Source organism: Macaca nemestrina, chromosome 1 (genome assembly GCF_043159975.1).
Source record: "Macaca nemestrina isolate mMacNem1 chromosome 1, mMacNem.hap1, whole genome shotgun sequence".
Lineage (NCBI taxonomy): Eukaryota > Metazoa > Chordata > Mammalia > Primates > Cercopithecidae > Macaca > Macaca nemestrina.
In genome coordinates this window covers 221,120,237-221,171,651 of record NC_092125.1, presented here as the reverse complement: position 1 = coordinate 221,171,651, position 51,415 = coordinate 221,120,237, and the positions used below count along the sequence as shown (strand labels likewise).

Genomic DNA, 51,415 nt, shown 5'->3' with positions numbered 1-51,415 from the left:
AGTGACTCACCCCTGTAATACTAGTACTTTGGGAGACCAAGGCAGGCACACTGCTTGAGCTCAGGAGTTTAAGACCAGCCTGGGCAACATGGTGGAACTCGGCCTCTACAAAAAGTTCGCCAGGTGTGGTGGTGCACACCTGTAGTCCCAGCTACTTAGGGAGCTGAGACCGGAGGATGGCTTGAGCCCAGGAGGTCAAGGCTGCAGTGAGGCGAGATAGTGCCACTGCACTCCAGTCTGGGTGACAAACTGAGACCCTGTCAAAAAAAAAAAAAAAAAAAAGAATTCTGCACATTCCAATCATGATGTCTTAGTCTCTCATATATTGTCAGTATAATTTTCATTATGTTCCAAATACACAGAAAAGTCTACTGAGTAATACATAAAACACAAAGTTACTCACACCCAGCTTTATTGTTAACATTTTGCCATATTTGCTTCAGATTTCCCCTGATGAATCACCTTCCAGATGAGTCTTCCTGGGTGATCCTCCCTTATTGCCGGAGTCTTGTCTCTTACTTTCTGCCCAGACAAAACCACTTTCTTGAATTTCTTATCTATTGGCTGAGCACAGTGGCTCCTGCTTGTAATCCCAGCACTTTGGGAGGCCGAGGCTAGAGGATCACTTGAAGTCAGGAGTTTGAGACCCGCCCGCCCAATGTGGTAGAACCACATCACTACTAAAAATGCAAAAATCAAATTACATGCCTGTAATCCCAGCTACTCGGGAGACTGAGACAGGAGAATCGCTTGAATCCAGGAGGCGGACGTTGCAGTGAGCCGAGATCCCGCCTCTGCATACCAGCCTAGGCAACCGAGTGAGAGTCTGTCTCAAAAAAATAAATAAATAAATTCTAATCAGAGACTTCACTCTCTCAAGTCTCTAGACTCAGATAATTTCCATGTGATTTTTTCCACACTGTCAGTTATGTTTGTTTGTTTGTTTTTGTTTTTGTTTTGAGACGGAGTCTTGCTCTGTCACCCACATTAGAGTGCAGTGGCACAATCTCTGCTCACTGCAACCTCCACCTCCCAGACTCAAGCGATTCTCCTGCCTCAGCCTCCTGAGTAGCTGAGATTACAGGCACCCACCACCACACCCAGCTAAGTTTTGCATTTTTAGTAGAGACGGGGCTTCACCTTGCTGGCTAGGCTGGTCTCAAACTCCTGACCTGAAGTGATCTGCCCGCCTCAGCCTCTCAAAGTGCTGGTATTACAGGCGTGAGCCACTGCACCCAGCCGGTATTTTCTGTCTTACATAACATGTTCCAGAAAGAAAGGTAAATATGGAAAGCTGTCTAATTCATTTCATAAGAGAGCTATAACCTGTATTTTAAAAGTGAATAAGGATATTAGAAGGAAAGTAAATTTAAAACTTACTTGGAAAAAGTTTTCTTTTTTTTTTTTTTTTTTTTTTTTTGAGACAGAGTTCCACTTTGTCACCCAGGCTGGAGTGCAGTGCCATGATCTTGACTCACTGCAACCTCGGCCTCCAGGATTCGAGCCATTCTCCTGTCTCAGCCTCCCAAGTAGCTGGGATTACAGGCACATGCCACCACACCCAGCTACTTGCTGTACTTTTAGTAGAGGCGGAGTTTCTCCCTGTTGGCCAGGCTAGTCTCCAACTCCTGACCTCAGGTGATCCACCAGCCTCGGCCTCCGTAAGTGCGGGGATTGTAGGCATGAGCTACCGCGCCTGACCAGCAAAAGTTCTTAATAAAATATCAGCCAGCTAAATGCAACGGTCATTAGAAAGTCATATATAGGCCGGGCGCGGTGGCTCAAGCCTGTAATCCCAGCACTTTGGGAGGCCGAGACGGGCGGATCACGAGGTCAGGAGATCGAGACCATCCTGGCTAACACGGTGAAACCCCGTCTCTACTAAAAAAATACAAAAAACTAGCCGGGCGAGGTGGCGGGTGCCTGTAGTCCCAGCTACTCGGGAGGCTGAGGCAGGAGAATGGCGTGAACCCGGGAGGCGGAGCTTGCAGTGAGCTGAGATCCGGCCACTGCACTCCAGCCTGGGCGACAGAGCGAGACTCCGTCTCAAAAAAAAAAAAAAAAAAAAAAAAGAAAGTCATATATAATGGCCATTCTGGGAATGCCAATCACAAAAAAATCTAAGTGTAATTCACCACACTGGCAAACTAAAAGGGGGAAAAGCAAGGTTCCTAAAAAATGCAGAAATGCAGAAAAATCAAATTAAATTTATAACAACGTATTTTGGAAAATGAAATGTGGTATGTTAAAAAACTTGCATTAAATATCAGATGTAATGGATAAACATTAGCTTCCTTCCTAGTGAGAGATGAAAGAAGGTAAAACCCTCAGCAACTTAGGATTTAGAGGCACGTAGATATTTTGGTCAGTAGTAAAGACTCCAGATCCAGACTGATTAATTTAGGTTCAAAACTGGCTCAGTGGCCAATGGCTGTGTGATCTCCAACTTTCATAACCTTTCTGTGTCTTAGCTCACTCACCCATAAAATGGGATAATCGCAATATTGACTTCACAGAGTGCTATGAGTTAATTTACTTAAGTTCTTCAAGCTGGATTTCACATAGGGCAAGCAATAATATTTTTATTGTTATTATATTTGAAAAATGTATTAGTTTAAAACTTAGGTAAGAAACCAAGGTCTATAGTTAAGGTGATTACAAGCCTTCATACACCCTGTTGTTCTGAAAATCTTAATTATAACAAGGCTGGGTGAGGTGGCTCATGCCCATAATCCCAGCACTTTGGGAGGCCAAGGTGGGCAGATCATCTGAGGTCAGGAGTTCGAGACCAGCCTGGCCAACATGGCGAAACACCATCTGTACTAAAAATACAAGAAGTAACCAGGCATGGTGGCAGGCACCTGTAATCCCAGGTACTTGAGAGGCTAAGACAGGAGAATCATTTGAACCCGGGAGCTGGAGGTTGCAGTGAGTGGAGATCGCACCATTGCACTCCAGCAGCCTGATGACAGAGCGAGACTCCATCTCCATAATAATAATAATAATAATAATAATAATAATAACAGCATGTCCGTTCACTCTCCAAAGTGTCCAGTACTGGACAATTAATTGTGAGGCCCTCTTCTGTAGCACCATACACTATAGCATATATGTAATTAAAATAAATACACATAAAAAACACAAGTATATATTCTATACACTTTCCATATATTTATATTCTGTGAGGTCACATGCAAATTGAAGGCTAGGTCAAAGAGTGGTATGGCTACCTATGGAAAGGAGAGTGGAAGTGAATCACAGTAACAAAAGGACATAGATATAGATATACATATGAATAGATAGACATACACACATATAGCTGCAAGAAAGGGGGTTGCCATGGACCAGTGAGTCATGTAAAAAGGCTACAATTCTTGTGATTGTGTGTCCATTTGCAGGATGGGTTATAGCTTCCTTTTTTAGAAAGGCTGATGCCACAGTCATAGCAAATAAATGATTATATTTATTTTCTCTCTCTCTCTCTCTTTTTTTTTTTTTTAATAAATGAGTATAAAATGTGTTTCCTTTCTCAGGCATCTCTGGAGAAATCTCCAATGGTAGGAGAACTCAGTTTACTAGGCAGGTTATCACACAGATAAGGTTTTACAGATCCAATGGCCCTACCATTAACTTCATTATCCTTGGTATTCTACAAAGGTTGAGTGAACAAATGGCATCTTGAAACTAGGCCGGGCGCGGTGGCTCAAGCCTGTAATCCCAGCACTTTGGGAGGCCGAGACGGGCGGATCACGAGGTCAGGAGATCGAGACCATCCTGGCTAACACAGTGAAACCCCGTCTCTACTAAAAATACAAAAAAAAACTTAGCCGGGCGAGGTGGCAGGTGCCTGTAGTCCCAGCTACTCGGGAGGCTGAGGCAGGAGAATGGCGTGAACCCGGGAGGCGGAGCTTGCAGTGAGCTGAGATCCGGCCACTGCACTCCAGCCTGGGTGACAGAGCGAGACTCCGTCTCAAAAAAAAAAAAAAAAAAAAAAAAAGAAACTAAAATTAGCTAAACTAACAAAGAAGACTGGATTACTAATTTTTTGTTTGTTTGTTTTGTTTTTTTGTTTTTTGTGGTTTTTTTGTTGTTTGTTTGTTTGTTAAAGACAGAGTCTCTCTTGCCCAGACAGCAGTACAGTGCTGCTATCTCGGCTCACTGAAAACTCTGCCTCCTGGGTTCAAGTGATTCTCATGCCTCAGCCTTCCAAGTAGCTGAGATTACAAGTGCCTGCCGCCACGCCCAGGTAATTTTTGTATTTTTAGTAGAAACAGGGTTTCACCATGTTGGCCAGGATGGTCAACTCCTGGTCTCAAGTGATCTGCCAGCCTCAGCCTCCCAAAGTGCTGTGATTACAGGTGTGAACCACCACGCCCAGCAAGATTGGATTACTTTAATCAAAAGTTTTACCACTGCTGTGGGAAAACACAGATCCCTTATAAGTTATTTTTTTCACCAACTACTATCAGAAGCACTGATAATAAAGTATTTACTGGAGAACCTATGCCTTTGATAATAGAACTTCCGGTATCCTCTGCACTTTTTAGCTCTGATCGTGTAACTAGAGGATCAGCTTGAGTGGATTAACCATCGCTTAAGTTGTTATGGATGATGACACAGAGCCCAAGTCGTTTAGCCATGTCCGATGGGAAAAAGGTTTAACTCCTTAACTGTTAACACAGCCTGGCAGACTGTATGAATTGGCATCACCTGAAAGCAGCGGGAAAGGTCATTCGAGCTTACTCCACCATCCCCAGATTGGGGAGACAGGTTTGGACCTTGTCTCCAATCTCCTTGTCAGTTAATTATTTTATTTTGTTTTATTTTACTTTATTTTATTTTATTTTATTTTATCTTATTTTTTGAGACAGAGTTTCACTCTTATTGACCAGGCTGGAGTACAAGGGTGCGATCTCACCTCCCTGCCACCTCTGCCTCCTGGGTTCAAGTGATTCGCCTGCCCAGCCCCCCCAGTAGCTGGGATTACAGACATGTGCCACTACACCCAGCTAATGTCGTGTTTTTAGTAGAGATGGGGTTTCTCCATGTTGGTCAGGCTGGTCTTGAACTCCTGACCTCAGGTGATACACCAACCTCGACCTCCCAAAGTGCTGGGATCACAGGCATGAGCCATCGCGCCCGGCCTTTTTTTTTTCTCCCTCTCACCCAGGCTGAAGTGCAGTGGTGTGATCTTGGCTTGATTCAAGTGATTCTCCCACCTCAGCCTCCTGAGTAACTGCGATTACAGGCGCACGCCACCACGCTTGGCTCATTTTTGTATTTTTAGTACAGAGGAGGTTTCACTATATTAGTCAGGCTGGTCTGAAACTCCTGACCTCATGATCCACCCATCTAGCCCTCCCAAAGTGCTGGGATTATAGGCGTGGGCCACCACACCTGCCCCGGTTAACTCTTAATGAATTTTTTTTTTTTTTTCCCTACATGGAGTCTTGCTTTGTCACCCAGGCTGTAGTGCAGTGGCGCAATCTCAGTCCACTGCAACCTCTGCCCCCGGGTTCAAGCAATTCTCCTACCTCAGCCTCCCAAATAGCTGTGACTATAGGTGCCCGACACCATGCCCAGCTAATTTTTGTATTTTTAGTAGAGACGGGCTTTCACCATATTGGCCAGGCTGGTCTCTGACTCCTGACCCTATGATCCACCTGCCTCAGCCTCCCAAAGTGCTGGAATTACAGGTGTGGGCCACCACACCCAGCCCAATTTTTGTATTATTAGTGCAGTTGGGGTTTCATCACGTTGGCCAGGCTGATCTCAAACTTCTGACCTTGTGATCCACCTGACTCGGCCTCCCAGTGTGCTGGGATTATAGGCATGAGCCACTGCTCCCGGCCTAAACTTTTTTCCCTTTCTCAAAAGATGGTGTCATTGTATTGGCTTCTATGCACTTAGGAGAGTGAGCCCATCGTTCAGTAACAATATGACTCAGTACTGCAAGATCTTGATGCAGTAATTTCAAAGACTGTTTCCAGTAAGTGAAGGAGGCTTTCAGTGATGCTTAATTAAATGACTTGGCACTGAGAAGAAGCTATAGACGCAAATGGGTGGCCTATGACTATTATTGACTTCATTACTGGTACTTTATCTGTATGCATAGAAAGCATTAGCATCACTGGGTCTAATCTAGGTAGTGTCCCAGACTCCCCCTAGAATCAAACTCTTCGGTTTCACACATTATGGAGATTGAAATGCTGTAGGTATTGACATAGACATAGAATCTGAACATGACCGTGTTACCCTCTGCCATATAATCAGAGACATTACTGAAACTAGACATTGGCTTATTGGGAACTAGAAGCAAATAGAATGCCTGTATAGCTCTACTATATGAAATAAATAATAGTTTCATTTATTGGATGCATCAATACTCAGGGCATGTTTGGAGAGGAACCTATTGATTCTTTTTTTTTTTTTCTTGGGACGGAGTCTCACTCTGTTGCACAGACTAAAGTGCAGTGGCCAATCTTGGCTCACAGCAACCTCAGCCTCCCGGGTTCAAGCAATTCTCCTGCCTCAGCCTCCTGAGTAGCTGGGATTAAAGGAGCACACCACCACACCCAGCTAATTTTTGTATTTTTAGTAGAGACGGGGTTTCACCATGTTGGCCAGTATGGTCTCCATCTCCCGACCTCATGATCTACCCACCTTGGCCTCCTAAAGTGCTGGGATTACAGGCATGAGCCACCGTGCCCGGCCCCTATTCATTCTTCAGTGGAGATGGCATGTGAGGATTACTTTATAAAGTTCACAGAAATATTTTTTCTTCCCACCCCAATCCAAACCATTACCATGCAACCTGGTGTCAATGGAAGTTGAGGCTGTTGAGACAGAAATAATTAATAAATCTTTATTGGAAGCTAAATGTGAGGATCGACCTGAAAGACACACATTGACAAAGTGGGTGTGTCCCAAAATCTGTTACAAGTTGGAATGCTTTTGTGAGAAAGGTTAAAAGATGGGAATGGGACTCCTCCTATCAGTGTTTTGTTTGGTTTTTGTTTCATTGACCTGGCAAGGTTCAAATAGAGTTGTTTTTTGAATTTGTCTTTTCCATCGGAAGGTATAATACAGAGGCTACAATCATTGGCTTTAGATGACAACACAACAGGCTAAAACATTTTCCTTGCAAGACAACCAGCAAACCTTCATGATCAGAATCAAATCAATGTCCTCCTCACTGTCTGTAGGTGAAGTTTTCATCAGTACTTGAAGAGTTTGAGGCACTCATGAACTCACGATCAGATTCTTTACTCAGGGACAGGATGTAAGCCAATCCTAAGACCTTCCACAGGTGGTTAATTTGGAAGCCTGCCCAGTGTGACCTGCAGGTTTTCACTGGCAATATGCAGGTGCAGGTATGACAAAGAATAACCATAACCTTCATATCACCCCCAGCTGGTGCGGAATGGGATCCTTTTGACCCTTTCTCTAAAGAAACCAAGTTACTCATCTTGTGTGGTGACAAAATATATGGTCTGCTTAACAGAGAAAGAGACTCTGTAAAAATAAATAAATAAATAAATAAAAATATTTTTACTATGAAATGAGAAAAGCAATGGGAATAAATGTGACATTATCCAAGGAGGTAAAGGAAGACAAAGGTTTTGAAAGGAAAAATAAGGAGGATTACATACATTGTTTTGAAAGACTCATCCGTGGTCATAAGGATCAAAACCAAAGGGGTATCAGTGCAATGTTGGATAAATTCCTCCTCCACTACCTCAATAACTCCCAACATGTTTACCAAGTCTTCGTTCTCTCCCAGGATCCCATTAAAACACCCAGCTCAACCCTGCCCAGCCTCCACCCTAACTTCTCTTTGAAATTTTGACATGATTTTATTACAGGACTATCAGGTTCCTATGCCTTCTGCACAGTAACTGACCAATATTCTGAGACAGCAGGGTTTGCAGCAGAGAGTTTAACGATCACAGGGTGGCTGAATGAGAAGCTGGGAGGAGATCCTCAAATTCATCTCCCCAAGGAGTACTCAGGGTTTTCAGGGGATCATGGATAGCAAGGGGCTGGAAAGTTGGTATATTTTGGTGGCAGTAAGAGGTATGAAGTCATCAGGATGTCAAAACTGCAGTCTTTGGTGAGTTGGTGCCTTGCAGGGCCCTTCAGATCAGCTGGCATCAGTAGTTTCACTGATGTGCAGAACCCGAAAGAATATGTCAAATGAAAAAGTTAATGTTTTACAATGTTTAAATTGTTGTCTGGAGGGCGGTTAAGGGGAATTGTAATCTAAGGTCTACATGATTTTGGGACAGCAGGCTGCCAGCAACCATGAGGAAGCAGGTCAGAGAGCAAGCTGACCTCGTGATGAATGCTGAATGCGCTGCAAGCTTGGTTTATTTTGGTTTCTCCCCCTCCCTTCTTCTTTGATTAAATTTATAAAGTTGGGCCGGGCGCGGTGGCTCAAGCCTGTAATCCCAGCACTTTGGGAGGCCGAGGCGGGTGGATCACGAGGTCAGGAGATCGAGACTATCCTGGCTAACATGGTGAAACCCCGTCTCTACTAAAAGTACAAAAAACTAACCGGGCGTGGTGGCGGGCGCCTGTAGTCTCAGCTACTTGGGAGGCTGAGGCGGGAGAATGGCGTGAACCCGGGAGGCGGAGCTTGCAGTGAGCTGAGATCACGCCACTGCACTCCAGCCTGGGAGACACAGCGAGACTCCGTCTCAAAAAAATAAATAAATAAATAAATAAATTTATAAAGTTGATAGGTGTGGTTTCAATTTCTTCCAGAGAAGCCTTAACCTGAGCCCTGAGACCACTCACACCCTGAGTGGCACCTCTCTTCCACCAGCACAAGTAAATAAACTGCTACCTTAGGTGATATAAAACCCACAAGACCATTCGATATATGGTGGGTTTTTTTTTTTCTGATTTTGTAGGGACGACTCCTCTGCTTTTATAAAGCTATTTTAACTATAAGTCATTTTTATAATTTTGATGTGGCCAAAGACTCCTGACAACACTACTTTCAGATTTTATTTTTTCTGTCTAATGCCCAGAACAGATCAAACCCTTCCCTGCCTCCAACTCACGACTATGCAGGACACATATTAGTAAAATTCCATCAGAGTTTGTGGAGTTCATGAATGAATGAATTTTTTTTTCAACAGTCTCCCTCTGTCACCTAGACTGGAGCACAATGATACAATCTTGGCTCCCTGCAACCATTGCCTCTTAGGTTCAAGCAATTCTCCTGCCTCAGCTTCCTGAGTAGCTGGATTACAGGCACCCACCATCATTCCCGGCTAATTTTTGTATTTTTGAAGAGATGGGGTTTCACCATGTTGGCATGGTTGATCTTGAACACCTGACCTCAGGTGATCCACGCAACTTTTCCTCCCAAAGTGCTGGGATTACAGGCATGAGCTACCTTGCCCAGCCTTGAATGAATGAATTCTTGACTTCCACCTTATCCCTAACACTGTCAATTTCATGATTCATGAATTTAGTATGGATATCTGATATGAATGGATATCTGACACAATCCATTAATCTGAAGAGAGCCAAAAACAGAATCAGGATTAACTGGGTGGAGCTTCAGAAATCCAATCAGATATCACTTATTGATTGGAAGCTAGCAGTGGATAAGCGGAGAGGCGTGGGTAGGAGTTGTGATTAGAAAGGTCAATAAAAGCTTCTGAAGACCCACAGGAGAGACCCAAAGTCTTCAAGCCTGGAGTTACTGCTTGGTTCTTCCTGAGGTCTGAGCACCCTGCAAACTCAGTCCGCATCTGGTAAGTCCCTAATTTCTGTAAGGACACTCCCATCTGACCTACAGTCAGCCCGTCTGGGATGGTGACAGTGCAGCCTAAGACGGCATAGAGTTATATCCTGTTTTGTTTGTTTTTTTTCTCATATGAACAATTTGAAGGTTTGAACTTTTCCCTCTAAATGCAGTTTTGTCTTTATTTCAAAAAATCGGATTGTGCTTTGGTTTATGTCATTTCATAATTCTTGATGGGAGCAGTGACTCATGCCTGTAACCCCAACACTTTGGGAGGCCAAAGTGGGAGGATCATTTGAGCCCAGGGGTTTGAGACCAACCTGGGAAACATGGCAAAAATGCATCTCTACCAAATATTCCTCTTTTGAGAGGGGGATGGAGTCTCACTCTGTTGCCAAGGCTGGAGTGCAGTGGCATGATCTCGATTCACTGCAACCTCCGCCTCCCAGGCTCAAGCAATTCTCATGCCTCAGTCTCCTGAGTAGCTGATATTACATCCATTTGTCACCATGCCCGGCTAATTTTTGTATTTTTAGCAGAGGTAGGGTTTTACCGTGCTGGCCAGTTTGGTCTTGAATTCCTGACCTCAAGTGATCCACCTGCCTTGGCCGCCCAAACTGGTGGAATTACAGCCGTGAGTCAATGGAGGTCGGCCTCTACAAAAAAAAAAAAAAAAAAAAAATTTAAATTAGCCAGGCATGGTGGCATGCATCTGTATTCCCAGTTATTTGGGTGACTGAGGTGGGAGAATCGCTTGAGCCCAGAAGATTGAGGGTGCAGTGTGCCATGCTCACACCACTGCTGTACTCCAGCCTGGGCAACAGAGTAAGATCCTGTCAAAAAAAAAAAAACTTAACCAAAGAGGATCTTTGACCTTAATTTTAAACAAATCACATCCTCATTGTAACTCTTCCACCTGAATGGAGACATGGGTGTGGGGCTGCATACTTGTAATACCAGCTACGTGGAAGGCTGAAGCATGAGAATCGCTTGAACCTGGAAGCTGGAGGTTACAGTGAGCCAAGATTGTGCAACGGCACTCCAGCCTGGGCATCAGCTCCCCCTACTCCAACAAATATTAAATTATACCACCCAGGTGATCATTGGATACATGAAGATTTCTACTGTGTTTTCTTAGGGACTGTCATGTCTGTCTTTGTAAAACTGTTTTAACTCTGAAATATTTTGATAAATTTGATGTGGCCAAGGTCCCTCAACAAAGATGTTTTCAAGTTTTTTTCTTTCTGTCTAATGTCAGGAAGAGATTCAACCCTTCCCTATCTCACACTCAAGACTATGAAGGACACCTATTAGTGAAGCTCCAAGTTTGTGGAGTGAATCAGTGAATTAGTCCTGGACTTTCACCTTATCCCTAAATCTTTCACTTCGGTGGATGAATATCTAATTCAATCCATTAACCTAGAAGAAAGCCAAAAATCCAACGAGGATTAACTGGGTGGGGCTTAAGAAGTCTAATCAAATGTATTCTCTCTCGCGCACGCTCTCTCTCTCTCTTTTTTTTTTTTTTTTTTTTTTTTTTTTGGTGAATCTAGCCTATTTCCCAGGCTAGAGTGCAGTGGTATAATGTCAACTCACTGCAACGTCTGCCTCCCGGGTTCAAGTGATCCTCCTGCCTCAGCCTCCCTAATAGCAGTAGCTTGGACTACAGGTGCACACCACTGCACCAGGCTAATACTTGTAATTTTAGTAGAGGTAGGGTTTTACCATGTTGGTCAGCTGGTCTCGAACTCCTGACCTCAGTTGATCCACCTTACTTGGCCTCTGAAAGTGCTGGGATTACAGGTCTGAGTCACCACGCACAGCCAAAGTGTTTCATTTTTAATATGTGTAAAAGGTGTATATTAGAAACATCTGTCTTGTGAATGATGCATAACACTGTCACATAGCTTGCAAAGCTTCTCACTGAAATTTTCAATAACGAGGCCAGGGTGTAGGCTCATGCCTGTAGACCCAGCACTTTGGGAGGCCAAGGTGGGTGGATTGTTTCAGTCTAGGAGTTCAGGACGAGACTGGACAACATAGTGAAACCCACTCTCTTTACAAAAAGTCAAAAAAATAAAAGATGCATGCCTGTGGTCCCAGCTACTTGGGAGGCTGAGGTGGAAGAATCCTTTGAGCCTGGGAGGTCAAACCTGCACTGAGTGGAGATCGCATCACTGCACTCCAGGCTGCGTGACAGAGCAAGATGCTGTCAGAAAGAAAGACAGAGAGAGAAAGAGACAGAGAGAGAGAGAAAGAGACAGAGAGAGAGAGAGAAAGAGAGAGAAAGAGAGAGAAAGAAAGAAGGGAGGGAGGAATGGAGAGAAGGAAGGAAGGAGGGAGGGAGGAAAGAAAGAGAGAGAGAGAAAAGAAAGAAAGAAAGAAAGAAAGAAAGAAAGAAAGAAAGAAAGAAAGAAAGAAAGAAAGAAAGAAAGAAAGAAAGAAAGAAAGAAAGAAAGAAAGAAAGAAAGAAGGGAAGGAGGGAGGGAGGGAAGAAAGAAGAGAGGGAAAAAACAAAGAAGGGAGGGAGGGAAAAAAGGAAAGAAGAAAGAGAGAAAGAGAAAGAAAACTTAAATAATGAAAAGAAAACAAACAGAACCCGTTCTAGGGGTGCCCCATGAATGTTCCTAACCAGCTTATTTATAGGAACTGGGAATGTAGTCATGTAGGCTTGTGACACTCCCATTCCCAATGTTTTAGAATCTAGAGTAATTAGAAATTTCCCCCAAAGGTGGGAGGGGTTAGTTTTCAGGCTCCTCCATGCTCACTAGTCACTGGCTGGAGCACCGGATAGAGGGGAAGGGCTAGTGCGGGTCCTGCCTCCTCACTGCTTGGGAGACGCTCATGCTGATGCAGCAGAGGCAGAATGCTGGCTTTGTGGCCATGAGTACAGAGTAGAATTGGAGTAAACTGAGGACTCTTTCACCCTCGCCAGAGTGGTGACTTTGGCCCTGGGAGAAGATGAGATTGCAGGGGCTTGGCCTGAGAGTGATGCCTTTTCTCTGGACTTGTCCTGTGGAACTTTTCCTTGCAGATTGGTGAAGATGAGCGTCCGGACTCCACCCAGACTCCTGGAGCTGGCGGGGCGGAGCCTGCTGAGGGACCAGGCCTTGACCATGTCCACCCTGGAGGAGCTGCCCACGGAACTTTTTCCCCCCCTGTTCATGGAGGCCTTTAGCAGGAGACACTGTGAGGCTCTGAAGCTGATGGTGCAGGCCTGGCCCTTCCGCCACCTCCCTCTGAGGCCTCTGATAAAGATGGGTTGTCTGGAAACCTTCCAAGCTGTGCTTGATGGACTTGATGCACTGCTTACCCAGGGGGGTCGTCTCAGGTGAGGTGGCCCAGGTGGGCTGGTGGGGAGGGCCCAGGTGTCCAGAGAAAGACCAGATGGGTCATGAGAAGTGGGGAGGCCCAAGAGGTGATGGTGCTGGTGAGAAAGCTCAGAGGCCTTGGCCATTCCGCAGCTCCTCAGGGAAAGGACTGCTCACCACCCAGCGTCCATGGAGGTAACAGGAACCTCTCCTCTAGTGGCACTGAAAGGCACCACGAAAAATGAGAACTGGGCCAGGCACAATGTAATCCCAGCACTTTGGGAGGCCAAGGCAGGCAGATCAAGTAGGGTCAGGAGTTTGAGACCAACCTGTCCCAACATGGTGAAACACTGACTCTACTAAAAATACAAAAATTAGCTGGGCATGGTGACAGGAGCCTGTAATCCCAGACACTTGTGAGGTTGAGGCAGGAGAATCACTGGAGCCTGGGAGGTGGAGGTTGCAGTCAGCTGAGATCACACCACTGCACTCCAGCCTGGGTGACAGAGGGAAACTGTCTAAAAAAAAGGGGGGAACTGGGCAGGATCCAAGGGGAAAGCAGGGTGGAGAATAGTCAGAGAGAGGGAGAAGAAACAGGGAGGGGAGCAGCTGCTATCCAGGATGTGGAGTATAAGTTCAGAAGTGAGTCCTTACATTCTCAGCCTCGCCTCTATTTTCCCACAGGAGGTGGAAGCTTCAAGTGCTGGATTTACAGGATGTCAGTGAGAACTTCTGGATGGTTTGGTCTGAATCCATGGCCTGTGGGTGCTTCCCCAATGCCATGAGGAACAGAAAACCAGTGCAGGACTGTCCAAGCATGAGAGAACAGCAGCCCTTGACTGTGTTCATAGACCTTTGGCTCCAGACCAGGACTCTGGATGAATATCTCACCTGCCTCCTTCTGTGGGTCAAGCAGAGGAAAGATTTACTACACTTGTGCTGTAAGAAGCTGAGAATTTTGGGAATGCCCTTCCACAATATCAGAAACATCCTGAAAATGGTGAACCTGGACTGTATCCAGGAGGTGGAAGTGAATTGCAGTTGGATACTGCCCATCCTGACACAGTTTACCCCATACCTGGGCCAGATGAGGAATCTTCAGAAGCTCGATCTCTCCCACGTGGACGTCTCTCACTACGTTTCCACAAAGCAGAAGGAGTTTGTTACCCAGTTCACCTCTCAGTTCCTCAAGCTGCACTACCTCCAAAAGCTTTATATGAACTCTGTTTCTTTCCTCGAAGGCCACCTGGACCAGCTGCTCAGGTGAGCGAGGGGGGTGAGCTTTCTCTGCAGACCACAGCAGAGCCTATGTTACAGTAAACGCTAGTGGGCATCTACTGTGAGCCAGTCCATGAGGATGTAACAGTGCAGGGGACACTAGAATGTCCACGTATTGTCCCGTTGGTGGTTCTGTCCTGAAATGTGTATCATGCAACCATCCCAATAAAGGCAGAGGTATCAGCTGGGGTAGATGCTATAGAGAGGCTGCCATGCTGGGAAGCCAGCTACTGGAGGGTTCGGATCAAGTGAGGGTGCCTTTCTGAATTCTTCCCAAGGATGTGTCTAAGTTAAGATGATGAGAAACAGGCCAGGAATGGTGGCACATGCCTGTAATCCTAGCACTTTGGGAGCCTGAGGCAAGAGGATAACTTGAGCCTAGGAGTTTAAGACCAGTCTGGGTAACATAGCAAGACCCCTGTCAGGAATGAATAAATAAAAAATAAAAACAAACGAGATAATTTTTTTTCTTTGAGAAGGAGTTTCACTTTAATTGTCCAGGCTAGAGTGCAGCTGTGACCTCTCAGCTCCCTGCAACCTCCACCTCCCGGGTTCAAGCGATTCTCCTGCCTCAGCCTCCCAAGTACCTGGGATTACAAACGTGGGCCACCGCACCTGGCTAATTTTTATATTTTAAGTAGAGACAGGATTTCACCATGTTGGCCAGACTATTCTCAAACTCTTGACCTCAGGTGATCCGCCCGCCTCAGCCTCCCAAAGTACTGGGATTATAGGCGTGAGCCACCGTGCCCAGGCAACAAGATAATTTTTAGGAAGATGATGGGAAGTGGGGAAGCGAAGTGGGCACCGAAGAGGGGGATGCTCAGCAAACCTGCACATTTCAGAGTATCAGCTTTGTGCCCCACAGCTTGGTGAACACGAATGATCCCATCTCTAATTCCCTGTTGTAATGGGTTGTTTTGAGATCCAGGTAAATTAATTACCTAGGAAATGCTTGATTCTGAAACAGAGGGTCAGGGAGCAGGCACAAAGAGGGGTGAAAGTGATAGATGGCTTGCTGATGATACAGGCGTGTCAGGGACGCGTGCAGCCTGCCCACCCCAGCTGATGTTGCAGGATCCAGTCTGGGTTTGTCCCTTCTGCCTGTGTCTCCGCTGGGCTCGTGTGGTCCAGAGATGTGATTTTCTGCCTGACAGATGAGGAAAGGGAGCTTTAGGGATTCTGTGAACTTGATCCATTCCATAAATGATGGTGAAAAGACTCAGCCTCAAATGGATCTTTCTATTTTTATCTTTTTGATACAGAGTCTCGCTCTGTCACCCAGGCTGGAGTGTAGTGGCAGATGTCTGCTCACTGTAACCTCCATCTCCTGGGTTCAAGCAATTCTCCTGCCTCAGCCTCCCAAGTAGCTGGAATTGCAGGTGCCCACCACCACACATAGCTAATTTTTGCATATTTAGTAGAGACAGTGTTTTGGCATGATCGCCAGGCTGGTCTCAAACTCCTGACCTCAAGTAATCCACCAGTCTCAGCCTCCCAAAGTTCTGAGATTATAGGTGTGAGTTACTGTGCTGGGCCTAAAATGGAAGTGACCTCAGTGGCAAAGCGCTTCATCACGCAGCATCCTAAGTGTTGACCAGACAATCAGAATGACCCTGGGCTTGGGCAAAATAGTCTTTTCCCTTCACCTTGACATTCCCCACTACCCTCAACTCACCCCTACAATTCCCCAGAACTAACTTCTTGTTCTGTCTCCCTAGCTGTCTGAAGACCCCGTTAAAGATCCTCGCAATAACTAACTGTGTGCTTTTGGAATCAGACTTGAGGCATCTGTCCCAGTGCCCGAGTGTCAGTCAACTAAAGACCCTGGACCTGAGGGGCGTCAGACTGGCCAATGTCAGTCTTGCGCCTCTCCAAGTTCTGCTAGAAAAAGTTGCAGGCACCCTTGAGTACCTGGACTTAGATGACTGTGGCATCGTAGACTCCCAAGTCAGCACCATCCTGCCTGCCCTGAGCCGCTGCTTTGAGCTCAACACCTTCAGCTTCTGTGGAAATCCCATCTCCATGGCCACCCTGGAGAACCTGCTGTGCCACACAATCAGACTCAACAACTTATGCCTGGAGCTGTATCCTGCCCCGCGGGACAGTTATGATGCTGATGGTACTCTCTGCCAGAGCAGATTTGCCCAACTTGGGGCTGAGCTGATGGGGAGAGTGAGGGACTTACGGCACCCCAAGAGGATCTTGTTCTGTACTGACTACTGCCCTGACTGTGGCAACAGGACATTTTATGGCCTGAACATAGATCAACGCTGCTGTTGAACACCTGCCTATTTGGGTGGCTTTCTTCTGGACACTTGGAAACTAAAACCTAGGTCTTACATACATCCTAATGTGACCACAGAAACCACCGTTTCAGACACCAGCTCTGAAGTGGGAAAGGAAAGGTGATCAAGCAGGGGCCGGACTTGGGGGAAATGTTGACATGGATTCAATGGGACTTTGGGGACCTGTGTCCTATAGAGTCAAAAATGGGAATGGGAATGTCTAGAGTGGAATTCAGGTTTGAGAATACATGAGGGAGTTCCCCTTCCATGGATGGTTATAGAGAAACAGTCAGAAATAAAGGGAAACTAAATGGAAGCTGTCTGGTGCCCTCTATTATCAAGTAACCTGCTTTCCAGTTTAAGCCTCAGGAATCTTCAGTTATTGATGCAAAAAAAAAGTGAGGGGGGGACTAGGTTGTCCAATCAATAAGATGCAACCCAAGAAAATCAAGGCATTTACATGAAATTTGGTTATTTTAATCAATTTCCTCCCTTTCTTATTTCTGAGACAGAGTTTCACTCTTGTTGCCCAGGCTGTAATGTGGAGCGCAATAGCAACATCTCGGCTCACTGCAACCTCCATCTCCACGGTTTAAGAGATTCTCCTGCCTCAGCCTCCCAAGTAGCTGGGATTACAGGCCTGTGCCACCATGCCCAGCTCATTTTTTTATTTTTAGTACAGACAGGGTTTCATCACTATGTTGGTCAGACTGGTCTCAAACTCCTGACCTCAGGTGATCCACCCAACTCGACCTCCCAAAGTGCTGGGATTCCAGGTGTGAGCCACTGCGTCCGGCTCTTTTATTGTTTGTTTTTTAAAGGTGTCGCTCTGTCACCCAGGCTAGAGTGAGGTGGCACAGTCATAGCTCACTGCAGCCTCAATCTCCTGGGTTCAAGCGATCCTCCCACCTCAGCCTCCTGAGTAGCTAGGACTACAAGCATGTGAACCACCAGGCCTGGATACTTTTTTTAGTTGAGACAAGTTCTCGCTTTGTTGCCCAGGATGATCTGGAACTCCTGAGCTCAAGTGATTCTCCTGCCTTGGCCTCCCAAAGTGCAGGGATTATAACTTTGAGCCACCACACTCAGCCTTCTCCAGTTCTTCACTTCTCTTCAGACATCTGTTACCTCCTTGTTAGTTTCTGTGGCTGTTCAGTGGGTTAATACACACTAGGTGGACACTCAGGGTCTGGAACATTAGTGGGCAAGAACAGTGAGCCAATCCACATGGAAAGCACCCTCTTCTCAGAGTCTTTCACTGCTCGCCAGATGCTGAGACCCTGGCCACTCCTTGTGAGTCTCCACATGGTTCCAGAAGCCTTAGCTGGTGGACGTCAGCTTCACTGCACAAGGAGCCACTCTATTCCCGCTGCCCTGGAAGGGGATGTCCATATTGTGTATTAGCTGGAGCCTCTGGGCGGCACCAACCCTTGCTTGTTCCCTTGATGACTAGCAGCCCTTCTTGAATTAAACTGGTTGTAGCCAGTAAAGACAGCCACACTCCCTTTAAATAAAATACTAAAACTATACAGGCATGTAACACTTTTTAAATATTTCCATCTGACATTTAAAAAGGTACATCTTTTTGGGGAGCTAGGTCAGATGGAGGACAGATTTTCTCATAACGCTCCCCCACCCTGCCTCGCCCTCCGCAATCAGGAAGAGATTAGTGCAGCGTGTTTTGGAATCTCACATCATCGAAGGGTGGAGAACGATCAAGTGCCTGTGGGTGATGAGTAACCTTCCCTATGCTGAGGAAGTCTGCATAACGGCACTCAAGTGAAGGATCCTGCTGAGGATTCAGGGGCTGGTGTTGCTGTCAGGGATCTTAGCCAAGAGCCTCAGGTTCCCTGTAAAATGAGGATGGTGTTGTCCAACAGCTTATGGGACCCTGGTAGAATCCAATAAGATGGTTCATGTTTAGGGTTTGGCATGGGGCCTGGCATACAGTAAGATCAATACATCTTGATCTTTTAGCTCTTCTCAGCAGAAGTCCCAGCATTTTCCACGTTTCAATCTCGCCTCCTATTCCTGACAACAGGGAGGCAACAGGAACCCAAGGCATGCAATGGGGCTAAGTTTCTTCAAGTCACCACAAATTTCATCATGACTCTTCCAAACAGCAAAGCCCCAGGAGCCAGCAGGGGGCATGGTGGGCAGTTCAGGACTCGATTCATTCCTAATGATTATAAGATCAAAATTTCCAGTCCATCAGTCTCGGGTGCCATCTGCTGGTAGATCAGATCATATGGTGTAATTTAGTGTTGCAAGGATCATATTTTATGGTATTTTAAAAATTTTATTATTATGAGCCAGGTGTGGCAGCTCATGCCTGTAATCCCAGCACTTTAGGAGGCCGAGGCAGGCGGATCCCCTGAGGTCGGGAGTTCGAGACCAGCCTGACCAACATGAAGAAACCCCTTCTCTCCTTAAAATACAAAAAATTATCCAGGCATGGTGGCACATGTCTGTAATTCCAGCTACTCGGGAGACTGAGGCAGGAGAATCCCTTGAACCTGCGAGGTGGAAGTTGCCGTGAGCTCATGCACTCATGGCCTAGGATTCAGTTCCCAAATAACCAGAAGAAAGCTCTAAATATATCCACCCTGATGGGCAGGCATTCAGCAGAGGCGGTGACTGGGATGCAGGTCATAGGAGGCCCTGATGCCACAGTGAGGGCAGGGGACAGTGCTGAACACAACAGTCTTGGGCTGCCTTAAGTCCCTCAGTGTCTTCATCAGCTCAGCCCCAAGTTGAGCAAATCTCCCCCAGCAGAGAGCACCCTGGGCATCATAACTCTCCAGAGGGGCAGGGTACAGCTCCAGGCTCAGCTTGCTCAGCCCGACGGTGTGGCGCAGCAGGTTCTCCAGGGCGGCCATGGAGATGAGGTTCCCACAGAAGCTCAAGGTGCTGAGCTGGGAGCAGCGGCTCAGGGCAGGCAGGATGACGCTGAGTTGGGAGTCCGTGATCCCACAGTCCTCTAAGTCCAGGGTCTGCAGGGTGGCCTCAACTTGCTCTAGCAGAACGGCGAGGGGCTCAGGGCTGAAATGGGTCAGTGTGATGCCCATCAGGTCCAGCTCCTTTTTTTTTTTTTTTTTTTTTTTTTTTTTTGAGACGGAGTCTCGCTCTGTCGCCCAGGCTGGAGTGCAGTGGCGCGATCTCGGCTCACTGCAAGCTCCGCCTCCCGGGTTCACGCCATTCTCCTGCCTCAGCCTCCCGAGTAGCTGGGACTACAGGCGCCCACAACCGCGCCCGGCTAATTTTTTGTATTTTTAGTAGAGACGGGGTTTCACCGTGGTCTCGATCTCCTGACCTTGTGATCCGCCCGCCTCGGCCTCCCAAAGTGCTGGGATTACAGGCGTGAGCCACCGCGCCCGGCTGGTCCAGCTCCTTTAGCTGACGGATGCTCGGGCACCAAGAGACATGCTCAAGTCCGACTCTGACAGCAGCAGTCGGTCATGACGACCGTCTCCAAGGGGGCCTGGAGACACCTGGGAGATAACCATCCTTGCAGGGATAACAAAGTTCTCATCACTGTAGAACTTTAGCTTCTCTTCCTGACTCTGCAGGACACGGGTCCCGGAAGGTCTCATTGACTCCACCTCAACATTTTCCTCCAGCCTTGCCCCCTGCTGTTATGTTTTTTCCCTCACAGTGAGCACCTGCCTGAAGCAAAGAGTTCTGTGTTTCCTGTAAGTTGCATGTGGCCTGGTCACAGTCATTCATGCCAGTAATCCCAGCACTTTAGGAGACTGAGGCAGGAGAATCCCATGCGCCCAGCAGTTTGAGACCCGCTGGTACAACACAGCAAAATCCTGTCTCAAATTTTCTTTAATAAAATTTTAGAATTATTAAAAAAGTAAATAAGAAAAAAAAAAAAACCTAACTTGCACGTACATACTAGATTTTAGTGTCCAAGAGCCTGGAAGAGAACTTTGGATGTATCTACCCCGCTAGGCACGCCTTCCCTAGCAGCAAAGATGGAGCTCCAGTACCTCAGACGGTGATGAGCCGCAGGAAGGGCAGGGGGTGGGACCAATGAAGATCCTTCTGGGCTGCCTGACTTCCCTCAGTGTCCGCATCAGCTCAGCCCGAAGCAGGGTGAAGATCTCCCAATCGACACGAACCAAGGAATTCAAACTCTCATCAGGGGCGGGATATGTCTCCAGGCTTAACTTGCTCAGTCCACTGGTGTGGCGCAGCAGGTCCTTCAGGGCATCCACAGACATGAAATTTCTGCCAAAGTAGAAAGTGGTGAGCTGGGAGCAGCGGCTCAGGCCGGGCAGGATGGCACTGAGTTGGGAGTAGTGGATCTGACAGCCCTCCAAGATGAGGGTCTCGAGAGTGGCAGCAACTTTCTCTAGCAGAGCTCCGAGGCGCTCAAGACTGAGGCGGAACAGCGGCACGTAGCTGAGATTCAGATGCTTCAGGTAACCGAGGCTTGGGTACTGGGAGAGACACTTCACGTCCTCTTCCAATAGGTAGCCACAAGTCAATTCCAAGTTCTCCAAAGGGTTCTGGAGGCACCTGTGAAGATCAAGAAGTTAGTTCTGGGCAATGGCACCAGTTAGATGAAGGTGGTGGGAAATAACCTCAAGGGAAATGACTGCTTCACCCAAACACAAGTTTATTCCCATCATATGATGATGGTTCACATGCAAGTTGCTGCGTGATGAGGACTCTGATCATTCAGGACAGTCCCATTTTAGGCTCAGCATTTTCACCATTGCTTGTGTGATTGGTTCAAGGCCACAAAATCTCTAAAACCTTGTTTTTTTTAGCAGAAAACTTCATCTCTGGGCCACAGGTACCCAGTGGGAGATGTGCACAAAGAACTCAACTGAGCAAGGTCTAGGGACATCAGCTAGGGCTACGTGCCGGCAGGGGCTCCCAGACATGCCTGCATCTGCAAAGCAACTATCACTTTTTACCACTCCCATGCCTACTTCCTCACCCTCCATTCAAGAAGCAGGCATTTCCCATGTCAAATTACCTTTCCTGGGGTTCAAAACAACCTTTTACAGACAGGGAATTAGAGACAGAATCATTCATGATCACTAAGCTGGTGAGGACAGAGCTTCTACTGTGACATGCACAGGTTTGATGCACCTTCCCTCCTTTCATACCCTCATCTATTACCTCTTTTATATCATATCAACTTGAAACACACTTTGTACAAGAAATTCACACGTGCACCCCGGTAGAGCCGAAACCCCCACTTAACTAGCTTGTACATGATATCCCTCTCTAGCCTCTACCCCAGGTGACCCCGCTGCCCACATTGGAGCGATCCTGTGATAGCCACTCCAGGACACGGAGCCCTGAATGGGACAATGTGTTGACATTCTGGTGTCCCCTTCACTGTGACGTTGCCACTGACTGGCACACAGTACATGCCTTCCAGTGTTTGCTGTAACAAAACAAGGCTGTGCTGTGGTCCACAGAAAAAGTGCACTATCCTTTCTTACCTGATCAGCTGTTCCAGGTGTCCACTGAAGAAGGTGACCAATTTTATTTTAAGCGACTGGAGGTGTTCCAGCCTGAGGAACACAGAGCCGAATTTGGCGACTAACCGTCCCTCGAGGTCATTGTCTGACGTGTAATGATGGCACCTGGAGAAAATGAGTTTGCGAAGATTCTTCATCTCCTTCAGGTAACAACGAAGCTTTCTTATCAGACGTGGCCAGGACATGTTGCGGATTTCCAGCTCCTGAATACTATCCAGGTGGATTATTTTCAATGACTTTCTGAGATATTTAATCGGCGTTAGATAATTCACCAGCTTACTACAGCACAGGTGTACTAAACCTCTCCTTTGGTAAACCCACTGAAAGAGGTATCTCAGGCACTCATCCTGAGGTATTTCCTTGAGGCAGATGTCTATGAACACCTTCAAGGGCTGGTGCTCTCCCATCCTCGGACAGTCCTCTGCTGTCTGCCTCATACTCGTGGCCTCTGGGGAGCAGGACAGGGCCCAGGCTCCAGGCCGTACGGCCCAGAAATTCTCATCAACATCCCGCAAATCCAGAACTTGAAGTTTCCACCTCCTGTAGGTAAAGTAAGGGAGAGGCTCAGAATTTAGAAGGACCCATCCCTGACCTTTGCTTTCATTCTCATCCCATTAATCAGCTGCTCCTGTCCTCGGTGCTCCCTGTTCTCTCTCTGTCTTTCTCGATCCCTTTTCCCTTTCAATTCTGACTGGTCCCCACTTGTATTCCCTTTGCCTTCCACTGTGAATAGGCAGGTTTCTGTTCCCATGGTGGACCCTGTATGAGGAGCAGTCCTTTCCCTGAGGATCTGGACAATGGCCAAAGCCTCACTGAGCTTCCTCACCAGCACCATCCGAAGACACTGGGCCACCGTTGGGCTACTTCTCAGCCTGACCCTGCTGTTCTTTCCCTGGACACCTGAGCGCTATCTACCAGCCCACCTGGGTCACCTCACCTGGGGCGATCCTTCTGTGTAAGCACCATATGAAGCCCTTCCAGCAATGCTTTTAAAGTCTCCAGATGAAGCGTCTTCATCAGCGATCCCAGAGGGAGGCGGGTGAAGGGCCAGGCCTGCACCATCACCGTCAGAGCCTTGAAGTGTCTCCTGCTGAAGGCCTCCATGAAGAGTGGGAGATAGAGCACCCTGGGCAGCTCCTCCATGGCAGAGACGGCCAAGCCCTGGTCTCTCAGCAGGCTCTGCCCCGCCAGCTCCAGGAGTCTGGGTGGGGCCCGGATGCTCATCCTGATGGATTTGCAAGGAAAACACTCTAGAAGACAAACCCAGGGAAAACGCATCACTCTCGGAGCAAACACAATCACCTCGTCTTCTCCTAGGACCATATCCTTGCTCTGGTAGAGGTAGAAAAATTACCAGTTTACCCCAATTCCACTCCACACTTTGTGGCCTCAAATCTATATTTCTGCTGCTGCTGGTACCAGGAAGACTGTCTTCCAAACACCAAGGAGGGAGGGGTGAAGGAGACCACTGGCCCATTAATTTTCATCCATTGCTTGATTGAATCCCAGAACCACCGGACAGTGTCACTGAGGATCCTGAAAGCCAAGCTCTACCTCTTTGAGGAAAAATGTCTTGTCACTTACCACCCTAAGCAATGAGAATGACAGTATCCTGTGGCCCCAGACAGCCTACATTCTCAGTTCACACCATGAACATGCTGGGGGAACAGTAAAGGGACTCCCTAAAATCAATGCCATTATTTTTTATCTTGAAAATTTTCAACCAGAAAGGGACCGGGTGCTGTGGCTCATGTCTGAAATCCCATCACTGCTGGAAGCCAAGGCAGGCAGATTACTTGAGGTCAGGACTTCGAGAACAGCCTGGCTTACATGAAACCCTGTCTCCACTAAACATAAAAAAATTAAGAATCATATGACTCCAGAAGACAGAGATCGCAGCACTGCACTCCAGCATGGGTGACAGAGTTAGACTCTGACTCAAAAAGAAAGAAATTGATTAATTAATTAATTAATGTAAATATTAGCCAGGCATGGTGGTGCATGACTGTAATCCTAGCTACTCTGGAGGCAGAGGAAAGAGGATCACTTGAACCCCAGACGCAGTGTTTTCAGTGAGCCCAGCTCAGGGCCTGCACTCAACCCTGGGTGAAAGAGTGAGACTCCATCTCAGAAAAAAGGGAAAAAAGGCCGGGCGCGGTGGCTCAAGCCTGTAATCCCAGCACTTTGGGAGGCCGAGACGGGTGGATCACAAGGTCAGGAGATCGAGACCATCCTGGCTAACACGGTGAAACCCCGTCTCTACTAAAAAATACAAAAAACTAGCCGGGCAAGGTGGCGGGCGCCTGTAGTCCCAGCTACTCAGGAGGCTGAGGCAGGAGAATGGCGTGAACCCGGGAGGCAGAGGTTGCAGTGAGCTGAGATCACCCACCCCATGGCACTCCAGCCTGGGCAATAAGAGGGAAACTCCATCGCAAAAGAAAAAAAAAAAAAATAACCAGAAACTGTAAAAGTGGTATGATGCTATTCTAGAGCATTCTAACTCTAAGATGAAGGTTCCAATACACATTGCTTCCACATATTCACAATTACCCACTTTTGGACGGATCCCAGGGGCAAAGATAAATCCCGTGATCTCAGCAAAACTCCACTCTGGAGATGGTGTGTGGGATGCCTTTAAGGATTTTATGAAAATGAAAGCACACTTGGAGAATCACAATAACACCAAGTCTATGAACTGTTACTGAAGGCACAAAAACAAATAACTGCAAATGTCAAGAAATAAAAATTCAGTTAACTGTAAATTTTAATATATTTTTTTAAAAACTGCTTTGATAAGAATTTTAAAATGACAAAAACCAAGCACAAGTCACAATTTGAGGGATGAAGACAAAACTACATTTAGAGGAGAAATGAAAGCCTAACTCTGTTCCTCTCACGAAACAGACAGGAAATTCTCTGTGCCACCTTGGGCTGCGTGTCTCCGTTCCTGACTGAAGGGCTGCAGATCAGACGGGCATGACCCTACGAAGGTGGTGACTTACCAGAGCTGGACTCACTTGGCAGAGTTCTGGGACCTCTCAGAGAACCAAGCAGTAGCTCCAGGGCTGTGCGTCTCTTCTGTGCACCCTCAGGAGCTTTTATGGACCTTTCTAACCCCACCCTTCCCTTCTCAATCACCAGCTTCCAATCAGAATGTGATACCTGATTAGATCTTGTAGTCCCACCCAGTTAATCCTGATTGAGTTTTCAGCTTTCTTCTGCCTAACTGATTGAATTAGATACACATTTATGAAAATGAAAGAATCAATAATAGAGTAAAAGTCCAAAAGTCATTCGTTCATTTATTCTCCAAACACTGATGAAGTTTGGCTAATAGATGACTTTCATAGTGATACAGGGAAGGGATTAATCTGTTCCTGATATTAGACAAAACAAAACAAAACAAAACTGAAGGTGTCCTTATTGGAGGATGTTTGACCGCAGAGAAATTATCAGAATGTTTCAGAGTTAAAACAGCTTGAAGAAGATAGTGATGTCATTCCCAAGAAAACAGAATAAAAAGCTGTGTATATTCATCAGTTGCCTGGGTTTTATGCTGTCTAACATAGCAGATCATATGCACATTCAAGTAGAAGAAAGGAACCACTGAGGGTGTGATCCATCTCAAGACTAAGTCAAGGCTTCACTGAAGGAAATCAGGAGCTTTTATGGACCTTTCTGACCCGACCCTGTGGGGTGACCAAGTGAGGTGGGGACTGAGAAGAATGGGTCGATGTGTTCTAATGGGACCCTGGAAGGGAACCAAGACAATATAAATTATGGCAGTTATCTTGTGGGCATCTAGATGTCGGGACTGAAGGTCTTTTGTCTAGCTTGAGTTGATTGATGATTGATTGATTGACTGATTGATTGATTTTGAGACAGGGCTTCGTGTGTCACCCAGGCTGCAGTGCAGTGGCAAGATTTTGGCTCACTGCAGCCTCGACCTTCCGGGTTCAAGCAGTTCTCCCACCTCTGCCTCCCAAGTAGCTGGGATTACAGGCGCACTCCACCATGCCCACTAATTTTTGTAATTTTAGTCGTGATGGGGTTTCATCATGTTGGCCCAGCTGGTCTCGATCTCTTGACCTCAAGTGATCTGCCCATCTCGGCCTTCCAAAGTGCTGGGATTACAGGCTTAAGCCACCTCACCCAGCTTAGAGTGAGTTCAGAAATTAAAAGGGGAATCATCAAAAGAGACAGTGCAGACTCTTAAACCATAACATTGGCTTTGAGGACACGGGACAGGCACAGTCTTGGCCCTACTAGAAGGTAAAGTGTGTTTATTCACAAAAATGATGGGCTCCGCTCAGAAAACCAGCTTGGGAAGATGGAATCTGAGAATGTGAGCTGGGGCACAGGCCAGAGAGAAGCAGTGTGGCCAGACCTGGGAAGGGAGACTTTGCCAAGCTGGGAGTCACAGAGGAAGAAACTGTGGGCTCTACAGGATGTGAGAGAGAAATGAATGAGGGTCCATATGTCCCTGTCATGGCGCTGTCATCTGGAAACCTTTCCTTTAGGCTCAGGGATCTTCCCACAGTGGAACATTTCCCAGCAACCATCAGCCCCAGTCATTTTCCAGGACCTTCATCCAAATCTTAATCTCACTGAATCCCTTCCCACTCCAGTTTCATAATTTATGTTTCCTCCTTCTTAGAGTCCTTTCCTGTCCCTAATATTGAACATAGAGATTCTTATCAGGGTGTCACCATTAGGCCTACACAGAAAACTCAGGACTAAGCACAGTGGCTCATGCCTGTAACGTCAGCACTTTGGGAGGCCAAGGTAGGCGGATCACGAGGTCAGGAGACAGAGATGATTCTGACTAATACGGTGAAACCCCGTCTCTACTAAAAATACAAAAAAATTCGCTAAGCATAGTGGCAGGTGCCGGCACTCTCAGCTACTCAGAAGGCTGAGGCAGGAGAATCGCTTGAACCTGGGATGCGGAAGTTGCGGTGAGCTGAGATGGCGCCACTGTCCTCCACCCTGGGTGACAGCGTGACATTCTGTCTCAAAAAAGAACGAAAGAAAAAGCAAGCAAGCAAGCAAGCAAGAAACCAACCTCAGGCCTCTAATCCCAGCACTTTGGGAAGCCAAGAAAGGCAGAGTGCTAGAGCTCAGGAGTTTGTGAGGAACATGGGCAATGTGGTGAAACCCTGTCTCTAATAAAAATGCACACTGTTAGCCGGGGACGGCAGTGTGCACCTGTAGGCCAGGCTGCCCGAGAAGTTAAGGCGGGAGGATCACCTGAGCCAGGTGGGGCTTCTGCTTCCCACGCCCCACTTTGTAAACCTGAGGCTGAGAGTGAGCTCAGCACCAAGAATGGTTGTGAGAATCTCTGTTGACTGAGCATCCACAAGGCACCACAGACGGCTGGTACCGAGCATCCCGGACCTCAGCTCTCCTTCATGGAGAATCTAAGGCCCGTTGCTATTTTCTCCATTTTTAACCTGGTAAACCTGAGACTTGACCAGAGAAAAACCTGCCCGTGTTCTGGCAGCAAATGATTGGCAGACCCCTCGGGTGAGGGGCTCAGTGGAACCGCCAAGGTGTTCAACAACCTAAATGTTGGAAAGAACTGACTAACTTCCCATTCCTGCCCGTTTCAGGGGGCCCAGCAGCACCCCCAGTACCCCAGCAAGAATCCTGCACTTGGAAGCTTTTCTACCATGTCCTGTTGCCTGTTCTTCTCAAGGTGCTCATCTGCTGCCCAGCTCAGAGCAGCCTTTGAAGCCCATCTCTGGAAATGATCTGACCTATTCTCCAGTCCCACAATCCACACTGGGATTCCAAAGCTCCTACGAGGACCTTGCTCAGGTTCTCTAGAATATTCCTGAGCCTCTGTTTTCTCCCCCAGCCTGAGCTGATGGGGCCGGTGTCACTTGCATCCCAAGGACATCAGCCCATCTCTATTTTCCCCAATTTATATTGACCGATTTTGGTGAACATGGCAAGGCACAAAGCAGGGAGCTCCATAGCTGCTGCTCCGGACCTAAACAGGCGCCCTGGATTTCTGGGTGGTGACACTGCCTGGCTTGCAGAGGAAGACCTGACCCCTCTGGTCTTCCAAGGCTGCCAAGATGATGGCAGAGCCTAGGACAGGTCCCCAGTGCAGGGGCCATCCCTTCCCACGTCCCCCTGGCCCAGCTTTAGAGTTGACAAGGCTGCACCTGGAATGCAGTAGGTATTTTTTTGTCCAAGTCAGGTCTCTTCTTAGCCTTAGGTGAGGCTTTTTTCAGGCGGGTGCTATGGAAGAACCCCAGGCCGTGGGCATCACTGCCATGACCACATGGTATGCATGTGTGTGTGTGTGTGTGTGTGTGTGCAGCCACCTAGAAAGGTAAAACTCTACCTGTCAGAGCTGATTCCACGGAAGATAAAAGTATAACATCCCATGTCTCTGGGAGGACAACTTCCTCTAGGAGTCCAGCAAGAAGATGTGGGACCTGTGGACAAGAGGTCCCTGAGTAAAAGCCCTCATTTGAGGATAATGTGTAAAGTTGAACTTTAGACCCTGAGGACTCTATACCCTTCCCAGAGGGTTGCAGTGGAGCCGGCACTGACTCCCAGGCACAATAGCCCAGAGAGATCTTGGGAGGGAGGTAAACCTGCTGGGGCCTCAGGGCTCAGAAAAAGCCCTGGACCTATCACCCAGTCACGCCTCTCCCACTCCCAAGTGTCTCTGGCCCTGGAACTGTCGGAGACCTCTGTGTCTTTCCCATGTGCTCTTCTTCTCCTTTCACTCAGACCTGCCTTTGCCAATGCTCCCTGCATTTGCCTCCATGTGGGGCCCCCTACCCCCGGCTCTGGCTGTGGCTGGGAAGCTAGAGGTTTTTGTGCCCACCTGGAGAAAGCCTCACTGAGCACGGGCCCATGTGGATTCTGCAATCTTTTCCTACACAGGGCCACCTACAGGTGTCATAGATGCATCTTCCCTAGAAGAGCCAATGGGGGTGGGTGAGGAATCTGCAATCACTCAAGCACCCCACATACAAATGAGAGCGAGGATCCCTGCAAGCACAGGCCCCGGGGTAGGTCCTGGCCCTTGTTGTTGCCTTCTGATCCCAGAGGCCTTGGGTTTGTGGTCATAGGAGCCCTACCTACTCCCTATGCACCCCCAGCCCAAGATAAACAAATTCCTGCAGATTCCCTGGTCCATGTACTTGAGATCCCCAGATCGTGCCACTTCACTCCAGCCTGGGTGACAGAGCAAGACTCAGGGCCAAAAAAACAAAAATGTAGCCAAGCATGGTGGCGGGCACTTGTAGTTTCAGCTATTCGGGAGGCTGAGGCAGGAGAATCGCTTGAATCCGGGAGGCAGAGGTTTCAGTGAGCTGAGATCGTGCCACTACACTCCAGCCTGAGCAACAGAGCAAGATTCCATCTCAAAAAAAAAAAAAAAAGAAAGGAAAATCAAAAGCACTAAGCTGTGTTTTTAATGAGATTCTGCCCCAGGAAGTCAGACATCCAAATGAAATTTCCTCATTTTTATCAGTTCCCTCCTGTTCTTTACTTCTCTTTACAAATCTATTACCTCCTCGCTTTGTTCTGTGGCTGATCAGTGGGTTAATACACACAAGATGCACACACAGGGCCTGGACATTCTATGTGGGCAATGAGTGTGAGTCACTCAAATAAAACCCCTTCTCAGGGTCCCTCCCTGCTAACCAGATGCTGAGACCCTGTTCAGTCCTAATGGGCAGATCCAGAAGAATCCATTTCTGACCATTAGCTGTGCTGGGAAAGAGCTTCACTGCACAAGGCATAGCCCCTGCTTTGGAAGGGGACATTTACACCAGTGATTATCTGGAGCCTCAGGGCATCACCAAGCCACACCTGTCCTGATGGTGGGCAGTGGTCCTTCCTTAATTAAACTAATTGTGTCTTATAAAGATATCAAAATTCCCTTGTAGCAAAATGCTACCAATAATATAAAAATACGGCCGTGCACAGTGGCTCATGCCTGTAACAGTAGCACTTTGGGAGGCTGAGGCGGGTGGATCACAAGATCAAGGGATCGAGGCCATCCTAGCTACCACGGTGAAACCCTGTCTCTACTAAGAATACAAAAATCAGCTGGGCATGATGGCACGTGCCTATACTCCCAGCTACTCGAGAGGCTGAGGCGGGAGAATTGCTTGAACCTGGGGGGTGGAGGTTGCAGTGAGCCGAGACTCTGCCACCACACTCGAGCCTGGTGACAGAGCAAGACTCCATCTCAAAAACAAAACAAAATAATATATGAACACTAACAATCATATAGACATAAAACATGTTTAAAAATTTCTTTACCACATTCAAAAATCAAGCATGTTTTTTGGAGATCTTTTCTTAACACCCTTCCCATATCTAGCAGAATAAAGAAGAAGACTAGTGTATATAAGGAAAAGAAAGAGAGATCAGACTGTTACTGTGTCTATGTAGAAAAGGAAGACATAAGAAACTTCATTTTGACCTGTACCCTGAACAATTACTTTGCCCTGAGATGCTGTTAATCTGTGACTTTTAGCCCCAACCTTGAGCTCACAGAAACATGTGTTGTATAGAATCAAGGTTTAAGGGATCTAGGGCTGTGCAGGATGTGCTTTGCTAACAAAATGTTTACAGGCAGTATACTTGGTAAAAGTCATCGCCATTCTCCATTCTCAAGTAACCAGGGGCACAGTGCACTGCGGAAAGCTGCAGGGACCTCTGTCCTGGAAAGCCAGGTATTGTCCAAGGTTTCTCCCCATGTGATGGTCTGAAATATGGCCTCGTGGGATGGAAAAGACCTGACCATCCCCCCAGCCCGACACCCGTGAAGGGGCTGTGTGAGGAGGGTTAGTAAAAGAGGAAGGCCTCTTGCAGTTGAGATAAGAGGAAGGCCTCTGTCTCCTGCCTGCCCCTGGGAATGCAATGTCTCAGCATAAAACCCGATTGTACCTTTGTTCTATTCTGAGATAGGAGAAAAAACTGCTTTGTGGCAGGAGGTGAGACATGTTGGCAGCAATGCTGCTTTGTTGCCCTTTACTCCACTGAGATGTTTGGGTGGAGAGAAACATAAACCTGGCCTATGTGCACATCCAGGCATCGTATCTTCCCTTGAACTTATTTGTGACGCGGATTCCTTTGCTCACATGTTTTCTTGCTGACCTTCTCCCCACTATCACCCTACTCTTCTGCCACATTCCCCTTACTGAGATAGTGAAAATAGTAATCAATAAATACTGAGGGAACTCAGAGACTGGTGCCAGTGTGGGTCCTCCGTATGCTGAGTGCCGGTCCCCTGGGCCCATTTTTCTTTCTCTATACTTTGTCTCTGTGTCTTATTTATTTTCTCAGTCTCTCATCCCACCTGATATGAAGTACCCACAGGTGTGGCAGGGCAGGCCCCCTTCAAGTGTATAAAATTGGAGTGTGACAGGTCCCATCAGGTTACGTAAGGGCACATGTCCCCTGCCTGAACCCTGAAGGCCAGGTGGGAAGCCAAGACTCTCGTGCCCAGCCAAGAAGCAGGTGTCCCCGAGAACCCAAGCATCTCAGACAGTATCTCAGAACCTACCAAGCAAATGAAACTGATTGCTCAAAATCAGTGGACAAAGAGCTAGAAAATTCACTTAAAAGCAGTTTGGAGACAGGAAGTGGCGCAGATTTTGGGGGCTGTTGCTGCTGCCCAGGAGCGCCCTGCTTGTGAATCCTAATCAACTCATGTATTTGCCAAGCTGGGCTCGTCTGAGTCATCCTTTGATCTCTTGACTCCTCTCCGGTTTGGCGGGGAAAATGATACAGCTCGGTTTTTCTCGGAGCAAGCATGTTTTGGAATCGCACATCCTTAGAGGGCAGATAATAGTCAAGTGCCTGCGGGTGATGAGTGACCTTCCCTACGGTGAGAAACCTTACACAAAGGGCATCCGAGTGAGGACCCTGCTGAGGACTCAGGTGAGAAACCCTACACAAAGGGCATCCGAGTGAGGACCCTGCTGAGGACTCAGGGCCTGGTGTTGTTAGGCAGGGACCTTGAGCAAGAGCCTCAGTTTTCCTGAAAAATGAGGATGGTGATGCCCACCACCTGTGTGACCCTGGTAGGATCCAATGAGATGGGGCAAGTTAAGGGCTTGGCATAGGGCCTGGCATCCAGGAAGAGTGAAATTAATGCATTTTTTTCCTCCTTTTTCCCTTCCAGCAGAAGCCCCCATGATTACTCATCCCTTGTTCTGAAAACTAAAAATAAAATCCTAAGCTCCCCCTATGTACTGAACAGATTCCCTCTTGGTCAAGTGTGCCCACCAGAGAAATCTTTAAAACTGTTCCTGGCCATGGCGAGATGGGAGGTTAGACATGTCTCATTTTATTTCCTTTCTTTCATGGTTTAGACACAAAAACTGACCAGCATTCATGTTAAAATAGAGATTATAAGGCTGACTGAATAGACTAGGGTCATAAGATACCAAGTTATATACAGGACCTAAGGTCTTCCCAGGCAAGGGTTAAGTCAGGGGCCCCTATCCTTAAAAAATTAACTATACACCTTTTTAACTAATTTTTTTTTTGAGGTGGAGTCTCGCTCTGTAGCCCAGACTGAAGGGCAGTGGCATGATCTTGGCTCACTGCAACCTCCGCCTCCCAGGTTCAAGCAATTCTCCTGCCTTAGCCTCCCGAGTAGCTGGGATTACAGGTGCACACCACCACACCCGGCTAATTTTTTGTATTTTTAGTAGAGACAGGGTTTCACCGTCTTGGCCAGGCAGGTCTTGAACTGCTGACCTCGTTATCCACCCACTTCAGCCTCCCAAAGTGCTGGGATTACAGGCAAGAGCCACTGCGCCCGGCTGAATGAACTATATTCTAACTGCCACAGGGTTTTTCTCTTCCTCTAGCAGCTGAACAAGCACTGGCCCTAAGATAAGCAATATTGAAACGATTGCAGCTCATCTATCCCAGATTCTGACTAACTGACCCCCTGCTCCACATGCCGTGATTCCAGCTTTGATTGGACAAGAGAATGATTCCAGTAACTTTCTCCGGATGAGAGACCTCTGGCCATTGACTGGTTCTGACCACTTGAAAGAGACTTAGCACACGAGCGTCTTCGTGTCTCCGATGCAGCCTTTGATGTAGGGGGTATAGCTATAATGCACTGAAATGTGAAGTCTCGGTGCAGCGTGGTGGTTCACACCTGTAATCTCAGCACTTTGGGAGACCGAGGCAGGCAGATCACCTGAGGTCAGGAGTTCCAGACCAGGCCGGCCAACACAGTGAAACCCTATCTCTACTAAAAATACAAAAAGTAGCCAGGTGTGGCGACACGTACCTGTAGTCTCAGCTACTTGGCTGAGGCAGGAGAATCGCTTGAACCCGGGAGGCAGAGTATACAGTGAGCCGAGATGGTGCCATTGCACTCCAGCCTGGGTGACAGAGCAAGACTCTGTCTCAAAAAAGAAAAAGAAATGTGAAGTCTCCACCCCAAAGTCAACATGGGAGGTAAGCCATGTGTGTGTTTATTCAATATGCATGTGTTAGGCCTCCTTCATGAATACTTAGCCCATTTCATAACCTGTTGGGTGGCTATACTTGCCAGCCCACTCAGCATAAATTCCTGCCTCGTCACTTCCTCCCTGGAAGGACCAGTGGAGGATCTTTTCTGAAAGCTGCACTTTCCAGCCTGAGGCATGGCCAGCCTGCAGGCCGTAAGCTACAGAAATATATCTTTTTTTTTTCCTTTTAAGTAGAGACAGGGTTTTGCCTTGTTGTCCAGGCTAGAACTCCTTGGCTCAAGTAATCCATCCACATCAGCCTCCCAAAGTGCTGGAATTACAGGCATGAGCCACCTTCCTTGGCCTATAGAAATAGATCTTTTTTTTTTTTTTTAAGAGGGAGTCTCACTCTTTGCCCAGGCTGGAGTTCAGTGGCACGATCTCGGCTCACTGCAATCTCCACCTCCCGGGTTCAAGTGATTCTCCTGCCTCAGCCTCCCGAGTAGCTGGGATTACAAGCATGTGCCACCACGCCCAGCTAATTTTTGTATTTTTTAGTAGAGACCGGGTTTCACCATGTTGGCCAAGATGGTCTCGATCTCTTGACCTTGTGATCCACCCACCTCGGCCTCCCAAAGTGCTGGGATTACAGGTATGAGCCACTGCGCCCGGCCTAGAAATATATGTTATAATAAAAAAGAGCCATGTGTGGTGTCTCATGCCTATAATCCCAATACTTTGGAAGGCTAAGATTGAAGCACTGATTGAGCCTGGCAGTTCTAGACCAGTCCAGGTAATATAGAGAGACTCCAGCAACATGAGACCTCCAGTACATGTTGAATAGGAGTGGTCACGTGTAGATGCTCATCACAGCACTATTCACAATAGCAAAGACATGGAATCCACTGGAATGCCCATCAGTGGTGGACTGGATTAAAAAATGTGGTACATATACACCATGGAAATCTACACAGCCATAAACAAGAACAAGATAACGCCCTTTCACCAGGTCCTCTCCCTCCCTTTGCAGCAACATGGATGAAGCTAGAAGCCATTATGCTAAGCAAACTGAAGCAGGAACAGAAAACCAAACACTACATGTTCTCACTTATAAATGGGAGCCAAACATTAAGTATACATGACATAATAATGGAAACAATAGATGCCCAGGACTACTGGGGAGTGGAGGGTGGAAGCGGGGTGGGTATCAAAAAACTAGCAAAACTGGCTGGGCATGGTGTCTCACACCTGTAATCCCAGCACTGTAGGAGGCCAAGGCTGGTGCACCATTTGAGGTCAAGAGTTCAAGACCAGCCTGACCAACATGGTGAAACTCTGTCTCTACTAAAAATACAAAAACTTAGCCGGGCGTGGTAGTGCAAATCTGTAGTCTCAGCTACTTGGCAGGCCAAGGCGGGATAATTGCTTGACTCTGGGAGGCAGAGGTTGCAGTGAGCTAAGATCAGGGCACTACACTCCAGCCTGGGTGGCAGAGTAAGATGCTGCCTCAAAAAACAAAAAACAAACAAACAAACAAAATACCAAAATTATCTGATAGTTTGTCTATGACCTATAGAACAAACCTGCATCTGTCTTTCTGAAACTAAAATACAAGTGTGAAAACCTGTGATTTTCAGTGATTGGTTAGAGAGCTGACAAATCACCATCTCTTTAGAGTCACCCACTAGATTTCGGCTTTATCATTTTGGGGAGGTCATGGTTTCCTGTTTGCTCTAGTTTGTTGTAGATGTAGATCTATATTTTTGCACTGAATGAGGAATGATTTGCTCCAGTTTTCTGTCTGGCTTGTTTTGATTTGGACTGAATACATTCCCTTGGTGAATCTTCACCACTAGGTTGCTGCTTCTTCTTGACTCCAGGTGGTGGTTTAAGCTCAGGTTTACCTAAGTTTTAGTAAACCACGAGAGTGCTGCCAGTCCCAAATGGGAGAAGTCCCAAAGGGATTCTCATGGCAGTGTAGGAGCGCTAGCTAGGTCAAGCCCAGGTTTTTCTGTTTTTTGATAAGGAGAGAAGGGAGGTGATAGGAAGATCTCTCATTGAAATGAGTTAGTTTCCAAAAGGATGTCTATTTCCATTAATGAGGGCTGGAAATATTTAGAATGTATTATCCACCTAAATGATTTTAGCAGTATTCTGAAAGAGAAAGTGGATGTCTTTACTGGACACAGTTACTTTAATTCAGTAAACCCCACTAGTCACCATGAGGATAGGTCAGTGCCCTAGTTTTCCTGTTTTTTGATAAGGTGTTACAGGAAGGTCTCTCCTTGAAATGACTTAATTTCCAAAAGGATGCATATTGCAATTGCTGTGGGCTAGAAATGTTTAGAATGTATTATCTACCTAAATGATTTTAGCATTTTTCTGAGAGAAATTGGACATCTTTACTAGACACAATTATGTTAATTCAGTAAAACCCACTAGCCACCATGAGGACAGGCAAACGTTGGTGATGCCATGAGGCTCCCGCTAATACACCCTATGGCCACTCCCTTCCAAGGCAGGGGGCCGCATCTTTGTGCGGTGAAGCCCTTTCCTGACATGGCCAATGATCAGGAACAGATTCTCCCGGATCTGCCCATGAGGAGTGAACAGGTTCTCAGTATCTGGGGCGCAGTGAGGGCCCCTGACAAGAAGAGGGTTGACTCAATGGCTCATCATCACTGCCCACACAGAACGGTCCGGGTCCCAGGCAGGCATCTTTTGTGGCTGAACCCGGTGAACAACTACAGGAGAAAGTAAGGAACAGATGACTGGAAAGGTAAAGAATGGGCATAAATTAATCAAAATAATCGAAGTTTAGGCCGGGCACGGTGGTTCACGCCTGTAATCCTAGCACTTTGGGAGGCTTCCTTGAGGTCACTTGGGGTTAGGAGTTTGAGACCAGTCAGGCCAACATGGTGAGACCCCGTCTCTACCAAAAATACAAATTCCCTTGAACCTGGGAGTTGGAGGTTGCAGTGAGCCAAGATCGCACCACTGTACTCCAGCCTAGGTGACAGAGGAAGACTCCATCTAAAAAAAAAAAAAAAAAAAAAAAAAACCAGGTCAGGCTCAGTGGCTCATGCCTGTAGTCCTAGCACTTTGGGAGGCCAAGGTGGGCAGATTACCTGAGGTTGGGAGTTCGAGATCAATTTGACCAACATGGAGAAACCCCGTTTCTATTAAAAATACAAAATTAGCCAGGCATGATGGTGCCTGCCTGAGATCCCAGCTACTCGGAAGACTGAGGCAGGAGAATCGCTTGAACCCGGGAGGTGGAGGTGCGGTGAGCCAAGATCACACCATTTCTCTCCAACTTAGGCAACAAGAGCGAATCTCTAAAACAAACAAACAAAAAAAAAAAAAAAGAAAGAAAAGAAAAAAACAACAACAAAACGAAGTTTATTTGGATTCCTTTATTTCCTGCAGATGAACCTAAATCACAGATGAACTAGTATCTCTTTTTTGAATTCACCAGTAACTAAAGATTTCTGATGTATAAATCACTAAAACAGGCTAATCAATCATGAAGGACAGCAGAGTTGCCATTTAGGTTCTCTTTACTTCCGAAATTTCTTGGTATCCATCCTTGCTGAGATAACTCCCTCACTCTAGAACTTCAGGTTCTATTTCTGACTGTCTAGGACACAGGTCCCTGAGTCTCATTGACTCCATTCAACCTTTTCCCCAGTGCTGCCCCCTACTGGTTTTTGTTTTTGTTTGTTTGTTTGTTTGTTTTTTCCACTCACAGGAAGCACGTGCCTGAAGCAAAGGATTCTCTGCTCCCTTTATAACGCACCTATAGAACTGGCACAGCAGCTCCTGCCTGTAATCCCAGAATCTTGGGAGGCCAAGCAGGAGGCTCGCTTGAGCCTAAGAGTTTGAGAACAGCCTGGACAACATGGGGAAACCCTGTCTCAAATTTTTAAATAAAAATTGTAAAATAAGGAAAAAGAAAAAGAAAAGGCATCTATGTCCCAGATTTTAGTTTCCAAGTGCCTGGAGAAAAAGCTTTTTATACCTCCACCCCACTAGGCAGGGCTTCTCCAGAAGCAAAAACTGAGCTCCAGTTGTTCAGTGGGCGACGTGCCACAGCAAGGGCAGGAGACGGGACCGAAGAAGATCCTGTTGGGCTGCCTTACTTCCCTCAGTATACGCATCAGCTCAGCCTGAAGTGGGGTGAGGAGCCCCCAAACGACACGACCCCTGTTGTCAAGACTCTCCCGAGGGGCAGGATATGTTTCCAGGCTCAGCTTGCTCAGCCTGCCTGTGTGACGCAGCAGGTCCTTCAGAGTATCCATGGAGGTGTCATTGCCGTGAAAGCAGAAAGTGGTGAGGTTGGAGCAGCGACTCAGGGCAGGCAGGATGACCCTGAGTTTGGAGTTCCCAATCCCACAGTCCACTAAGAAGAGGGTCTGAAGAGTGGCAGCAACTTTCTCTAGCAGAGCTCGGAGGGGCTCAAGACGGAGGAAGCGCAGCACACCGTGACTCAGATTCAGCTGCTTCAGTTGACTGAGACTTGGGTACCGGGGCAGACACTTCAAGTCCTCTTCCTCTAGGGAGCCATAAGTTAATGCCAATGTCTCCAACGGGCTCTTGAGGCACCTGGGGAGAGCTAGAAGTTAGTTCTGGGCAATGGTACCAGTTAGAGGAGGGTGGTGGAAAATAACCTCAAGGGAAGAGCCTGGTTCACCCAAACACAAGTTTGTTCTCATCATCTAATCACGGTCCTCCTGCAAGGTGCTGCCTGGTGAGGACTCTGATCATTCAGGGGCAGTCCCATTTTAGGCTCAGTCCTTTCACCATCACTCGTGTGATTGGTTCAAGGCCACAAAATCTCTAACGCCTCTTTTCTTCATCTTCCAGCAGAAATCTTCATCTCTGGGCCACAGGGGGCCTGTGGAAGATATGCCCAAAGAACTGACCTGAGCAAGGTCTAGGGACATCAGTTAGGGCTGCCTGCCTTCAGAGGTTTCCTGACATGGCCACATCTGCAAACCACCTATCTCTTTGTACCAGTCTCATGCCTGCTCCCTCACCTCCATCCCAGAAGCATGCGTTTCCCATGTCAATTACCTTTCCTAGAGTTCAAAACAAACTTTTACAGACAGAGAATTAGAGACAGGATCATTCACGTTCACTAAGCTGTGAGGACAGAGCGTCTTCTGTGAAACGCACAGGTTTGATGCACTTTCTCTTCTTTTATACCCTCCTTTCTGTTGCCTCTTTTTTTTTTTTTATCATATTAACTTTAAACATACTTCCTAACAAGGAATTCACAAAAGCACCCTCACTACATCTGAACCCCCACTAACCAGCTCCCTACACGATGTCCCTCTCTGTAGCATCGACCCCCTGTCATCCCTCTGCCCTTACTGGAGCCATCCCGTGATATCCACTTCAGGATATAGAGCACCAAACAGGACAATACATTCTAGCATCCCCTTCCCTGTGACATCGCCAGTGGCTGGCACACAGTAGATGCCCACTAGTGTTTACTATAACAAAAAAAGGCTGTGCCATGGCCCACAGAGAAAGCTCACCATCCTTCCTCACCTGATCAACCGGTCCAGGTAGCCTTTGAAGAAGCAGATCCTTCTTATATAAAGCGTCTGGAGGTAGTCCAGCCTACGGAACACAGAGCTGAATGCAGCAACTAACTGTTCTTTGCTGTCAGGGCTTGGCAGGTAATAATGACAGCCATCGGAGACAAAGAGTTTGCGAAGATTCCTCATCTGGCTCAGGTAACGGCTAAACTCTACTATGATACATGACCAGCACATGTTCCAAATTTCCAACACTTGGATACTGTCTGGGTATACTGTTTCCAATATGTTTCTGAAATTTAGAATGCACGTTGAATAATTCACCACCTTAGTACAGCACAGGTATACTGAACCTCTTCTGTGCTGGATCCACCCAGAGAGGAAGCTCAGACCTTCATCCAGGGATTTCTCCTTGAAGCAAACATCCATGAACACCTTCAAGGGCTGCTTCTCTCCTGTCCTTGGACAGTCCTCCACTGTCTGCGTCTTACTCATGGCCTTTGAGGAGCAGGACAGGGGCCTGGCTCCAGACCATATGGTCCAGAAATTCTCATCAACATCCCGCAAATCCAGCACCTGCAGTTTCCACCTCCTGTGAGTCACATGGGGGAAAAGCTCAGAATGTAGGCAAGGACTCACCCCCGACCTGGGCTTTCACTCCGCATCGAGGACCTCAGCTGCTTTTGTCCTCAGTGCCCCTCCTTCTGTCTCTTCTCCATCCCTTTCCCCCTTGGATTCTACCTGGTCCCCACTTCTAGTGCTTTTACCTTCCACTGGGAGGAAGCAGGTTCCTGTTTCCTCGGTGGACCCTGCATGGTGAGCAGTCTTTTCCCAGAGGAGCTGGGCAATGGCCAAGAACTGTCCCAGCTTTCTCACTGGCACCATCAGAAGCCCCCGGGCCACCCTCGGGCTCCCAATTTTTCTGACCCAGCTGTTTATTCCCTGGACACCTGGGCCCTCCCCACCTGGGTCACTCACCTGGGGCGAACCTTTTGGGCAAGCAGGCAATCAATCCCATCCACTACATAATGTAAGATCTCCAGATCAGGCGTCTTCATCAGGGACCCCAGAGGGAGGCGGGGGAAGGGCCAGGCCCGCACCATCACCTTCAGAACCTCGCAGCGTCTCCTAATGAAGGCCTCTACAAACAGCAGGGGGAAGAGCTCCCTGGGCAGCTCCTCCAGGACGGAGATGGCCAAGGCCTCTTCCCTCAGCAGGCTCTGCCCTGCCAGCTCCAGTAGTCTGGGTGGGGTCTGGAGGTTCATCCTGCTGCAAATCTGCAAGAAAGCAAATCCAGAGAAAAGACAAACTTCTCAGGCCAGTCCTCTCACACCCTGACTTCTCCTAGGGCAGACGTCACTACTCTGGCAGGTGTGAAAGGGTTCTTAGTTTACCCCAATTCCATTCTGGAATAATTGCCCACAGAAACATAGTTCTGCCCTTCTGGTACCAGGAAGAGTGTCTTCCAACCTCCAAGGAGCAGGCAAGACCGCTCCTACTCCACGAATTTTCATTCATTGCTCCCCCCAACTTTACTAGCTCTGGGAAGTGTTACTCAGGATCTCCAAAGCTCAGCTCCTTTTTTGAGAAAAAAAAATGTCTTCTCAATGTAAAGGTCTAAAACAATGGTCATGTGGCTGGGCTTAGTGGTTCACAACGGTAGTCCCAGCACTTTGGAGGCCCAGGTGGGCGGCTCACTTGAGGTCAGGAGTTAAGAGCTAGGAGTTAGGAGTTGTTGGCCAGCCTGGTCAACAAGGTGAAACCCAGTCTCTGCTAAAAATACAAAAAGTAGCCAGGCATGGTGGTGTGCGCCTGTAATCCCAGCTACTTGGGAGGCTGAGGCACAAGAATCGCTTGAACCCAGGAGGCGAATGTTGCAGTGAGCCTAGATAGCGCCACTGCACTCCAGCCTGGGCAATAGAGTGAGACTCAGTCTCAAAAAGAAAAACAAAACAAAACAATAAAACAGTAAAACAATGGTAATGGGAGTCTCCTGTGACCCCAAAGAGCCTGCAGTCTCAGTTCCCACGATGAACTTGGCTGGGAGAGACTAAAGGGATTTTTAAAAATTAGATGCCATTATGTTCTCTCTAAGAAGAGTAATGAGGGGCAATGCATGGAGGCTCAGAACTGTAATTCCAACACTTTGGGAAGCCAAGGCAGAACAATCACTTAAGCCCAGGAGTGGCTGACCAGCCTGGGCTACATAGTGAGACCCTGTCTCTCCAAAAAAATACAAAAAGTAGCTGGATGCACACCTGTAGTCCCAGTTACTCTGCAGGCTGAGGTGGAAGGATGGCTTGTGTCTGGAAAGCAGAAGTGACAGTGATTTGAGACTGTGCCACTGCACCCCCAGCCTGGGCAGAAGAGCAAGAGTCTGTCTTAAATAAATAAATAAATAAAATATTACCAGCTTTGGAATGGAGTCTAGAGAAACAAATGGATCCCACATTCAGAACAAAGACTCCATTCTTGAAAATGGTGCATGAGATCAGTCATGCTGGCTCATGCCAGTAATCCCAAGACTTTAGAAGGCGAAGTAGGAGGTTTGCTTGAATCTAGGTGTCCCAGACCAGCCTAGGTAACAAACTAAGACCCCATCACTATTTAAAAAAATAAAGTAAAATAGGCCCGGCACAGTGGCTCACACCTGTAATATCAGCACTTTGGGAGGCTGAGGCAGGCAAATCACCTGAGTTTGGGAGTTCAAGACCAGCCTGGCCAACATATTGAAACCCTGTCCCTATTAAAAATACAAAAATTAGCCAGGCATGGTGGCACACGCCTGTAGTCTCAGCTACTCAGGAGGCTGAAGCAGAAGAATCACTTGAACCCGGGAAGCAGAAGTTGCAGTGAGCCAAGATCGTGCCTCTGCACTCGAACCTGGGCAACAGAGTGAGACCCTGTCTCAAAAAAAAAAAAAAAAATGACAACAAAAAATTAGCCAGTTATGCTGGTGCATGCCTAAAGTTTCAGCTACTCAGAAGGCTGAGAGAGGAGGATTGCTTGAGCCCGGAAGACAGAGGTGGCAGTGAGTCGAGATTGCAATATTTCAACACTGCACTCCATCGTAGGTGACACAGCAAGACACTGTCTCAAAGAAGAAAAAAAAAAGACTTCAGTCAATTTCATTCTTTTTTAACTGCTTGATTAGGAACTTTGAGGTGGGCGCAGTGGCTCATGCCTATAATCTCAGCACTTTGGGAGGCCGAGGTGGGCAGATCATGAGGTCAGGTGTTCGAGACCAGCTTGGCCAACGTGGTGAAACCCTGTCTCTACTAAAAATACAAAAATTAGCCGGGCATGGTGGTGGGCTCCTGTAACCCCAGCTACTCAGAAGGCTAAGGCAGGAGAATCGGTTAAACCCGGGAGGTGGAAGTTGCAGTGTGCCAAGACCGCACCATTGTACTCCAGCCTGAGCAACAGAGCAAGACTCTATCTCAGAAAAAAAAAAAAAAAAACTTTGAAATAACATCAACTAAAACACAAATAAAATATTTGGAGTGAAGAGATAAAACTGCGTTAGAGAAAAAATTAAAGCCTACATCTGTTTATCTGAAAATCGGGCAGGAAAATTCTCTGCGCCGCCTTGACCTGCATGTCGCCATCTCTGCTGGCTGACTGTGGGCCATAGAGTGCCCTTGTGGAGGTCCCTGACTTACCAGATCTCGACTCACTTTGCAGTCTGCTGGGACCTCTTGGAGAACCAAGCAATAACTCCAGGCACCACAGCTCGGGGTCTCTTCTGCGGATGTTCACAAGGTTTCTTGGACCTTTTTTTTTTTTTTCTTTTGTTCTTTTTTTTTTTTCCCGAGATGGAGTGTCGCTCTTGTTGCCCAGCCTGGAGTGCAATGGCGCGATCTCGGCTCACCGCAACCTCCACCTCCCAGGTTCAAGTGATTCTCCTGCCTCAGCCTCCAAAGTAGCTGGAATTACAGGCAAGCGCCACCACGCCCAGCTAATTTTGTGTTTTTAGTAGAGACGGGGTTTCACCATATTGGCCAGGCTGGTCTTGGGAACTTCTGATCTCATGATCCGCCCGTCTTGGCCTCCTAAAGCGCTGGGATTACAGGCATGAGCCACCACACCTGCAGCACCTTTCTTAGACCTTCCTAATCCCACCTCCCTTATCAACTTCCAGCTTCTTATTAGAGAGTGATGCCTGATTGGATTTCTGAGCTCCACCCAGTTAAGTCTGACTGAAGTTTTGGCTTTCAGCAGAATACTGAATGGAATCAGATATCCAATCATGAAACTGAAAGCACTGTAATTAGGGTGGAAGTCAAGAACTCATTTTGATGATTTTGATGTGACCAAAAAACTCCCAACCATAAGACTTTCAGGTTTTGTTTTTCTGTCTAATCTCAGGAATAGGTTGAACCCTTCCCTGTCTTCCACTCAGGACTACCGAGGTCACATATTACTACCACTCATCTCTGTTTGTGGAGTGCATTAATGAATGAATTCTTGACTTCCACCCTAACCTTAACAGGCACCGATGGAAATTACCAGTATGTGACCTTCTTTGTCCTCAGTGTGAGACAGGGAAGCTTTCACTCTGTTCCTGACATTAGACAGAAAAACAAAATCTATAAAGATTAATGTTGGGGAAATGTTTGGCCCCATCAAAAGTATCAAAATGGGCCGGGTGCGGTAGCTCTCGCCTATAATCCCAGCACTTTGGCAGGCCCAGGCGGGTGGGTCACGAAGTCAGGAGATCAAGACCATCCTGGCCAACATGGTGAAACCCTGTCTCTACTAAAAATACAAAATTAGGCTGGGCGCGGTGGCTCAAGCCTGTAATCCCAACATTTTGGGAGGCGGAGGTGGGCGGATCACGAGGTCAGGAGATCAAGACCATCCTGGCTAACACGGTGAAACCCTGTCTCTACTAAAAAATACAAAAAAACTAGCCAGGCGAGGTGGCGGGCGCCTGTAGTCCCAGCTACTCGGGAGGCTGAGGCAGGAGAATGGCGTAAACCCGGGAGGTGGAGCTTGCAGTGAGCTGAGATCCGGCCACTGCACTCCAGCCTGGGAGACAGAGCGAGACTCCATCTCAAAAAAAAAAAAAAAAATACAAAATTAGCCAGGCATGGTGGTGGGCACCTGTAATCCCAGCTACTCAGGAGGCTAAGACAGGAGAATCGCTTGAACCCGGGAGACGGAGGTTACAGTGAGCCAAGATTGTGCCACTGCACTGCAGCCTAGGTGACAGAGAGAGACTCCATCTCAAAAAGCAAAACAAAACAAAATTATAAAATGTTTCAGCCAGGCACGGTGGCTCATGCCTGTAATCCTAGCACTCTGGGAGGCCAAGGCAGGTGAATCACAAGGTCAGGAGATTGAGACCATCCTGGCTAACACAGTGAAACCCCATCTATACATATATATGTGTGTGTATATATATATGTGTGTGTGTGTGTATTTGTGTGTGTGTATATATACGTGTGTGTATATATATATTAGCCAGGTGTGCTGGTGCATGCCTGTAATCCCAGCTGCTTGGGAGGCTGAGGCAGGAGAATTGCTTGAACCAGGGAGGTGGATGTTGCAGTGAGCCAAGACTGCGCCGTTGCACTCCAGCCTGGGTTACAGAGTGAGACTCCACCTCAAAAAAAAACAAAAACGAAAACCTACAGATCACAGTTGGCAGGCTTCCAAGCCAACTATCCGGGGAAGGACTTAGGATGCAAGGCTTACATCCTGTCCCTGCGTAAATATGCTCATCATGAGCTTCTCAGACTCTTCAACTACTCACGAAGGCTTCATCTTCTGACATTGAGAAGGACACTGATTTGATTTTGATCATGAAGTTTGGCTGATTGTCTTGTGCATCATCAAGCATTTTGGCCTGTTCGTTGTCAACCTTGGCCAATGATTGTAACTGCTGTATTGTACCCATCATTGAAGAAGGACAGCTCAGCCATGAGGAGTCCCACTGCCTTCTACACTCTCATGAAAGCATTCCAACTTGTAACAGACTTTGGAACACACTCACTTGGTTGCTGTGGGTTCTTGGGTCAATTCTCACATTTGGCTTCCAATAAACTTTTATCAAATTATTTCTCCTCAACAGTCTTAATTTCCACTGACACCAGATTGCGTGATGGTGGTTTACATTGGGATAGAGGAGCAAGTATGGTGGTTAACACCAGTAATCCCAGCATTTTGGAAAGCCCAAGTGGGCAGATTGTTGAGTCCAGGAGTTCAAGACCAGCCTGGGCAATGTGGCAAACAAAACCTCATCTCTACAAAAAATACAAAAATTAGCTGTGCATGGTGGCATGCACCAGTACTCTCAGTGACTTGGGGGACTGAGGTGGAAGGATCACTTGAGCCCAGGAGGCAATGAGCTGAGATCTGCCACTGCACTCCAGCCTGGGTGACACAGTTAGAATTTGTCTAATAAATAAATAAATAAATAAGACTAGGCTTGGTGGCTCACTCCTGTAATCCCAGCACTTTGGGAGGCCAAGGCGGGCGGATCACCTGAGGTCAGGAGTTCAAGACCAGCCTGACCAACATGGAGAAATCTCGTCTCTACTAAAAATACATTAGCCGGGCGTGGTGGCACATGCCTGTAATCTCAGCTACTAGGGAGGCTGAGGCCGGAGAATCGCTTGAACCAGGAGGCAGAGGTTGCAGTGAGCCGAGATCACACCAATGCACTCCAGCCTGGGCAACAAGAGTGAAACTTCATCTCAAAAAATAAATAAATAAATAAATAAAAATAAATAAATAAATGTAGGAAGAAAAAGTATTTTAATGAATTAGATGAAGTAACCATTGTATGCTACCTCCATTAAAGGATAAGTAGCTTCCTCTACAAAATGCCCTGATTACTGATGCATCTAATAAACCAAACTATTGGCCGGGTACAGTAGCTCATGCCTGTAATCTCAGCACTTTGGGAGACCAAGGTTGGGGTATCACTTGGGCTCAGGAGTTTCAGACCAGCCTGGCCAACATGGCAAAACTTCTTCACTACTAAAAATACAAAAAAATTAGCCAGGCGTGGTGGAGAGCTCCTGTAATCCAAGCTCCTTGGAGGCTGAGGCAGGAGAACTGCTTGAACCCAGGAGGCAGGGGTTGCAGTGAGCCAAGATTGTGCCATTGCACTCCAGCCTGGGTGACAGAGTGAGACTCTGTCTCAAAAAAAACAAAAACAAGACAAGCAAACAAAAAAAGCTATTATTTATTTCAAATAGTAGAACTGTAGAGGCATTCCCTTTGCCTCTCATGTTTCCATTAAACCAATGTCTAGTTTTTTGTTTTCTGTTTTTTTTTTTTTGAGACGGAGTCTTACTATGTCACCCAGGCTGGAGTGCAATGGCACGATCTCGGCTCACTGCAACCTCTGTCTCCCAGGTTCCAGCGATTCTCCTGCCTCAGCCTCCCAAGTAGCTGGAATTACAGGCCCTCACCATAATGCCCAGTTGATTTTGATTTTTTTTTTTTTTTTTTTTTTGTATTTTTGTAGAAACAGAGTTTCACCACGTTGGCCAGGCTGGTCTTGAACTCCTGACCTCAGGTGTTGATTACGTAGTAGAGGGTAACATGATCATGGTCATGTTTTGTTTTGTTGTTTTGCTTTGTTTTAGACAGAGTCTCACTCTGCTGCCCAGGCTGGAGTGTAGTTTTCCCATCTCAGCTCACTGCAACCTGTACCTCCTAGGTTCAAGCTATTTTCGTGGCTTAGCCTCCCAAGTAGCTTGGATTACAGGTGCCTGCCACCACACCCAGCTAATTTTTCTTGTACACCACATCCATCAATTTTTCTTGTAGAGATGGGGTTTCACCATGTTGACCAGGCTGGTCTTGAACTCCTGACCTCAAGTGATCCGCCCTCTTCAGCCTCCAAAAGTGCTGGGATTACAGGCATGAACCACTACCCCTGCCTGTTGCTTTTTTGTTGTTTTTTTGTTTTGTTTTATTTTGTTTTGTTTTTTGAGATAAGGCCTTCTTCGCTCTGTTGCCCAGGCTAGAGCTCAGTGGCACAATCATAGCTCATAGCAGCCTTGAACTCCTGGACTCAAGTGATCCTTCTGCTGCAGCCTCCTGAGTAGTGGTCATGTTCTAATTCTATATCTATTTTCCTTACACATAGGCTTCCAATCTCCATAATGTGTGTCAAACCAAAGAGTCTGATTACAGAGGGAGTCTGGAACACTGCCTAGTTAAACCCAGTTGCACTAAGGTTTTCTGTGCACAGAAATAAATTTCCAGGCCTTGCTTGGTGGCTCACACCTGTAATCCCAGCACTTTTGGAAGCCGAGTCAGGCAGATTGCTTGAGCCCAGAGGCCAGGAGTTAGTGACCAGCCAGGGCAGCATGGTGAAACTCTGTCTCTACAAAAAATAAAAAAAACACTAAACCTAGCCAGGCATGGCAGCACATGCCTGTAATCCTAGCTATTTAGGAGGCCGATTTGGAGGATTGATTGAGCCTGGCAGGTCAAGGCTGCAATAAACTGTGATCGTGCCACTGCACTCCAGCCCGGGTTGCAAAACAAGACCCTGTCTCGAAAAAGAAAAACAAAAATAAAGATTTTTTTAAAAATGTATACATAGCCAGCAATTGCTTTGCTTAGTGAAAGAAGCTAAACTTTGCACAGTAGAACTTAGAAAATGTTCAGTTTGAGGCCAGGCACAGTGGCTCACACCTGTAATCCCAGCACTTTGGAAGGCCAAGGTGGGAGGATCGTTTGAGGTAAGGAGTTCGAGGCCAGCCTGGCCAACATGGTGAAACCCCATCTCTACTAAAAATACAAAAATTAGCCCAGCATAGTGGCACACACCGGTAGTTACAGCTACTTGGGAGACTGAGGCAGGAAAATCGCTTGAACCTGGGAGGCAGAGGTTACAGTGAGCAGAGATTGCACAACTGCACTCCAGCCTGGTGACGGAGCGAGACTCCATCAAAAAAAAAAAAAAAAAGATCAGTGGTAAAACTTTTGGTTAGGGTAATCTAGTCTTCCCTGTAGGTGTAGCTAATTTTATTTTATTTTTATTTATTATTACTTTTTTGAGACAGAGTCTTCCTCTGTTGCCCAGGCTGGGGTACAAAGGTACGATCTCGGCTCACTGCAACCTCTGCCTCCTGGGTTCAAGTGATTCTCCTGTCTCAGCCTCCCTAGTAGCTGGGAATACAGACGTGCACCACCATGTCCAGCTAATTTTTGTATTTTTAGTAGAGAATGGGGTTTCACCATGTTGGCCAGGCTGGTCTCGAACTCTTGACCACAAGTGATCCACCCGCCTCAGCCTCCCAAAGTGCTGGGATTACAGACGTGAGCCACCCTGCCTGGCCTGATTTCGCTAATTTTAGTTTCAAGATATCATGTGTTCATTTAACCTTTGCAGAAGGTTGAGGATAACAAGAGCAATGGTAGTGCCATTAAATTTGTAAAATCTTCTTTAAGCATTTAATAACCTGTCCAGTAAAGTGTGTTCCTGAGACAGGATTGTTCCTTTGACCTTGACCTTCTTCATGCGCAGGAACTAGAGTGACTTGTTTCACTCTGGCTGCAGTCTGTGGATGGCTAAGCGTGAACAGCTCAGTGTAGGGTCAGGGCGACAGCTTCCCGCACCTGCCCTTTTTGACATCCAAGTTCTTACTCAGTGTAAAGGAAGAACCATGTCACATTAACTATTTTTTTTTTTTTTTTTTTTTTTGAGACGGAGTCTCGTTGTGTCACCCAGGCTGGAGTGCAGTGGCGCGATCTCGGCTCACTGCAAGCTCCGCCTCCCGGGTTTACGCCATTCTCCTGCCTCAGCCTCCGAGTAGCTGGGACTACAGGCGCCCGCCACCACGCCCGGCTAGTTTTTTGTATTTTTAGTAGAGACGGGGTTTCACAATGTTAGCCAGGATGGTCTCGATCTCCTGACTTCGTGATCCACCCGCCTCGGCCTCCCAAAGTACTGGGATTACAGGCTTGAGCCACCGCGCCCGGCCAACTATTTAAAGAGTAGCATATGTCAAGGATTTTATTGGGCGATAAATGGGGCTCTCAGTGAAAAGGGGAGTTAGAAAGGGGATGGTGCAGCAAGAAGGTGATCTTCCCCTGAAGCCATACCACCTGAAGTCAGCTGCATCTCTCTCTAGGCTTTAATGCTCATCAGCTTGTATCCCCAACGTTCAGCCACTTGTATTCCGACGCTCAGCATCTTGCATCCCCGACCACTTGCAACAGCCACTTGCTCTGCCAGCTGGTCTTTTTATGGGCCCAGGATAGGGTGTGGGGAAGGCCAAAAGGACAATCATTTGGACAGAAAAATGGGGTTAGCTGTTTTCACTTAGGGCCGAGGTTCCAGACTTGTGGATGGGTTTAGCTGGGAGCCCAGCTGTTCTGTATCATTTCCCTATTGCTGGCCAACAAGGCAAAACCCTGTCTCTACCAAAAATACAAAAATTTGCTGGGCATGGTTGTGTGTGGCTGTAGTCCCACCTACTCAGGAGGCTGAGTCAGGAGAATCAGGTGAAGCCAGGAGACAGAGGTTGCAGTGAGCTGAGATTGTGCCACTGCACTCCAGCCTGGGAGACAGAGCAAGACTCTGTCTCCAAAAGAAAAAAAAAGAAAAGAAAAGAAACACAATAATTTATTTGGTGTTTGTTTGTTTGTTTTTAGAGACACAGTCTGACTCTGCTGTCCGGGCTGGAGTGGCACGATCTCGCTCAAGTGATTCTCCTGCCTCAGCCTCTCAAGTAGCTGGGATTACAGGCACCCACCACCACGCCCAGCTACTTTTTGTATGTTTAGTAGACATGGGGTTTCACCAAGCTGGCCAGGCTGATCTCAAACTCCTGACCTCAGGTAATCCAACCACCTTGGCCTTCCAAAAGTGCTGGGATTACAGGCATAAGCCACTGCGCCTGGTATAATTATGGTTTAGGAGTCATGCAGCTGGAGGCTACAAGATTCTGGCCCTCCCCAGAGTGCTCATGGGGATAATATCACCATTGTAAAGCCTAACATTGGTGCTTGAGATATTTTGCAGACCCTGCACTTGACGATCAGCTGGCACCACTCACATCAGTAAAACGGCTCATCTGATCCCATGGCCCCCACCCAGGAACTGACTCAGTGCAAGAGGACAGTTTTGACTCCCAAAGATTTCATTTCTGACCCAGTCAATAAGCACTCCTCGATGACTGGCTTTCCCTAACCCACCCAGTTGTCCTTAAAAGCTCTGATCCCTGTATGCTCCAGGAGACGGATTTGAGTAATAAAATTTCGCTCTCCCACACAGCTGGTCTGTGTTAATTAACTTTTTCTCTATTGTAGTTCCCCCGTCTTGATAAATTGGCTCTGTCTTGCCCAGGCTGGAGTGCAATGGCGTGATCTTGGCTCACCACAACCTCCGCCTCCCAGGTTCAAGTAATTATCCTGTCTCAGCCCCCCGAGTAGCTGGGATTACAGGCATGCGCCACCACACCTGGCTAATTTTGTACTTTTAGTAGAGACAGGGTTTCTCCATATTGTCCAGGCTGGTCTCGAACTCCCAACCTCAGGTGATCCACCCTCCTCGGCCTCCCAAAGTGCTGGGATTGCAGATGTGAGCCACTGCGCCCGGCATAACTCATGATATATAGGGTTAAATAAAACCCATCTGGTGAGAATTTATGATTTGTAGGGCATGACTCCCCAGACCCCTTAGATAGGAATTTGGACAAGATAAAAAAATTGAGTTTAGCCCTCATTAGTAAAAAACAACATAAATAAAATGGAAACTGATAAGATTAAATAGGTCTTAACACTCCTAAAGTTTGAGCAGACCAAAGGGAGCCCCTAATGGTTCCTCAACATCAAAGGAGCCCAATCCAGTTTTCTGCATTTACCCAACATTGGAGAAATTACTCTTCTTTTCTTTCTTTCTTTCTTTCTTTTTTTTTTTTTTTTTTTTTTTTTTTTTTTTTTTTTGAGACAGGGTCTTACTCTGATGCCAAGGCTGGAATGCAATGGTGAGATCTTGGCTCGCTACGACATTGACCTCCCAACCTCCCAAGCTCAAGCAGTCTTCCCACTTCACATTTCCAAAGTGCTGGGGTACGAGGGTGAGCCACCATGCCCGGCCTGAAATTTCTTAGAAAGGAGGAGGCAAAGATCACAATGGGAAAGCTGACCTAGATGGCCGTGGTGGTACACGCCTGTAGACCCAGCTAATCAGGAGGCTGAGGTCGAAGGATTGCCTGAGCCCAAGAGGTTGAGGCTGCAGTGAGCTGACCTTGCCACTGCACTCCAGCCTGGGCAAAAGAGATCCTCTAAAAAAA

At 47.2% G+C, this 51,415-nt stretch overlaps 3 protein-coding genes across 4 annotated transcripts; 1 reads left to right on the top strand and 2 right to left on the bottom strand.

The window, feature by feature from the left end:
• The first annotated feature begins 12,773 nt into the window (after positions 1 to 12,773).
• On the top strand, positions 12,774 to 16,632 carry LOC139356936 (PRAME family member 15-like). The gene is made up of 3 exons (XM_071072457.1): positions 12,774 to 13,091; positions 13,756 to 14,334; positions 16,071 to 16,632. The coding sequence occupies exons 1-3, from the start codon at positions 12,805 to 12,807 to the stop codon at positions 16,630 to 16,632; spliced, it is 1,428 nt and encodes a 475-aa protein (XP_070928558.1). The 5' UTR covers positions 12,774 to 12,804.
• Positions 16,633 to 20,127: 3,495 nt separating this feature from the next.
• Positions 20,128 to 25,217, bottom strand: LOC105473190 (PRAME family member 1). 2 transcript variants are annotated; one of them, XM_011726849.2, is made up of 4 exons: positions 25,147 to 25,217; positions 23,082 to 23,394; positions 22,106 to 22,684; positions 20,128 to 21,164 (listed from the first exon to the last, which is right to left on the bottom strand). In XM_011726849.2, the coding sequence occupies exons 2-4, from the start codon at positions 23,366 to 23,368 to the stop codon at positions 20,606 to 20,608; spliced, it is 1,425 nt and encodes a 474-aa protein (XP_011725151.2). In that variant the 5' UTR covers positions 23,369 to 23,394; positions 25,147 to 25,217; the 3' UTR covers positions 20,128 to 20,605. The 2 variants fall into 2 exon arrangements, with proteins under 2 accessions (XP_011725151.2, XP_011725153.1); XM_011726851.2 differs by lacking the exons at positions 22,106 to 22,684; positions 23,082 to 23,394; positions 25,147 to 25,217 and adding an exon at positions 21,631 to 21,908.
• Positions 25,218 to 36,991: 11,774 nt separating this feature from the next.
• LOC105473191 (PRAME family member 18) lies at positions 36,992 to 40,457 on the bottom strand. The gene is made up of 3 exons (XM_011726852.2): positions 40,125 to 40,457; positions 39,157 to 39,738; positions 36,992 to 38,205 (listed from the first exon to the last, which is right to left on the bottom strand). The coding sequence occupies exons 1-3, from the start codon at positions 40,409 to 40,411 to the stop codon at positions 37,632 to 37,634; spliced, it is 1,443 nt and encodes a 480-aa protein (XP_011725154.2). The 5' UTR covers positions 40,412 to 40,457; the 3' UTR covers positions 36,992 to 37,631.
• Positions 40,458 to 51,415: the final 10,958 nt, after the last annotated feature.

Bases quoted from the DNA above. Each gene is read 5' to 3' on its own strand.
- LOC139356936 (XM_071072457.1), top strand. From the start codon at position 12,805: ATGAGCGTCCGGACTCCACCCAGACTCCTGGAGCTGGCGGGGCGGAGC. The intron at 13,092-13,755 runs GTGAGGTGGCCC...ATTTTCCCACAG, and splicing joins ACCCAGGGGGGTCGTCTCAG to GAGGTGGAAGCTTCAAGTGC. The intron at 14,335-16,070 runs GTGAGCGAGGGG...CTGTCTCCCTAG, and splicing joins CACCTGGACCAGCTGCTCAG to CTGTCTGAAGACCCCGTTAA.
- LOC105473190 (XM_011726849.2), bottom strand. From the start codon at position 23,368: ATGAGCATCCGGGCCCCACCCAGACTCCTGGAGCTGGCGGGGCAGAGC. The intron at 22,685-23,081 runs GTGAGGTGACCC...CTTTACCTACAG, and splicing joins ACACAGAAGGATCGCCCCAG to GAGGTGGAAACTTCAAGTTC. The intron at 21,165-22,105 runs GTAAGAAAGGAT...TGATCTTCACAG, and splicing joins CACCTGGAACAGCTGATCAG to GTGCCTCCAGAACCCTTTGG.
- LOC105473191 (XM_011726852.2), bottom strand. From the start codon at position 40,411: ATGAACCTCCAGACCCCACCCAGACTACTGGAGCTGGCAGGGCAGAGC. The intron at 39,739-40,124 runs GTGAGTGACCCA...TGTGACTCACAG, and splicing joins GCCCAAAAGGTTCGCCCCAG to GAGGTGGAAACTGCAGGTGC. The intron at 38,206-39,156 runs GTGAGGAAGGAT...AGCTCTCCCCAG, and splicing joins TACCTGGACCGGTTGATCAG to GTGCCTCAAGAGCCCGTTGG.